Here is a 72,089-nt window from a genome sequence, read left to right on the forward strand (position 1 = left end):
TTATGCCAATTGATTCCTCCCCATACTGTGTCACTGCTATTGTAGCCTACAGACTCACCTGCCAGTGAGGAGCCCCCACCGAGAGGACAAAGAGCCTTCGTCCAACTCCTCCCGCCGGACACTCCCTGCTGACAGGTGTCACCCCCTAGCCAATACGTGCAGTGATAAATATCACTCTCCTCCACACCCGGCTTCCCTCCCCCGGCCTGTACAAAGGGGGGGGGGGGGGGTCTATACGAACACCAATTGCGTTCGTATAGACGCTCGACCTAGCTGGATGCACCATGGGGGTTTTGAGCCCACAACCTTCGCTGAGGTGGGTGGGCGCTTTATCCCTGCGCCACCCGAGCACCCAAACCCTTCATTTGATTTGCAAAACCACAAATAATGTTTCATTTTTTTCTCTGAAAAATGAAGGAACTGAACTGTTATTGTTTGATGTGCATAACACTTTTAATTTATTTTGCCTTGATCATTCATATTAAACTACTGATTTGTTCTGTGTTTACATTATTAGCAGACTATATAAACAAATGGTGATTTTCACTGTCTGGTCTTGACAAAATGCATAAGTAGATCTCATGCCCCAAGGGCCTCATGCCCACCCCTGGTCTAGACTAGAAGGTCCAGGGGCTGTGTACAACCAGGAAGGACAGCAACACTAAACATTTAGCATTTCATGCGCAGAGAGGATTCTTGAGACTGTTGGCACACTATTCATATGATATTTCCCATCAGTAGCTTTGTTTTGATAAGCATAATAACACGCTGGAATGGACCATTTCATAATACCCATGAATATTTCCCATCAGTGCAGTTTTGTTTTGAGTAACGCCTGAGGAAGGCTTTCGTGCCCAAACACGTCTGTTTCTTTAGACTGCTGCTGATCTTCAACAAATTAAAGACTTCTTCAGAGTGCAGATGTTTTTACAGTTTTGTTTTGAGACACTTTCATTTTCTAACTCTCCTTAATGTGGCAGCAGGGACTGAGAAGGTCACTAGTGTATGTATTGATGTATGCTGTAATAGTAATGCTGTAATGTAACTGTTATCCAGGTTAGGCGCTGAACCCCTAAAAGTCTGATCCTAGAACCACCCCTGGGAATTGCTCATACAAGTAACCTAACCACACATTACAGTGGATGGCAGCCTAGGACTAACCACTTGAACCCCCACATCCCTATTCTGAGGGGAACATTAGCCGAAAATAGCAGATCTACAAGCTAAAGCGTCTGCGACGTTGTATAGATCGGCTTTTTTCAGCAAAGAGGTTTGGTGTACAGGGGAAAAAGAGCAGACCAAGTAGCGATCCAAAGGTCAAGTTTACAGTATTGAGGGTTTAAGTCGTGAAATGTCAGAAAACACACATTTAACATGAATCCAGTATGTTGTGGGGGTCCCTGCTTCATCTCTGTCTCAGCTAAGGGGTCCTTGGCCTGAAAAACGTTGAAAACCCCTGGTCTAGGCTATTGTGATAGATAGATTCATTCATCCATGTTCACATTACATGGGCATCACAAGCACTTTGGACAGACCAGATTCATTGCTCAAGTGTTCTAGCACAATTTTTAACACCTGTCCACAGAAGGTTTTTAAAACATATATAAATCTATAATCTAAAAACAAATCAAAATACAGGGATTAAAAACCCTATAGTCAGAATAAACACATATTAATAAACCAGACCACGTCTATTCATGTGAGCACTGTTTGTTGTGCTTGTTCTAAGTACTGTACATGTGTCACAACATCACACTACAGCCGATGTGGCCTGGTATCAAGTAAAGTGTATAGATGAGAGCGTGGCAGAGTGAATAGATAGATACATGTAGACAGTAGGGGAACACACTCACTCACTTACCATGGCATTGGTCCGACAGCACCTTATTCTGTCAGTGTGATGGTACGCTTTATTAATAAGCCTAATCTTAAATATCACCCTAGCCCTAACCTCACACTGACAGTATAGCTGCACGTTTGGGGTTGATACTCCCTAGGAAAGGTTATTTTCATTTTCATTCTGACAGCTATATGTTTTGAACAGTTTGGTATGTCAAAACATGTGGTTTTATTTCTGGGTTTTCACTTCTGTATTACAGCTGTGGTTAGCTGTAAATATATTTCCCAATCCGCAGTTTTGTTTTGATACTCATAATAAAAAAGTCTCTTTCATTTTCTCTCCTTGAGTCTGGAATGGACCATTTCATAATATCCATGAAAACTTCCCATCAGTGCAGTTTTGTTTTGAGTAACGCCTGAAAAGGCCTATACGTGCCCAAACACGTCTGTTTCTTTCCTGGTAGATTGCTGCATCAACATTATTAACCACTTAAACCCCATGTAGGTAACTGGTGTCCCTCAGGGCTCAATACTAGTGTCTTTTCTGTTTTGTGTTATTGTGGGCAAAGCTTTCACTGAAAAAGCAGATCGACAATCTCACATCGCGACGCAGCTTCTTGATCTGCTATTTTCAGCGAAAGCTTTCCCCACAATACTGATGCTGGGGTTTAAGTGGTTAAAGACTCCTAAACTTCTTCAGAGAGTGCAGATGTTTTCTTCCTTATAGTTTTGTTTTGAGACACTTTCATTTTCTAACTCTCCAGACATGTTTACTTTGTAATGAGCACTCGGTGGCTCCCGGAGGTGTGCCAAATCCTGGTGGCTGTGGTAATTCCACCTCCAGGCTTTCCAGTGCTGATGGTTTGATGTCAGTGACATCCAACATCATGTCACAGCACATCAGGAGGGGTTTCATATGGTCGTTGAAGAATTTCAGCTGCAGGCTGCCAAAACAAAACAAAACAAAAACATTTTTTAAAGGTTGTTTCAACCAATCAATATTTTTTTCCAGACGGTCAGAACTACAGATATCTATAATAACGGGACTACCTTTAAATCCTTTATACGATATATAAAAGGGTAAGAATTGAATAGCAGATCATCCCCACAGCCGGATCTTAACGACGGCGGTGACGGGAGTCCCACAGCTGCAGCGAGTGGAGAGGGAGGTCAAAGACGGGTCTAGTGAGAGAGTAGAAGTTCTGATCATATAATAAACCTTTAGTCCTCTGAAGTTGTATGCTAATGTCACATAAAGTACAGTGTATAACGCACTCATTTAACCCATTAAGACCTGGGGACGATTCTACAAATGTCTTCTAAAAAAACGTGTGTTGCTATATCAGTGGTTTTAAAACGTTTTAATGTTTTCAAGAATCCCTCAAATTGTATGTATTATTTGGCCGCTGACCCACATCTCAAACTATTTTGTTCCAGTAAAGCAAAGATTTGAGTAAAAAACGTTTGCTTAAAAAACATTATATATTCAAAGATTTGCACACATTTTCAAGATTTATCAAAAGTAGCAGATCTACAAGCTAATACAGTAGCTATGAGCTTGTATATCTGCTATTTTTGAATAGCCAAAGTATAAAATCTAAAGTAACACGGATGCATTCCCGGTCTTAAAGGGTGAAATTGTACCGGCGTTATTGAATTGGAAAAAGTAACTAGTTATGTGCGTTATGAGTTACAGTAACAGTAATGCGTTACTTTGTTTTGCTTTAGTCCCAACACTGGTCCCTGAGCAAGGCAATGCACCACCCAACAGCTCCATGTGTGCTCACTCTGAGCAAATCACTGTAGAGAAGGAATTTATCCTCTGGATCACTACTATTTATTCATTTGTTTATTATTGTTTGTTTGTTTGTTTGTTTATATAATGTGAGTGAGAGTAAGTGTTCCTTCTATACGCTCTTTTTGTCTCTGTCATCTTCATAACAGAACATACTGCTACTGGGTGACTTCAACACAGACGGCCCGTATTCCCCAAATAAGGACAAAAAAAGAACACCCTCACACTCCCTCACTACCATTGGCTGATCGGTGGCGATGTTGACACTAGTTTGTGCAAAAAACAATGATCATATGACAGATAGACGCACGCACGCACGCACGCACGCACGCACGCACGCACGCACGCACGCACGCACGCACGCACGCACGCGCACACACACACACACACACACACACACACACACACACACACACACACACACACACAGTATACAATTGAAAAGGAGAGGGGGAAAGGCCACATATCCTGTCATGTCTCTGTATTGACTGGAAAAAGATCCGCCTCTTGCTGTCGTCATTTATCACAATGATGCAATTTCTGAGGAGATAAAACAAAAGGGAAATAGCGGAGATCTCAGTCTTGGTTTTGCTTTCCTCTGTGTAGAGACCTTTGGAGCGCTGCCTCTGAGAACTGATTGGGATTCACATTCTCTTCAGAAGCAGGTAACTATGGTGATGTTCAGGAGAAATGGATCACAGGGTTAAGGTCGTTAAACTATACGAAAATGTGACACGATTATTTCACAGCAAACTTTTAATGTGGTGATGCCTCATTCATACAGCTTTATGATATTATTTGCGTTGAAAAATATACCCTTTTTTTTTTACAATCGACAATCTTGTTTCAGAAAGATCTACCTCGTTTCGAAAATAAAATATGTCGCTTTATTGCTGCTACATTCACATTCTGTGTTGATGTAATTAATGCAAATTAAACACAAAATGGTGTGTATGGATCTTATCAAATGCAGACATTTTACTGTGTGTGTGTGTGTGTGTGTGTGTGTGTGTGTGTGTGTGTGTGTGTGTGTGTGTGTGTGTGTGTGTGTGTGTGTGTGTGTGTGTGTGTGTGTGTGTGTGTGTGTGTTTGTGGTTAAATAGGGCGTTATAATGTGGATTCTTGAATATTAAACTCCAATGTAAAGGAAGAATAAGCCTATATTGTAACACAATCTCAAATTCATAATAAGTTCTTGGCATTGCAACTTTGGTTTGTTTTGTGATATTTCCTTTCTAAACATTTTATCCAAGTAGCCTACAGATTTTTTAAATTCATCCATTTCCCCTGGCTTACGCTACTGAAGTTTTATGTTACATTACCGTGTACATTCATTACTAGGAGACTAAGAAATCGGCCGGCAAGGGTCCATTTGGTTACATTTGCACACTCTCAGAGTTAAATGAACTGTGACTGATTTTACTGTGTACCTGCTCTTACTGTAACTGACCTTATAGCCTACCTCCTCAACCCCAGGATGCGTTTAGTGTGTTGTCTGGTCCTGTTGCTGGGTGGGCTGCAGCTGGCCAGTGCTCTGCTGGTGGCAGCCTGGAACGTCCAGACATTTAGTCTGACTAAGGCCAACAAAGCCGACATCATGAATTGCATCGCCAAGGTATAAAACACTGCAGGCTCTCACACTGTTTCTCTGGGTAATCACATGTACTAAAATAATTTACCTGATACAAATAACTTGAGTACTGTGTGTGTGTTAATTAAATAAAATGTTGCATGTTCAAGGTATAAAACATGGCTAAAAAGCTTGGGAACAAAAAGCTCTTAAAATAGGAACTTTAAGTGTATACTTGCAATGGAGAATCTTTCATAACTATCATTGTGACAAAGCAGAGGCCATATTGTAGATTTCCCTTTTATTAACTCTAACTCCTAAGCCTACAGTGACAATGTACATTTTAGTAGAATTAACTCATGGATTATTAGAGGAAAATTTTTGTTTGCATTTTTATATTTTATATTTAGGCCTACAGGTAACATTCTATAAGAAAACACACAAAAATGAGCTGTTAAAACTAAACTCAGTCATGAAAAGTCAACAAATGGGCAAAACATTATCTCAATGTTTCCTTCTAATTTTGTTTTGTAGGTTGTCCGTCGCTATGACGTCATTCTGATCCAGGAGGTCAGAGACGATAATATTAAGGCTAACCCTGTAGCCAATGCACTGAAGACAGCGGTCAACAACCTGTAAGACCATCTTTGTATTCCACTGATTTTACATGGTTTTCAAGTCATTTTTAGGTTGAATCAGCAGCACTGAGAGGACATGATGATCTCTCTGTTGCTCTCAGTGCTACTAATTCAAACATGATGCACAGAACAATGAGCTGGATTTGAATGTAAAACTTTGAGTTTGGGCAGTGGTGCAAAGTACATTTATTCAAGAACTGTATTTAAACCGTAACCTTTTTCATGAATAACATATCATTTTGTCCAATCTGTATGGTAGAGTATGTTAATACAATATAACTTATACAATCTGTATGGTAGAGTATGTTAATACAATATAACTTATACAATCTGTATGGTAGAGTATGTTAATACAATATAACTTATATAATTGGGGTGGTTGTATTTTGTCTCTCTGCTCTTCTATTGAGACATTCAGATTGTGTCAAAGTTCATGTCTCACCTAGACAAGCAAGTGGCAGGCTCTATTAACTCAATGGTAAAACAAAAACAAAAAAAGAATCAGCACTTGCGCATGGAACCGGGCTCAAATTTGGGGTAGAAGAGGAAAGTTACAGTACAGTTTTAAGTACATGTTTTACATACTTTTAATTTACTTTAGTATTTCTATTTTTCATGTATTCATACTTCTTCTCCATTACACCACAGGGGCAAATATTTAATTTTTTGCTCCACTACAATTATTTTAAGTATATTTCGACGCCATTTACTTGAAGGACATTACTTGTATTTCTACATTGTGTTATTGCTACTTTTACTTTTACAAATCTGAGTACTTCTTTGTTTGTGTGTCTATGCATAGTAGTCTACTATCAGGGTGAGCTAACTGGATGCCTCAGTTATACAAAAAAAACACACATCATGATATTATACAAAGGTGTGTGTGGATGTGTGGAACTGTGTTTACAGTATGTGTGTGTGTGTGTGTGTGTGTGTGTGTGTGTGTGTGTGTGTGTGTGTAATTGTGTTTGTGTTTATTCATCTCCAGAGGAGGTGATCAGTACGACTTCCAAGTCAGTGATCCACTGGGTTCCGGTAGCCACAAGGAACGATACCTCTTCATCTACAAGTACAGTAAAACACATGCATAACTCTTCAAGTATGGATTTGTACAATGTTCTCACAGCTCAACAACTGTACTTGACCATTATTGTTCCTGTCAGGTGGAAACATTGTCCAAAACTGTTACTTTTCAGAACATTTTAAAAATAACCCACAGTATGTTCTAATGGATCCTATTTAGTTATTATTTTGTCACAAGCTCTTGTTTATACTTTTCATTGGTTCGATATCCTATATCAAAAGTGCCTAGAGGGTGGGTGGACGGTGGACGTCACAATCCGTTGCTCCAATCCGCACCAAACTTGGCACAAACATTGTTTAGGGGCCTGCCATGACAATAGTTCTACTAGGGGGCCAAAAAAACGAAATATATATATGGGGCACTCAGTGGTGGACAGTAACGGAGTAAATGTACTTGAGTACTGTACTTAAGTACAGATTCTGAGGATATGTACTTTACTTGAGTATTAGATTTTTTTAATACTTATTACTCTTACTTGAGTACATTTCCAAGAAAAATATTTTACTTTTACTCGAGTACATTTCTAGAAAGGCTGGAAAGTACTGAGTACTTTTAGGTTGGCAGTTTCTTTTTTCTTCCCTAAAATGCAATTTGCCACACTTCTGCTCTCACACTAGCCGTGTTTCTCGCTTCCCCCTCCGCTCGCCTCTTTATTGAGACATTTAGATCGTGTCAAAGGTCATGTCTCACACAGGATCTGACATGAATTTTGACCAGATGTGTTAGTATAGGAAATCAAAGGTTGTATGGAGACCAAGCAAGTCGACTTGTCTCTGTGCCATCTTGTTTTGACAGGGTGAAGTTCGCCGCTGTGCATGTCGGTGTCATCTTGTTTTGGTGAAGTTAACGGTTGTGCGTGTGGATACATATGAAAATGCAGTCAACAGCTTCCTCTTTGTGACCACAAAGAGGAAGGCTGTAAAGCACAGAGTACTTTTAGGTTGGCTGTTTCTTTTTTCTTCCCTAAAATGCAATTGGCCGTGTTTCTGGCTTCCCCCTCCGCTCGCCTCTTTGTTACATCTTGTGTGGGTGTATAGGAGTAAAAGTTCTGGTTCCTTAGTCATTTCTATTTTCGTTTTTTATGCATGCAGTGCAGGTGGTTTCAGAGAGTTACTTATCTGAAACAAGAGTTACAAGGTCCTATAAATTCATTGTGAAAACATTACAGCAATTCATTGATATAAAAATTAAGAAATGTACTTCTACTTTTACTTTTACTTTAAGTATTTTTAAAAGCACTGTAAAAAATAATGACATGAGATCTACTTAAAGAGGCACTATGTAACTTTTTTTAATGGATAAAATGTAATTTTGTCCAAATCTGTATGGTAAAACGTATACAATTGGGGCGGCTATATTTTGTCTCCCTGCTCTTCTATTGAGACATTTAGATCGTGTCAAAGGTCATGTCTCACACAGGTGAGATGTGTTAGTATAGGAAATCAAAGGTTGTATGCAGTGGTGTGTTCTACCGTGGTACGCTGTATACGCAGTGTGGCCTGTAGACTTTTTCCGGTGCCATCGTATACATCCAAAAAACGTTCGAGACGTCGTATCAGATACGTTGATACGCATCTGATACGGTGCACGCAGGAGGGGCTGGGCTGGGGGGCAGCACAATCAACAAGAATGTGGTCTGACTCTGACTAGTCTAACTCTGAGGTGAAGGCTTATCATGTGTGTGGCTATTGTTCTTGAGGTGATAATTAATGGCTGCTGGCCAAGGAATTCACACATTAACCTAACGACCTAGAAGACTATTCTATGGTAGGTACTAATCCATGCTTTGCATTGAAAATGTATCTAAAGCTAAAAGCAGCTCCGGACTAGTTGACTTACATGGTGATTAACATTAGAAACAGTAGAAAATCAGTACAAAGCATATTGTAATTGAACTCAGTGTTACTGTGAAACTGGGCCTGAGTGGGCCTGGGCGAGTTTGAGCGGGTCAGAAACGCGCGTGAAGCGCGCACAATTTTTTTACATTAATTAATTATATACGCACGCGTGCCGTGCGTGTGGGAGGAACTAGGGAGGGAATAGTTAGTATACCCTCCAAAAAAATCTAGAACACAACACTGGTTGTATGAGACCAAGCAAGTCAACTTGTCTCTGTGCCATCTTGTTTTGACAGGGTGAAGTTTGCCGCTCTGCATGTCGGCGTCATCTTGTTTTGGTGAAGTTAACGGTTGTGCGTGTGGCTACATATGAAAATGCAGACAACAGCTTCCTCTTTGTGACCACATCCTCTTTACTTATGAGCTGGTGAAAAAATATATGTAATCACTGTAATCAAAACGCCCTTCCTGACAGTTACTCTGCATTTATTCTTTATTTTTTATTTTTTAGAACAGACGGTCTCAGTTTAAAGTTAGCTCCATGTCCTAATCGTTGAAGCTGAATATTATTGTATCTTGACAAAAAGGTCACAGTTGGTGGCCCTGGATCTGAGAATTTATACCAAATAGATTTTCTTTATCAGATTATCACCAAAGTACATTAAGAACTTGAATATAATTAATGTGATCTGAGTGCAGCTTTGTCAGCGATGCGTCACTCATGTGTGACTCCTGTTATTTCCTCATTAGAAAATAATAATCTTTTGAGGCACTGGGGTTCACGCTGGTCCAGAGGAAGACTAAGCTGACCGCGCTTTTGCTGAGGCGGCCCCAGAGCTGTGGAACAATACCCCCCCAGATCTGCCAAGTCCATCAAGATTTTTAAGTCCTTACTAAAAACTCACCTTTTCTCTCTGGTTTTTAACAACATCCACTCCTAAAAATTCCTATTTTAACTCCTATCTAACGTTTCCTACCTTCTGTGTACATAGGTGTAAATACAATCTCGTTCTGTGTCTGTGTCTCCTATATGCATACATGTTATGTATTTTATACATGTTATGTGTTTTTGTTCTTTGATTTGATGTATTGCTGTGCTTTTACCTGTGCAGCACTTTGGTCAACTAAGGTTGTGTGAAAATGTGCTCTAAAATGTAAAAATGCCAAGAAACCAAAATATGGGTATTTAACACAGAGGACATCATTGCCACTGCCAACGGGACAGTGCTTTAGGTAGTCGAGGACTTCAAAGGACTTTTACTTTTACTTAAGTATTTTTAAAAGCATGTACTTTTGAATACTTAAGTATATTTAAAAGCAATTACTTTTTTACTCTTACTTGAGTAACATTTTGACTGAGCTACTTTTACTTGTAGTGGAGTAAATTTGACGAGGAGTATCTGTACTCTTACTCAAGTACTGGGGTTCATTTAGACACTTCAGCTCAGAAATAACCAGACCGTAATGAACCATTAACCATTTATTACCATATAGCTGTTACCATATGTGCAATGATATTGCAACCAAAGTTTGGCGGTGTGACTCTGCTCATGTGATATTACAGATTCCTGTGCAAACATGTCACAGATCATTCCATCACAATCCCCTGAGCAGAACGTAAACAATAATAACATCACACAACAGTTATTATACAACAGTTATAACTCGACAGTTATAACACAACAGTTAACACAACATAACCTTTAATGTACAACCATCACCGAAGCAACGCCATCTACAACTTATCCTGACAAACACAGAGCCAGGGAGGAGGCCGGGGAGGAGGAGGAGTTTTGACACTGACAGCTGAACAACCGAGACTGACAGCTAAGCACGTAGAATGAACAGAGAACTGGGGCTGCTTAAATGGAACGCCAGTGTTGCACTGTGGGTATAAGAGGCGTGAGTGAGTTAGCTTATAGCGAATGAGAATGACAAAGTTTTGAGACGTATGATTTAAAGGAGTACAACTGAATAACTTGTTAGCGAATGGGGGGGGTCCGGGGAGTGTGAATATGATATATAAACATTCTGCCTTCCGTGACTACATGAACTAACGTTTACACTGAATTTGAGCACTTCGTCCACCTCTGGGGGCACTACAGCAGTGTTACAGCAGTGTTTAACACTTCAAATGGCCATGACTCTGTGACCATTTTCAACCTGGTTATTTATTTTAGATTATGTAATTATGGGTGAACATTTTTCTTTTTCAATCCCAGTGTGAAACCAGTCACAAGCCAGGCTATTCAACCTCATCTATTTAATTTTATGTTTTCACATAATATCATCCATATGCAAAGTTTAAAAAAAAAACATTTAATTTTTGCTCCATGAAAACAAACAAGTGTGAGGTAATATATAGAGTGAGGTGTGACATCACCTCACCACCATGACATCACCATGAACCCATAATGACATCACAAGTATCTCAGTACCATAATGTAACATTAACATTATGCACTGTAACACAATAACTACCCATCTCTGTTTTAATAAACTATTTACATCTCTATTAACAATAACCCATATCTGTTTTATTACATTATTTTCATCTCTATTAACTTGTTTAGTTTTAATGAAAGGCTTAAATGTTTCCTCTTTTCCATCCTGTTAGAACCAGCAGTGTGACTTTCGTTGACAGCCACCAAAGTCCCACCCCCCCTCCTAAGGTAGTCTCCAGCATCCCAAATCCTCAGGTAGTCTCCAGCACCCCAAATCCTCAGGTAGTCTCCAGCACCCCAAATCCTCAGGTAGTCTTCAGCAGATCACCTTTTTCTGTCAAGTTCAAGGTCAAAGCTGGTAAGCTGCCTGTGTGTGTTAGAGTGTGTGTGTGTGTGTGTGTGTGTGTGTGTGTGTGTGTGTGTGTGTGTGTGTGTGTGTGTGTGTGTGTGTGTGTGTGTGTGTGTGTGCGTGCGTGCGTGCGTGCGTGCGTTTGTGTGTGCGGCATGCGTACTTGTTCTGCTATCAATGTGACAATCCAGCCTGATCTCCAGAGATATACGTAACATTGCACGGATCCAGTGCACTTCATTCCGTGGATAGTCGCCTAGAAACCCCGAAATTGCGTGCATATGTACGGCGAGTCCCACGGTGGGCGTAACCAGTCGCAACCCGGAAAAACCCGGAAGCAGAGCAGTCCCCACAACAAAATTTACGATTCTGTGCCTATCGGTACATAACTCAAACGGCGCTGAGTAGGCACAGGCGAACGTCACACCGTTCAGGACGGCAACTCGGTCGCCTTAGCTCCCTCGGTGGTCCTTCACGGGGTGACAGTTCGCCTGTGACTGCGCGCCTCCGAAATGGTTTTGTCACAAAGGGAGCGCCGTACATATGCACGCAATTTCGGGGTTTCGAGGCGACTATCCACGGAATGAAGTGCACTGGATCCGTGCAATGTTACGTATATCTCTGGAGATCGGGTTGGACAATCAAATGTCCTCACAAGGACAGAAATACGGGGACAGTTGCTTGTAAGTTGCTTGTCCTTAGCCTATATATATATATATGTATGTGTAATAATACCCCCCCCCCCCCCCACCCTGTCTCCTACAGTAGCTGGGCAGAAGTCCTTTGACTTTGTGATGATCCCCCTGCACACCAAACCACAATCTGGCAAGACTGTAAATGAAATTAATGCCCTGGCTGCTGTGGTGCAGGATGTCAAGGCTAAATGGAATACCTCGGTAATTTAATTACTCTCTCTACCCCCATACTAACACATCACACACACAAGCACCTGTGCGTCACATCCATCCATCCATCTATCATCTGGGAATCAGAAGGTCCCCGGTTTGAATTCTTGGCTCCTCTAGGCTTCATGTTGACTGGTTAAGTGTCTCTGAGAAAGGCACTGGACCACCCAACTGCATCCTGTGTTCTCACTCTGAGCAAATCAATGTAGATAAGTCATTTACATATTTATTTATACAAATAAATATATATTTATTCATTCATTCATTTAATCATTTATTAATTAATTAATTAAATGATTTGTTTATTTATTTATAATGTGAGTGAGAGCAATAGTGTTCCTGTATTTTATGCTCTCTCTCTCTCTCTCTGTCATCTTTGCAACAGAACATACTGCTACTGGGTGACTTCAACGCAGGCCGCAGGTATCTCCCAAAGAAGGACCAACAAAAGATCACCCTCACAGCCCCTGACTACCATTGGCTGATCGGTGACGATGCTGTCACTAATTTGGCCAATATCAAATACCCATATGACAGGTAGACACACACACACACACACACACACACACACACACACACACACACACACACACACACACACACACACACACACACACACACACACACACACACACACACACACACACACACACACACACACACACACACACACACACACACACACACACACACACACACACACACAGAGAGAGAGTATAAAAGAAAAACAAACACAAAGGCCACATCTCCTGTCATCTCTCTGTATTTCTAGGATTGTGGCCACCAACGCCATGTTGAAACATGTTGCAGAAAGACCAGCTGTCGCCACCGGTGCCATGCTGAACCCTGTTGCAAAAAGTCCAGCTGTCGCCAACGGTGCCATGCTGAACCCTGTTGCAAAACGTCAAACTGTCGCCACCGGTGCCATGCTGAACCCAGGTGCAAAACGTCAAACTGTTGCCACCGGTGCCATGCTGAACCCAGGTGCAAAACGTCAAACTGTCGCCACCGGTGCCATGCTGAACCCAGGTGCAAAACTTCCAGCTGTCGCCGCCACCGCCAGTGCATCAAAGTATAAAGCTCAAGTCTTTAACTTTGTGAAAGAAGGCAACCTTCCCACTTGGGTACAAGTAAGTGGATCTGAATAGATGTGATAGCCTTAATAATGTATATGCACATCATCACACCTGATCAACACAGTGTAGCACTCAGTGGTGGAAGAGGTATACTCACAGTTACAAGTAAAAGTTCTGTATTCATGTTTTACTAGTAAAAGTACAAAAGTATTGGCATGAAATTGTACTTAAAGGACGACTTCACCGATTTTCAACCTATCTTCATATAATTGGTCCTCACTAATACTCATGATAAAATGGTACCATTTTTTTCTACTTGGTCTGTGTCTCATAGGAGGGCTGTGGACAGTCCAGAAACCCGTCTACCAGTGACATCATCGTTAGGCATGATTTTTTTTCCCAACAAGATTTCACATTTTTTATTTAGATTTTTATTAACACGAGAACAATGGCTTCTTTTATTGCATTGCAACTTTCCAGGAAAAGAAAGCCTGCAGTTTCTATTAGCTTGGATTCCCCATTGATGATGTCACTGGTAGACGGGACTCTGAACTGTCCACAGCTCTCCTCTGAGACACAGACAGAGTAGAAAAAAATGGTACCATTTTATCATGAGTATTAGTGAGGACCAATTATATGAAGATAGGTTGAAAATCGGTGAAGTCGTCCTTTAACTCTTTGACTGCGGACGACGCGATAACGCGTCAAGTGCTACTTTGTCCAGTTGGCCGTCGACGCGCTCGACGCGCTGGACGCGCGTTCATTGTTTAATCTCTGATTGCGCTATGCTGCTTAATATTCAATGTTATTCTCAAGTTCCACTTACTTCACGGACATCTGCATCCGGTTTCATGACCTGGATTCCGTTTCCGGTTTTTGATTCTTTTCCCCAGTCATTTTCGTCCAAAATAGGTAAATAAACGGTCTTTCACACGGTATGACGGACAAACGGACAGTTTCTCTTCTATAATCTATGGTCTGGGTGACGATCAGTCATCGCCGTCGTATATCACAACGTAATTTTCGCCGATCAAAACAATGGGGGGGACGTCACATCCGTTTTCATGTTTTTCCTTGTCTAATCTATGAAGAAGGGTGAGAGAGACCCAACGACATGATCAAAGCTGTCATGTGCTGCGCTCTAGTGGCGGAATTGTGCTGGGTCTTTACATTATGTGTCCTTAAATTATTTTCATGAGAAAAATTCAAAATATAAAAATAAAAAAACACGAAAATTGCTGGCACTGGGGGAGTACTTTATGAAAATACTCTGGCAGTCAAAGAGTTAAGGTCCAGTGAAATTACATTTTCGGTCATTTTATTTTTAAGTTTCAGTCTGAAACGGCCTCACAATCAGAAGGTTCCATCCTTTCAGGCTATAGTACGGTGGAACCTCACATGGTGCACAGTGTTATTGTTTATAGCCTGCAGGAGCAGGCTAGCCAATGGAGACAGAGACGACCACTGTGCAAAATGTTTGTTACCTATTTCTAACCTAAAATGTTTTCAGAGACATATTTTAGTGTGCTGATTAAGTTTAAAATGAGTAAATACACCGTCTGGACGTCATCTTGAATGAGATTCAAAACGTAGTAGTTAAAATCAGCTGTTTTGTGCAGCTATGGGAATCACACAGGTGAACGAAATCAAGGTTAATTTATATTCTTATATTATATAAGTTGTGAGCTTGTAGATCTGCTATTTTCAAATAGTCTAGTCGTTATAATCCAAATCTGCAAAATAACTTAGTAACTAAAGCTGTCAAATAATAGTGGAGTAACAAGTACAATATTTACCTCTGAGATGTACAGCAGTGGAGTAGAAGTATAAAGCAAAGTAAAAATATCTCAAAATTGTACTTAAGTACAGTATTTGAGTAAATGTACTTAGTTACTTTCCACCACTGGTAGCAATGTGACTGCCAAAGGGACAGTTAAACCCCTCAAAGTTATTACCAACACAGCAATCTGCACCTGGTTATTAAAGTTTTGCAGTCAACTGATAAGCATTAATGCATTCAAGGCAAAAGAGCAAATCAAACATTTAACAAATTCAATTCAACAGTTTCAAACACACCATGGGGTCAATTTTCTAAAGGTTGTACAGCATATTAATGCAATTAAACCACTTCTGCAGCAACCTGCACTCGACATCTATAGTATGATATAATTCTGTCTGAAGACATTACCGTGTATATCTACAGTATTAGTAAAAACAAAATACAAGAAAAAAAGAGAAAAAAAAAAGTTGGAACATCCTCCAAAAGTGATACATAGATGAAAAACTAAAATCATATTCACTTATAGACTGCAACAACACAAAAGTGTAAAAACAGCAGGAAGACATTTATATTTCTTATAAAGTTGTCAATTCTCTTTCCCACAGCCAACTGATGTCAGCGACCATCTCGTTGTGGAGGTGGAACTGCAATAAGGCTGCATGAGCCCAGCTACAACAATCAATCAACACCTTCACTGAATTTGAATAGATTTTGGTCTCTTCAGTGAGGAAATGCTCAATAATCATGATGCAATGAATTATATGACAATAAAAGTAATCTAACTGCAGCACCTTTTACTGCGACTGTCTGCATTACACTTATTTGTCCCAAAATAATATACAGTGTGTATGTATGTGTATATATCAGGCGCGTATCGTCATTGGGGCCAACGAGGCCATGGCCCGGTCTGTAAACCCAGCTTGTCCCTGTGTAGGGAAAAAAAAAAAAAAAGAAAAAAAAAAATCAACATTAGCAGCCCCTCACCCTATTCTGTTGTACCGACCACAGAAAGTTGCTTTTGTTTTCAAATGGGGCTCATTTGCATTCGGCCGAATTGTTAACGAGTGGCCATTAAAAACCAGTTTAGCCGTCAAACGTTAGAATCCACCAAACGCCACTGGTATATATATATATATATATATATATATATATATATATATATATATATTATGTAATGTATAATGTATAATGTATATATATAATAGCTAAAACTATAAGGGAAGTTAATCAGGTTGGATATCCAGTTCTTCGTTACAAAACCTAGTTAAAATTTAACAACTCCAAAATGCATTAGCACAAAGGGTTAAAATTACACCAAGTCCATTGTTCAATACTTTTACCAGTATCCGGGGGTGCCCACACATGGAGGAAGGCAGTGAGTGAGGGAAGTGTGAGGGGGAAAACTAAGTTCAACGCCACCAGAAAGCGCACTCTGTCACATTCACACTGTCTGTAAAGCACAAACATGGTTAACACTACACACAAGCTATAAAGGAAATGCACACCAAATCCAGCATGCAGTAGCAAATAAGCACAAGACCCCACTACAAGCCTACCCCTGTGTGTGTGTGTGTGTGTGTGTGTGTGTGTGTGTGTGTGTGTGTGTGTGTGTGTGTGTGTGTGTGTGTGTGTGTGTGTGTGTGTGTGTGTGTGTGTGTGTGTGTGTGTGTGTGTCATGGCAACACACACACACATTCCTAAGCCGATAATTTGATGACCAGCGGACCAGTAGGCATGGGGTTCCGGTAGGAGACGCAAAGGAGACTCTTTGTGTCTCCTACCGGAACCGCTGCCGGTCATCAAATTATTGGCTTAGGAATGCGACAAAAAAAATATATCCATGAATTCAAGTCTGCATGGGGTGACTAATCCATAGAAAAAGGTCATTTTGGGTGTGAACCCTTTAACGTGCCAGATCAGCTTTTACACAACTCACAACCTGTCTGCTCTCATGTGGTGTTTGAAGAGAGAGCCTCTTTCTTTCTTTAATGTTAATAGTTAACTATAGGTGTTAAGTAATTAAATACATTTACTCAAGTACTGTACTTAAGTACAGTTTTGAGGTATACTTTTACTTTACTGGAGTATTTCCAATTGTCTACTTCTACTCCACTACACAGTTAAATGTAACTGTTCTGTTTTACATTTTTGCCTAATAAAATAATCAATCAATCAATACATACTTCTACATGTACAAATATTGTACTTTTACTCCACTACAATTATTTGAAAACTTTAGTTGCTATACTTTGCAGTAAATGATTACATTATAAAACATACATATATAAACACTTTAGCCCTATTTCATACCTAGGCTATTTGAAAACAGCAGATCTACAAGCTCGCGATGCAACGCAACGCGTTGTGAGCTTGTAGATCGGCTATTTTCAAACATTTTATTACTTTTACTTTTGGTACTTTAAGTAAATGTTGATACCAATACTTGAGATGAGAGGCAGAGGCAACGTAGCTCAAATTAAAGTGTTTATTAACACCAAACAAAAGGAGTAGGCCGTAATCAAAGTCCAGGTACAGGCAAAGTCGACACAAGTAGGCAGTCAGAATAAGGAGGACGTAAAGGGCAAACTAAACTGGGAAAGCTAGGTGGACAAAATACAAAGCATCAACTAGGCAAGGACTAACAATAAGCTCACACGACTGTAAGCAACGAACCAACAGGGAACTGAAGCAAACACAGGACTTAAATAGACAGGGGATTAACAGGATGCAGGTGAACACAACAGACAATCAACACAGGATAGGCCAACAGACAACGAGCACAGGTGACTAGGTTTACAATAATTACAGGGAGGTGAGACAAGACAAGACAGTAAACAAGGCAGACAGGAATCACTACTGCAAAACAAGAGTATGGAAAACCAGGGCAAAGGCAACAGAGTTACAATACAAGACAAATGCAGAACATAATGAACAACGGCCTAAACAGGCCTAAAGAACAGCCCTTAGGAGTCCAACACCATATAAGGGCGTTCAAGGTTCAAATAATAAAGTCACCGTCCACGGCCCGAGGAGCGGACCGTGACAGTAAATGTCATTGGCCGCGTTTCCCAAAGAGATTCGTAGAGATGCTGCGTAGAGATGCTGCGCAGGTATACGACACACATATAATTTATATATATATATATATATATATATATATATATATACATATGCCGTGTCGACAGCTTGCAGATCAGTTTTTTTGGGTAGGGCGAGCGGCTGCGCTGCTTCGTCCTCTATGCATGAACCCGAAGTTTACAAATTGTACTGTACTCTCATGAATGATCTCTGATCTGATCATCTGATAAAAATATTAAGCAAGCCAAGTTAACTAAAGGACGTAAGTCCCCAGTTCCCCTCACAAAGTGACAGCTGAGGTCTGCAAGATATAAATGTATATGAAAACAGATAAAACTACCAAAAGTAACAGCGTTCATTATGGGTCGTCCACTAGCCTAGCGGTCCAGGCGCATATCACATAGTTTGAGATTCCAGCATGATAGCTGTTGCGGGTCCGACTCCCGGTACCGACGACCTTTACTGTATCTCTCTCCCCATTTCCTGTCAGTCTACTGTCCTGTCCAAATAAAGGCAAAAAAGCCCCTAAATATATATTTTTAAAAAAGGACGCAGAATGTCCCATTTCCCAAGTTTAATATGTATAAATATCTTTTGAAAATAGCCGATTGCAAGCTTTTAGATCTGCTATTTTCAAAATATTTGTATACATAGTAGACTAGGGAAATGGGACATTCTGCACAATGAGTACTTTTACTTTTGGTAGTTTAAGTATATTTATGTACTTGCATAAGGGATACACTTTCATATTTACCTTGCAGACATCACATCACCACCTCAATCTAATTCATGAATCTAAACGTTGTATTTGGAGTGGACTGCTTCAGGACATCAGCAGGTCACACAATGGACCTTATGAATCCACACTTCTCATTCTCCCCTGCTGTTCTATGTTATGTCCCTTCAATTTGCTGTGTGTGCAACAGGTCCCTTCATTTTACTTTCAAACAACAGGGAATTTAGTGTTTTCAGGGGCGAGGCCATCTGGGCTCCAGTGTCCTTTAATTTCTCAAGGCAAAAATGCACTAATTCCCTGTACCATGTGCATGCATGACAAACAGGTGTATCCAAGTAACAATCAGCATTGGCCTATAAATACCTGTGGGTAGTAGCAGAAATGGAGGAGACAAAATGGCGAAAAGTAAAGCGAAGAGAGGTTCTACACCTGCAGGCAAGCGCTCGGCAGCATTCAACAAGGACGAGATGAGCATGCTCGTGGAGGAGGTCACCCAGTTCCAGGGTATCCTTTTTGGTGGCACTAGAGGGCCAAAAGATCTGGCCGCCAAAAGGGGCCTTTGGCAGGCCATAGCGGTCTCTATGGCCCCCTCCAGTCCCTGTGGCGTGCGGGAATGGACCACCGTCCGCAAGAAGTGGCAGGACACGGCCAGCCACGTAAAAAAAAAGGCTGCCAAAATAAGACGCGATGCCCTGGCCTCTGGTGGTGGGCCACCAGACAACACCCAGCTCACCCCTGACAAGGAGAAGGTCCTCAGTGTCCTTAGTAAGACTGCAGTGGAGGGGGTTGAAGGTGGGGTGGACATGTTGGGGGGGGAAGAAGGGTTGTCAGATGACCAGGAACCATGTGGGAGTGGGGCCACAGCAGCACCACCAACCTCCCTGGACCCCAGCAACAGCAGCACCATGATCTCACCCAGCGGGCACCACCAGGCCAGACCACCAGGCCGGACCACCACACCCTCGTCCCTCCGCAGGGGGCAATCCCTGCGAGGAGGCCATGGAAGGAGACTCAGAGGTCAACTACAGGCACCCACCCTGTTGCCCTGCACCTGCAGTGAGGCCCTGATGGCGACAGAGCAGGAAAAGGTGGTGGTGCAGCGGGGAATTGAGGCCCAACTCAAAACTTCAAATGAAACCCAAGAGCTAATCTTGGCAGAAATGAAGAGGGCCAATGCCAAATTGGAAAGTTTCCAAGAGGAGATGGTGGCCTTGAAGAGGCAGAAACTCCAGCTGGCGGAGAAAAGGCCTCTCCTGGCAGAGGCCCACTTTGTCCAGTCTGGATCCATCTCCGTCCCCATGTTTCCCCAGATGCAAGGTAGGTGACATGTCCATACGTTTCTCCACAATTTAATCCATCCTGTTCCATTTCACTAATCGACCTCCCTCCATTGCAGGTGATGCGGATGCAGGACCCCTGTGAGGAGTGGCATTCAGCTGTTTTTTTAAAATAAAATGAGCCTTGGTTTCCTTTTCAACTGTGTGTTGTGTGAATAGCTTTACTGCTGGCCTCTTCAAGCCCTAAGCATAACAGCTGATATGATGGGTGCCACACTGTACGGTGGCAGTGGGATTATTAATCTATTTTTCTGTAATACCTTTCCTTTTTATAGGGGGAAATTAGATAACATCCATATTCCATTCTCTTGAAACCATCATGATTCTGAACAGGTAGAATCCATTGCACACATCACAATTGGAAGTGCATATAAAACTTGTACATTGCTCGCCATGACCGTATTGTTGACATATATGGGTCTGATGCAGTACAAAATGTATGCCATCCAGTGCAGCAATGTATAAACATTCAAGAGTGTTACCAGAATGGTTTAATTATACTTGTGATGTTTTTGCTAGCATCCCGAATACACCTGATGTTGTTTTGGTTGACACCAGTCACAAAGAGGTCCTGATTCTAGAAGTAGGCTGTGCTTTTGATTTGTACGTGGACCAAGCTTTCCAAGATGAACATTCAAAGTACCAACCATTACTTAGAACCACAATAAACTTGGTGTAGATTGTGCTTACTTGGAAGCCTGGGCCATGTATATAAACTGACCACGAGTGGCCTGAAAATCGCTGGCATGACAAAGAGCAAGCCAAACAACTTGCTAAATATTGTTCTGTTTCAGCTGGTATTTTATAGGCAGTGTAGTGACCATCCTTTTGTTAAAAAACAACTTTTCCCATTTCTGTGAGTCACTCTTTGGACAGACTGAAATAATAGACACTTGTTGCAGGTTGAAGAATAGAATGTCCACTCCAGGTTTGTTTAGGTTTCAAATTAAAGACACGCAAACCAGGTCTAAAGACTGTGTGCTTCTCAGTCTGTCACGTCCCTAGCATGACGCACATGTCCTTATAAGGGAGACCTGCTGGGGATTGAGCACATTGTGCATATAAAGAACTGGCTCCTGCTGGGGATTGAGCACACTGTGCATAAAGAACTGGCTCCTACAGGCAGTTTGTGGAGGAGAAGGTGTTATATGTACCCTTAGGTGCCCATGAACTGTCTAGCCCTGTTACATTTGATTCCCTGTACATTAATAATGATTTGTGGATTCAAATAAAGCATTAAAAGGGGTGTGTGTGTGTGTGTGTGTGTGTGTGTGTGTGTGTGTGTGTGTGTGTGTGTGTGTGTGTGTGTGTGTGCGTGCGTGTGTGTGTCACACACACACAATTTTTTTTCAATTCAAAGGGCTTTATTGGCATGAGAAAACATACGTTTACATTGCCAAAGCAGAAAGCACAATACAACAATACAGCAATACAATCAAAACAAAAAATATGTACATTTGAAAGTCAGAATCTTCAATAGATCAATTTCTATGTACCAAGATCACTGGGTGCAGGTATAGTGCCGGAATATACACAATGATTAGTCTTTAGGGTGGTTGTGTTCCGTTTGATATCCTTTTCCTATCACAGCAACTCACGAATCTTGCTGCTGTGTTTGCACATTGTTGTACTTCGCCCAGCAGATATGTGGTACAGACTGGTGGGTATACAGTGTTCAGGTGCTCTGTGAACTGCTTTGTGACTGCAAGGTGAAAGGGGGGGAAGTGTGAAGTCAGAACAGGTCGATGAGCTCCTGTCTGGCCTGGATACCAGCTTGGTGGAGTGCTGCTCGCCGTGCTTAGGCTCCCGGGGGGAGGGGAGGTGGTGGTGGTGGTGGTGGTGGGTCATCATCATCCTCATCGTCGTCCTCCTCCTCCTCATCGTCCACATCATGCAATCCAGCACGCCAAGCAATGTTGTGAAGCATTGCCGTCACCACGATCACCTGGCAGGACTTGAGGGGGGATAGGCGAAGACCACCCGCGGAGCGGTGGATGCAGCGGAACCTGGCTTTCCACCTGCCAAACACCCGTTCGATGTGAGTCCTGGTGGTGGAGTGACTCAAATTGAACGCTGCCTCCGCTGGTGAGGCCGGCTCGTCCACGGGTGTGATGATGTAGGTGCGGAGGGGGTAGCCACTGTCACCAAGGAAGAAGCTCCCGCCGAACTCTCCCCTGGCCGCCCTCTCTCCCACAGCGGAGTTCTCCCACATGAAGGCATCATGGCTGGATCCTGGCCACCTGGCAACGATGTCCGTTATTAGACCATCGGGGTCCACCACCACCTGAATATTCAAGGCCGTATAGTGCTTCCTACAGACCCAGGCCGGGTCCACCAGGGCTGGGTTGAGGAGCGGGATCAGCGTGCCATCCACCACACCAATCACCCGGGGGATCCCAGCCATGTCGTAGAAGCCTTGATGGACCTGACGTACCTCCTCCCTCGTGGTGGGCATCTTGATGTGGTGCCGGGCATGGCGCAGGAGAATCGGTGTCACGGCTGCCACACACCGTGACACAGACGCCTTGCTGAGGGCGGTTCCCTCTCCAACCATCTCCTGGAAACTCCCCACTGCGTAAAAACGCAGCACGGTGAGGAGCTGCACCTCCAGGCTGAGGGCGAAGTTGCGCCGAGTTGGCCTCCTTATATGTGGGGAGACCACTTGGAGGAGGCGCTGGATCTCCGCACGGGGCAGCCTGTACTTCGCTTGTATAGCTCGGTCCGTCAGGACGTTTAGGGGGCTAAAATGTTGTCGGCGAAATGCGTGCACATAGGTCAACCGGCTTCGCGCATGGCGACGCTGGTTAGCAGCTAGAATATGCTGTATGGCAGCCATGGTATCTCACACATGTATGACTGGGAAATGCCTTGATATAGACTGGCAATCAATCACTTGATTGGTTTCCAGCTGTCCCAGCTGGGTTGGGGAGTGGCAGAATGTATATAAATTCTATCTATCTATCTATCTATCTATCTATCTATCATAGTTAAACGTTATGATGAAAGTCCCCAGTTCCTCTCACAAAGTGACAGCTGTGAATGGTTGAAAAATCTTTTGAAAATAGCAGATCTACAAGCTCACAAAAATATTAAGCATAATCCAAGTTAACTAAAGGTATATGAATGATGCTGAGCATGTTTCCTTAATTTCTAAGTTTTATAGTTAAACGTTATGATGAAAGTCCCCAGTTCCTCTCACAAAGTGACAGCTGTTGCGCTCGCCATGTTTATGAATGGTTAAAAAATCTTTTGAAAGCAGATCTACAAGCTCACAACGCCTCACAAGCTTGTAGATCTGCTATTTTCAAAAGATTTTAATACATATTAAATTTGGGAAATGGGACATTCTGCATACCTTTACTTTTGGTATTTTAAGTATATTTAATTGACTTGCATAATGGGGACACATAGTGTTTTATTTACCTTGCAGATGTCACCTCACCACTGTAATTTAATTCATAAATATATTATTCTAAAGTTGTATTTGGAGTGGACTGCTTCAGGACATCTGACAGTTGGCTCTGGTATTTTTATGATCCATTTCACTGTATATATTCGCAAAGGGAGTTTAAACTGCTGTGTAGCGTAGGACAGCACTACGTAGTTTACATAGGCTTTACGTAGGCTTCGTCCAGGAGGTCTTTACGTGCATGCTGTCTCCGGAATGTAGTTTTAGCACACACGTAACACTGTGCGCTTGAGAACCTACGACGATGGTGTCTCCAGAAGCCAGTTTAGATGGCACGTAGGGCACACACAGCTGCTACTAACGAAGATAGTGCGTAGCGGGGTTGCTACTGCACAGCTGCGTGGAGGCTCTTAGGCAGCTTCTAGGCGACGCACAAGCTCAAATTCGTTTGGGAAACCTGGCCATTAACTGGACATGACCCTATGAGGAGGTGGAGTGCTGTTACTGCAGCACCTGGAACACGGTGCCACCAGGAGGTGGACTGCTGTTACTGCAGCACCTGGAACAAGGTGCCACCAGGAGGTGGAGTGCTGTTACTGCAGCACCTGGAACACGGTGAAACCAGAGATAGCAGCTCTCCAGGCAGACAAGCTGCTGGGATCCATGGGGACAGTGTCATCCTCTGTCAGCCCCTGAAACGTTCAACCCCCAGAGGCTGCACAGAGAGAGCAGGACATTCATGTGCAATATCCAAGCACTGGATCTATACATTATGTGAAATAACAGCTTATCACACTCACCTTGAAAATGTAATAGACCTTTTCTGTGAAGGTCATTCACAACAACAGTTGCACTGTATATTGGTTGCCGTTTGAGGGACACTATGGGCTTGTGAGAGGCCCCTGGGTGCTGTTTAAGGCCCCCTGGGTGCTGTTTAAGGGCCTCTGGGTGCTGTCTAAGGCTCTGGGTGCTGTCTAAGGGCCTCTGGGTGCTGTCTAAGGGCCTCTGGGTGCTCCTGAGGAGCCACTGTGGACTGTTTAAGGGAGACTTGGTGCTGGTGACGTGTCACTGGTGTCAGCTCAGGATGAGGACAGTAAAGTTTATTACTCACAGCGCTCCAGTCTATCTGCTGTACCACAGCTGGCAGGCAGCCAAACAGGGAGGTGAGTTACATGTACAACTGTCTCTCCTCCTACAGATGATCCATGGCTCGGTGGGGTCGCCGATATGCAAGCTCACAATGTGTCATGATGTGACGCATGGTGAGCTTGTAGATTTTTTGAAAGATTTAGAAAAAGCTACTCTCAGAGGGGTCCCTGGCACTAAATCTGTTCAAATGGGGGGACCGTGGCCTAATGTCTGTGCTGTGCATCAATTTGGGTGTCCTTGACATGAACATGTTTGAAAACCACTGCTCTATTGTCCCTAAACTGAAATGGGTCAAACATCACACTTGCTGGAATAACGTTATCACAAGCACAACTACAACCAGTGAACAGGACACATGCATAGATAGGTATATCTTTCCTCTAGTCAAGATTTGCACTAATTTTCACGTTTTTTCAAAAATAGCAGATCTACAAGCTCATATAGCGTGGCACTCAGTGCAATTTAAAGGTTGAAATTAAGCCTTTTTAAAGATAAGCACACTGTACATTGGTAGAATTGAATAGATACATTTGTATTATAAAATGCATTTACAATGCTGTGATAAACGATGTATAAGTGTTTACGCATTTGTAAATGGAAGCATCTAGTTTAAAACCTGTTGCCAGAACCTTAATAATAATGCAAATTAAATGAAACATACAGAAAATGTATTCACAGGCTATGCATACAAATATAACAATACATTTATATTAACTTTTCAGTTGTCACTGTGAGGTCACCTTCCCACGACCACACTTTGGGTACCGTCCCATACTTTGAGAACCTCTGAGTTAGAATGATCCATAAGCTTTGAAATACCAAGTTATTTCAATAAGTTACCAAAACTCCTCCTCAAATACCTTGTTATAGGTCACCCTATTTGACATCTTCTCCTGTATTCTGAGAAAAAGATCCACTTTGGAGCCTTTGCTGTCCACACTACACTGTTTGCACAGTGTCCGTACTATCTGCTATGCAAATGCATTTGTCAGGCCATGTTGCTGTTATCCTTACTGTAGATGTATTTTACGATGTCATTTAGCTATCATAATTCACCTTCAATTTAGAAGCTCATCAGTAGCTGAGTGAGTACAGAGGACGCCTGCCACAATTTATTGAAGTCTAAATGAACAAACATGAATGCTTCTATAAAAAAGCTCCAATTTGTATAATAAAAGTGTTATTCTACTAGGAGCTGCTATACTATATCCAAGCACTGAATCAATGGATTGTGTGAATTGAATACACCCTTTTTCTGGATGTCAATCATGACAATAGTTGGACAGTGTATTGGGTGCTGTTTGAAACTGTTGCTATTCTACAACTCAAGCCACACTATGCTGAGCTCTGAAAGAGAGGAATAACAAGTTATACAATTGTATTACAATTTAGGCATTTAGAAGAGACTCTAGTTCAGAGCAAGTTACAAAGTGCAGGATCAGAGTAAATGTCTTGAACTAGACATGACCCTGTGAGGAGGTTGACTGCTGTTACTGCAGCACCTGGAACACGGTGCCACCAGGAGGTGGAGTGCTGTTACTGCAGCACCTGGAACACGGTGAAACCAGTGATAGCAGCTCTCCAGGCAGACAAGCTGCTGGGAACCATGGGGACAGTGTCATCCTCTGTCAGCCCCTGAAAACTTCAACCCCCAGAGGCTGCACAGAGAGAGCAGGACATTCATGTGCAATATCCGAGCACTGGATCTATACACTATGTGAAATAACAGCTTATCACACTCACCTGGAAAATGTAATAGACCTTTTCTGTGAATGTTATTCAGAACAACAGTTGCACTGTATATTGGGTGCCGTTTGAGGGACACTATGGGCTTGTGAGAGGCCTCTGGGTGCTGTTTAAGGGCCTCTGGGTGCTCCTGAGGAGCCACTGTGGACTGTTTAAGGGAGACTGGGTGCTGGTGACGTGTCACTGGTGTCAGCTCAGGATGAGGACAGTAAGGTTTATTACTCACAGCGCTCCAGTCTATCTGCTGTACCACAGCTGGCAGGCAGCCAAGCAGGGAGGTGAGTTACATGTACAACTGTCCCTCCTCCTACAGATGATCCATGGCTTGGTGGGGTCGCCGATATGCAAGCTCACAATGTGCCATGATGTGACGCATTGTGAGCTTGTGGATTTTTTTCGAAAGATTTAGAAGAATCTACTCTCATGGGGGTCCCTGGCAATAAATCTGTTCAAATGGGGGGACCATGGCCTAATGTCTGTGCATCAATTTGGGGGTCCTTGACATGAACATGTTTGAAAACCACTGCTCTATTGACCCTACACTGAAATGGGTCAAACATCACACTTGCTGGAATAACGTTATTACAAGCACAACTACAACCAGTGAACAGGACACATGCATAGATACTGTAGGTATATGTGTCCTCTAGTCAAGATTTGCACTAATTTTCAAGATTTTTCAAAAATAGCAGATCTACAAGGCAAGCTCATATAACGTGGAACTCAGTGCAATTTAAAAGTTGAAATTAAGCCTTTAAAAAAAATAAGCACACTGTACATTGGTCGGCTTTAATAGATACACTTGTATTATAAAATGCATTTACAATGCTGTGATAAACGATGTATAAGTGTTTACACATTTGTAAATGGAAGCATCTAGTGTATAACCTATATCTGTTGCCAGAACCTTAATAATAATGCAAATTAAATGAAACATGAAAATGTATTCACAGGCTATGCATACAAATATAACAATACATTTATATTAACTTTTCAGTCGTCACTGTGAGGTCACCTCCCCACGACCCTACTTGGGGTACCGTCCCATACTTTGAGAACCTCTGAGTTAGAATGATCCATAAGCTTTGAAATAAGTAGTTTCAATAAGTTACCAAAGCACCTTCTCAAATACCTTGTTATAAGTCACCCTACTTCTCCTGTATTCTGAGAAAAAGATCCACTTTGGAGCCTTTGCTGTCCACACTACACTGTTTGCATGGTGTTCATACTATCTGCTATGCAAATGCATTTTGTCAGGCCATGTTGCTGTTATCCTTACTGTGAGACGTATTTTACGATGTCATTTAGCTATCATAATTCACCTTCAATTTAGAAGCTCATCAGTAGCTGAGTGAGTACAGAGGACGCCTGCCACTATTTATTTAAGTCTAAATGACCATCACAATCTCCGGGTGGGTTTTTGATTTGTTAAAACAATACACTAGTTTGTGGTTAAAATATCTACATGAACAGACATGAATGCATGTGTAACAGGGCCGTATTGAGGACTAATAGCCAACTACGCCACCTAGGGAGTTGCGCCCTAGGCTATATTTGTAATAGACCTAATTCAATGCAACCCTGGGGAGAACCAGTGCTAACGGCGATGGTGGAAAAAGTACTCAAATTCTTTACCTAAGTTAAAGTAACAATACTGCAATATAGAAATACTGTGTTAAAAGTAAAAGTTCAGAATTCGAAATTTACTTGATTAAAAAGTACCAAAGTATTGGCATCAAAATGTACTTAAAGTACCAAAAGTAAAAGTATTAAAATGTTTGAAAGTAGCAGATCTACAAGCTCACACCGCATTGCGATGCAACGCGTTGTGAGCTTGTAGATCGGCTATTTTCAAATAGCCTAGGTATAAAATAGGGCTGAAGTGGTTAATGTATGTCTTATAATGTAATCATTTATATCTGCAAAGTAACTAGTAACAAAAATGTTCAAGTAATTGTAGTGGAGTAAAAGTGCAATATTTGCCTCTGAGATGTAGTGGAGTAGAAGTAGAACTATAGACAATTGGAAATACTCCAGTTAAGTAAAAGTACCTCAAAATTGTACTTAAGTACAGTACTTGAGTAAATGTACTTAGTTACTTTACACCACTGATCTGTTGGTCAGAAAGTCAAAGTTCCAGTTCTACATGCACCTGCAACCAGGAGGTTGTCAATCAGCCTGGATGGAATAATGCTATCAAAAGCACAAACATTCAGTGAACAGGACACATGCATATAGGTAGATGTGTCCTCTAGTCCGGGTGGTTCTCAAAGTGGGGTCCGGGGACCCCCAGGGGGGTCCTTGGGAGGGTACCAGGGGGTCCCCATAGCAACAGTAGTAAATACAGCGTCACAATCATTTTTAACCACTTTATCCATATATATGTTATGCTATTTTTGCATTTTTGTGGAAAATATTGAATATGTTTGGGACATTTTGAATATATATATATATATTTTTTTAACATAAGTCTTCTCTTCTGGGGGTCCCTGGCACAAAACCTTTTCAGATGGGGGGTCCGCGGTCAAATACATATCAATTTGGGGGTCCTTGACATGAAAAGGTTCTAGAACCACTGCTCTAGTCTAGCTGCTGCAGGATGCTGTGCATTCAACAGGATGCAGCATCCTCCACAGCAGTGGTTCTCAATGAGGGGTCTGGGTACCTGCAGGGGTCCTTCAGGGGGTTCCAGGGGGTCCCCAGGAAAATGTGGAAATGTATAAACACTGTTTTAATAAAGAGCCCATTTACAAGCTCACAGCCTGTTGCATCGTAGCATGTTGTGAGCTTGTAGATCAACTATTTTGGAAACATTGGGGGAAAACATTTAAATATGTTTATCCTCTTATGGGGGTCCCTATAGTGTATATATGTTGCCAGAAGTTAATAATAATGCAAATGTAAACATAGAACATTTATTCACAGGCTATGCATACACATAAAACAATACATTTATATTACTTTTTCAGTTGGCACTGTGGGGTCACCTTCCCACGACCACACTTGGGGTACCGTCCCATACTTTGAGAACCTCTGATAATGATTCATAAGCTTTGAAATACCAAGTTATTTCAATAACCAGAGTTACCAAAACACCTCCTCAAATACCTTGATATACTGTAGGTCACCCTATTTGACATCTTCTCCTGTATTATGAGAATAAGATCCACTTTGGAGCCTTAGCTGTCCACACTACACTGTTTGCATAGTGTTCACACTATCTGCTATGCAAATGCATTTGTCAGGCCATGCTGCTGTTATCCTTACTGTAGATGTATTTTACAATGTCATTTAGCTATCATAATTCACCTTCAATTCAGAAGCTCATCAGTAGCTGAGTACAGAGGACGACTGCCACAATTTATTTAAGTCTACATGACCATCATAATCTCCTTTTTGATTTGTTAAAACAATACACTAGTTTGTGGTTAAAATATCTACATGAACAAACATGAATGCATGTTACTATAAAGAGCAATTTGTATAATAAAAGTGTTATTCTACTAGGAGCTACTATACTATCCAAGCACTGAATCAATGGATTGTGTGAAATAAAAGCTTATCAAACTCACCTGGCATATTGAAAACACCTTTTATGAATGTCAATCATGCCAATAGTTCGACAGTGTATTGGGTGCTGTTTGAAACTGTTGCTATTCTACAACTCTGGGTGCTGTTTAAGGGTCTCTGGGTGCTGTTTAAGGGTCTCTGGGTGCTGTTTAAGGTTCTCTGGGTGCTGTTTAAGGGTCTCTGGGTGCTGTTTAAGGGCCTCTGGGTGCTCCTGAGGAGCCACTGTGGACTGTTTAAGGGAGACTGGGTGCTGGTGACGTGTCACTGGTGTCAGGCTCAGGATGAGGACAGTAAGGTTTATTACTCACAGCGCTCCAGTCTATCTGCTGTACCTCCTACAGCTGCAACATGGCTCAGTGGGGGGGGGGTCTGTTCAGGGTCTCAGTGAAGAATTTTGGCCCAGTAAAACACACACACACACACACACACACACACACACACACACACACACACACACACACACACACACACACACACACACACACACACACACACACACACACACACACACACACACACACACACACACACACACACACACACACACACACACACACAGATGTTGGGCACACAGAGACACACACTGAGATGTTTTAGATTGGTTGGCTGTTGCCAAGATCAAGGTGGTTTACACAGAACTTGAATGGTCGTGCTGTAAATGTAACACCTGGGAATCGAACCCAGGTCTCCTGTGTGGGAATTAAGGCACTGTAAGCCAACATCTTAACCACTAGCCGACTAGCCTAAAGGGGATTGCCCCCTCCCCCCACTCACACACACACACACACACCGCAAAACCGGGTTTTCACGAATACTGCTGTGATCCAACTTTATGACTATTTCTTCTCTTTTTGGCCTGTCGCTGAGTATAGACTGATAAGAGCAATGTCTAACATGCTCATTGCTTTAAAATAATCATTTACAGTATGTGCTAGACTTTTCATTTCCCAGTATGCAGTCACTGACTTGAATGGTTGTTCATGGTTGCCTCCATGCCTCGTGTGAATGCATGGAGATAATTCAAATTCAACCTAATCACTAAACCGTCCAAAAGAAAGTTACTGTGAGAGAACCGTATGTAAATATTTTATCGTGAATACAATTTAAATTCAGTTGAACAGAGGTGAATGAGACTATTTGAATTTGGGGAGGATTTGAATGCTCAGAAGGTGGAAGGTAAGGAGGAGAGGAGCATAAAAGCCAGGCTCTGCTCAGGGTCTGGTGTGGAACAAGGTGTGACTGCAGGTGAGTACATGCACACGCACACACACCATTCTGAGGATAGTACTGTATTGATACTGTATTGAATACTGTTTTTCAGTGGTGTACATTTACTTTACTTACTTTACTTTAGTACTGTACTTAAGTACAATTTTGAGGTACTTTTACTTTACAGGAGTATTTCCAATTGTCTATATTTTTACTTCTACTCCACTACATCTCAGAGGCAAATATTGTACTTTTACTCCACTACAATTATTTGAAAACTTAAGTTACTATTTACTTTGCAGATATAAATTATTACATTATAAAACATACATTAACCACTTCAGCCCTATTTCATAGGCTATTTGAAAATAGCTGATCTACAAGCTCACAACGCGTCGCATCGCGTGTTTGAAATGTTTTCAAACATTTGAGTACTTTTACTTTTGGTACTTTAAGTACATTTTGAAACCAATAGTTTTGTACTTTTACTCAAGTACATTTTTAATTCCGGATTTTTACTTGTAACAGAGTACTTCTACATTGCAGTATTGATACTTTTACTTAAGTAAAACATTTGAGTACTTTTTCCACCACTGCTGTTTTTGCTCTTGCTGTTTCGTTGTCTGCTCTGCTTTTCGGGTGTCTGTATACTGATGCATTTTTTTGTCCTCTTGGTCATTGGTGTTGTCTGCACTCATTGCTGTCCTAACATCCTTCTAAAAGATGATAGGACTGTACTGACACTCTATTCTACTGTTATTATTAGTATTTTGTTGGCATATACTTTTACCTTGTTTGATATTGCTACATACAGTATTGCTGTATACTGTTGATACTGTGTTGATATCGTTTTCCTCACCTTTGCACCTTTTTGCACACACTTTTTTGTTGTTGCAGTTATCCTTAACTGTATCTACGTTTTGTTCTGTATCTGTCCTGTGTTCCATGTTGCTGTGCTGCCTCTGGAGACTGCATTTCCCCCTCAGGATCAACAAAGGTCAATCTATCTACAAACCAGCCACTATTTAAGACCTTCTGGTGCTGCCTCTGAGACCTGACTGGATTCACATTCTGTGCTTTCTCTTCAGCAGCAGGTAACTATGGTAATGTTGAGGAGAAAGTGCAACACAGAGTAACACGTGCAGAAAACCAAGATGTTTAACTTTTTTCATGCATCTAGTTTTGTAGCAATGAATGGTGATTTGTTTATTTGACAAATGGTTAAATTGGGTCAAATGTTTGTTTCAAAACATCTGTAAAGCACAGTTGAATATTAAACTGCAATATATGCAAAGGAAGAATAGGCCTACACTTGTAAGAAACTCTTTGTAGGAAGTTCATTGTTTTTGATTGAGTACAATCAAGCACTTTGTCTAAAAGGATAACACCAAGTCCTTGCTGTCTTGTTTCGATTGGGATCCTAGGTATTCAATTCATAATAGTTGCAATACAAGTTATAGTTCTTACATTGCAACTTTGCTTTGTGAAATTTATTTTCTAAACTATTTTTCTTATCCAGTTTTTTTTGTAATGACCCTATTTCCCCTTAAATTGCCTTAAACTGTAAAATCTTCAGTGTTAATTTTTACCCAACTGTAACAAATCAACGTGTAAGGGTCCATTTGGTTACATTTTCACACACTGAGTACACCCCATGAAGCCTTGAATTCAACATTTATTTTGTTTTTGTCGCATTCCTGAGCCATTAATTTGATGACCGGAGGCTCCACCGGTCATCAAATGATTGGCCTCGGAATGCGACAAAAACAAATAATTCTCCATGAATTTAAGGCTTCATGGGGTGCAGGGGTGGACTGGCCATTTGGCGTACCGGGCTTTTTTTTTTTTTTTTCTTTTTGAAAAATATTTTCGCTCCCGTTTTAGGATTATTACGGTCATTTCCGGGTCGCGTGGCCCAATTATTAGTTACGTTAATGTTTGGGCTGAATTTTGGTCCCAGTCCGGCCCTGATGGGGTGTGTAATTTGTAAAAAATAAGATTTTTCTTGGGTGAACTACTCCTTTAAATGAATTTATTGTGTACCTGCTCTTCCCTGACCTTATCCCTCCTCAACCCCAGGATGCGTTTAGTGTGTTGTCTGGTCCTCTTGCTGGGTGGGTTGCAGCTGACCTGTGCTCTGCGGGTGGCAGCCTGGAACATCCAGATGTTTGGTGAGACTAAGGCCAATCTAAAAAAGCCTGCAGATCCGATCAAAGCCGGCATCCTGAATTACATCGCCACGGTATGAAACACTGCAGACTCTCACACTGTTTCTCTGGGCAACCACATTTGCCCAAATAATTGCCCTGACACTAATAACCTGGATACTGAGTATGTTAATTACATAAAATGTGTATGTCTAAGTTATAAAAGTACACAGTATATTGTATTAAGCTTAACACTATCTTACACTGTCGAGAACAAAAAGCTCTTAAAATAGGAAATTTACTTTCATTGGGAAATCACAATTGAGCTATTATACAGTTCAATGGTGATAAAGCAGAGGCCATATTGTTGCTTTTCTTTGATTAACCCTAACTCCTAAGCCTACAGTGGCAGTGTACATTAAATGTTGTTTGCATTTTTATATTTAAAATTTACATTTCATGAAAATGATAAAATGGGTTTACCTAGAGATAGTTCTTCTGTTGAAATTAAACTCAAAAGTCATGAAAAGTTGAAAAATGGGTAAAAGTCTTTTCATATTTTACTTTTTGTTTTGTTTTGTTATGTTATGTAGGTTGTCCGTCGGTATGACGTCGTCGTGATCCAGGAGGTCCATGATCCAGATAGCAGTAAGCTGCGTGTAATCAATGCACTGATGACAGAGGTCAACAACCAGTAAGACCATCTCTGTATTCCAGTGATTTTACATGGTTTTCAAGTCATTTCTAGGTTCAATAAGCAGCGCTTAGAGGACATGATGATCTCTCTGTTGCTCTCAGTGATACTAATTCAAACATGATGCACAGAACAATGAGCTGGGTTTGAATTTGAGACTGTTCATTTAGGCAGTGGTGGAAAGTAACTATACTGTATTTAAGTGGACTACAATTTTGACATACTTTTACTGTACTTTAATATTAATATTTTTCAATAATCCATACTTCTACTCCATTACATGTCAGGGGCAATACATATATTACTTTTTACTCCACTACAATTATGTAAGTGTATATACCTGTAAGTCCTACAGTGGGTATCCTAAGTGTAATATAGTATTCTTTCTACATTGTGGTATTGCTACTTTTAATTAAATAAGTGTAAGTAGTTGTTCCACCACTGGGCTTGTGTCTATTCATCAGGGTGAGCTAACTGCCTGCTAGACTCTGTCAGTTATACTAACAAGCACACATCATGAAGTTATACAAGGTGTGTGTTGTATAGTGTGTGCGCGTGCACACACAGAGTGTGTGTGTGTGTGTGTGTGTGTGTGTGTGTGTGTGTGTGTGTGTGTGTGTGTGTGTGTGTGTGTGTGTGTGTGTGTGTGCGTGTGTGCTTGTGTGTAACTGTATGTACAGTATGTATATGTGTGTAACTGTGTTTGTGTGTTTATTCATCTCCAGAGGTCAAGCAGCATATGACCACATCCAGAGTGAGCCACTGGGAACGGGCAATTACAAGGAACGATACCTCTACGTCTACAAGTACAGTAAAACACATGCATCACTCTGAAGTAACACTATGATGGATCTGTACCATGTTCTCACAGCTCAACAACTGTACTTGACATTTATTGTCGCTGTCGGGTGTAAACATTGCATGTCCAAAACTCTGTGTGTGTGTGTGTGTGTGTGTGTGTGTGTGTGTGTGTGTGTGTGTGTGTGTGTGTGTGTGTGTGTGTGTTCCCCAATGGATCCAATGTAGGTATTATTTAGTCAGTTCTTGTTAATACTTTTCATTGGTTCAGAATTCATAACCCCCGCACGCGCACACGCACGCACGCACTCAAAAATACTTTAAGTGCATGTCATTATAGGTTAATTAATTAAGTAATTAATGAATTTATGAAATATGAAATATGGAGATACAAGGTTTCTGCCCCACAGCGATGATATTCATAAACACTGTGCTCTTAGTTCTTACTTTTATGAATTCACAGTGAAACATCCACCATGAGATGAATACAGGGTAAAGTTTGTCACAAAGCAGGCTATTCAACCGTATCTATTGTACTTGATGTTTTCACATACATATCGATGTTCAAAGAAAAAACACATGATACTATTTTTTGCTCCATGAAAACAAACCATGAACCCATGACATCACAATTATCTCTGTACTATTATGTAACACCATGACCACCATCATTTCTGTTTTATTAAATCATTTACCGCTCTATTGACCACAACCCATTTCTGTTTTGTTCAATTAATTCCAACTCTATTAACCATGGCCCTAGCATGATTTTGTTTAGTTTTAATGAAATGGTTAATTTGTGCATTTTTTCCATGTTGTTAGCACCGGCACAGTGACTCACACGACCGGTGAGAGCCACCAGTACCCAAATCCTGACGATGCCTTCAACAGACCACCTTTTGCTGCCAAGTTCACAGCTCCCCCAGGTGTGTGTGTGTGAGTGTGAGTGTGAGTGTGAGTGTGTGTGTGTGTGTGTGTGTGTGCGCGTGTGTGCATGCGTGCGCGTGTACTTGCTCTGCTATCAATGTGAGAGTCCTCACAAGAACATAAAAATGAAGACAGTTACAGAAGTTGCTGGTTCTCACCTTTTTTAAGATGATCTTTTTAGAGTTCAGATTGGAGTAAAAAGTACAATATTTGTCTCTTAGATGTAGTGGAATAGAAGTATAAAGTATCGAACATTGGGAATACCAAAGTAATAATAATAAAAATAATTTTATCTATAACACTTTACATTTTCACAAACAGGAAAAAAGAGCTACAGGGTTTAAAAATATTGGCATAAAAACAGCAAAGGCAACCAAACAACCACCATAGGGATAAAGGAAAAAACATACTGTTAACCCTGACCAACCAGTGTCCAATAAGAAATGCAGCATCCTCCAATATTATAATATAATGTATAAAATAAATATTGTAATATGCAGAGGTGGAAAAAGTACTCCCATTTTTTACTTAAGTGAAAGTATCAATACTGCAATGTAGATGCAGTCTGTTACAAGAAAAAGTCAGGAAAAAAAATGTACTTGAGTAAAAGTAGAAAAATATTGGTATGAAAAGTTTCTTGACTTACCAAAAGTAAAAGTACTAAAATGTTTGAAAATAGCCGATCTACAAGCTCACAACGCGTCGCGATGCGATGCGTTGTGAGCTTGTAGATCGGCTATTTTCAAATAGTCTAGGTATAAAATTGGCTAAAGTGGTTAATGTATGTTTTATAATATAATCATTGATATCTGCAAAGTAACTAAAGCTGTCAAATAATTGTAGTGGAGTAAAAGTACAATATTTGCCTCTGAGATGTAGTGGAGTAGAAGTAAAAGTATAGACAATTGGAAATACTCCAGTAAAGTAAAAGTACGTCAAAATTGTACTTAAGTACAGTACTTGAGTAAATGTACTTAGTTGCTTTACACCACTGATAACATGTATATAATATTTCAACAAATACCCATTCCTGTCTCCTACAGTAGCTGGGCAGCCGTCCTATGACTTTGTGATGATCCCCCTGCACGCCACACCACATTCTGACAAGACTGTAGCTGAAATTAATGCTCTGCATGCTGTGGTGCAGGATCTCCCTCCTGCATGGAAAACCCAGGTAATTGAATTAATCTCTCTACCCCATATATATATATATAAGTATATGTTCCTGTATATCATATATGCTCTCTCTCTGTGTCATCTTTGCAACAGAACATACTGCTCCTGGGTGACTTCAATGCAGACGACACGTATCTCAAAGGGGGAGAAAAACACTCGGAACTCACACTCACAACGGAAAATGGCTACGAATGGCTGATCCATAACGGTGTTCGCACCTATATGTTCAGGGGACAACAATGGACATATGACAGGTAGACGCGCGTGCGCACACACACACACACACACACACACACACACACACACACACACACACAGTATACAATTGAAAAGAAAGAAAAACACACAAAGGCTGCATCTCTTGTCACCTCTCTGTATTTCTAGGATTGTGGCCACCACCGCCATGTTGACCCATGTTGCACAACATGAAGTTGCCGATGTAAAAGTCTACAACGCTGAACCCTATGACTTTGTGAAAGCAGGCAACCTTCCCATAGGGGCAAAACAAAAAGTAAGTGGATCTGGATAAATGTGACAGCCTTAATAATGTACATGCACATTGTCACACCTCACCTGATCAACACAGTGTACCAGTCAGTGGTGGTAGAAGTACTCACATTTTTAAGTAAAAGTACCAATACCACAATATAGAGATACTCTGTTACAAGTAAAAGTTCTGTATTCAAATTTTACTTGAGCAAAAGTACAAAAGTATTGGCATCAAATTGTACTTAAAGTACCAAAAGTAAATTAAGTACTCTGCAAGCTCAGATCTACATCCTCACAACGCAGAGCGACACGTTGTGAGCTTGTAGATCTGCTATAATAATAGCTGTATAAAAAGTATAAAATAGGTCTTAGTTGATTAATGTATGTTTTGTCTTAACTCATTCAGTGCCTGACTTATTTTTGGCAGTTTGGCTCTGAGTGCCAGAGCCAAAAATACATTGTAAAAAGTGCTTAGGAAGCGAGATACAGCCTTTTTTCAGTAAGATGTTAAACAAGAAGTGAATGGAGCAGCAAATCTTCAAATCATGATATCTTGGGTTCTGAACATCAGCAAAGTAACTTATTAACTAAAGCTGTCAAATAATTGTAGTGCAGTAAAACGTACAATATTTACCTCTGAGATGTAGTGGAGTAGAAGTATAAAGTATTAGAAAAATGGAAATGCGAATACTCAAGTAAAATAAAAAATATCTCAAAATTGTACTGAAATACAGTACTTGAGTAAATGTACTTTGTTACTTTCCACCACTGTTAGCAGTGTGACAGCCAAATAGTCCTGCACCTGGTGAAGGTTTTAGATACAAATGATAAGCATTACTGCAATTCAAGGCAAATTAATTCAAGGCAATTGAATATGCAACAACACCGTAAAAACAGCACAGAGACATATTTTATACATTATATAAGTTGTCATTTCTCTTTCCCACAGGCGCAGAGGATCAGTGACCATTACCCTGTGTGGGTGGAGCTACAGTAAGGCCTGCTGCATGAGCCAAAATACAACAACCAATCAACTCCCTGAGCCCAGCTACAACAACCAATCAACACTCTTCACTGAATTTGAATAGATGTTGGTCTCTTCAGTGAGGAAATGCTCAATAATCATGATGCAATGAATTATGAAAATAAAAATGTAAATAATCTAACTGCTGCACCTTTTACTGTCATGTCTGGATGAGAAATAACTGTATGTATTATTTTGGGACAATTTGGGACAGATTTCTCCTGATAACTCCTGTCCAAACAAAATACCAGGCTATTGTGCTCATCCATGTTTAAGAGGGACATGCCACAATGTTGAAAGGTGATGAAAAGGTGTGCAAATTACTGTATAATACAGGAATCCTCATCTGGCCAAATCGACTAAAAGTAATTGTTTAGTTAGTTTTGTACACAATATCGTTTCATTTAGTTTCTTATTTGTTTTACTCTTTACTACATTAGTTGATGAAAAAAACATTACTTTTTAGAGTTCAGATTTAGGGCCTAGAATTAGTGGAGTAAAAGTACAATATTCGTCTCTCAGATGTAGTGAAATAGAAGTATGAAGTATCGAACATTGGGAATACCAAAGTAATAATAATAATAATATATTTTATTTATAACACACTTTACATTTTCACAAACAAAAAAAAGAGCTATAGGGTTTAGAAATATTGGCATAAAAACAGCAAAGGCAACCAAACAACTAGCCCCTTTCGGGACCCTGTTTACCTTTTTTGTATTTGGGAAGGCGGTATCCAGGGTCCCTTGTTGGTTAGAACACGCTCTCTCGTACCGGCGGCTACCACTGTCTGGTCTCGGGTTTACAGCTCGTCGCTTAGAAGTTGCAGAGATTTCTCAAAGGTACCAAAAAGAGCAATACTAACACGCGAACAAGCGGCATCAAAAAGCGGGGATCGGCGATGCCGTTTAACATTTTTAATAATTTAGTAAACCTTAAGCTCATTTCTCACACTCTGCTCCACTGCCCATGTCCCGCCTCCCCGCGGTGACTGACAAGCTGCGCGTCCTACGCATAACTCTATGGTCCTCGTTACTGCCTCTGATTGGCGAGCTCCTACATGCTTGCATGACAATCACAACGCGGGGAGGCGGGACATGGGCAGTGGAGCAGAGTGTGAGAAATGAGCTTAAGGTTTACTAAATTATTAAAAATGTTAAACGGCATCGCCGATCCCCGCTTTTTGATGCCGCTTGTTCGCGTGTTAGTATTGCTCTTTTTGGTACCTTTGAGAAATCTCTGCAACTTCTAAGCGACGAGCTGTAAACCCGAGACCAGACAGTGGTAGCCGCCGGTACGAGAGAGCGTGTTCTAACCAACAAGGGACCAGGCACGGACTGGCACAGAAAATCGGCCCTGGCATTTGTGATCTCCACCGGCCCATAGCGGGGGTCGGCCGCGCGCGGAGCGCCCGGGCGCCGAAAAATTGCGGTTAATTGGCAAAAAATTGCTTGAAAATTTGTTTTTTGGTGACTTTATTTCGGTTTTAATGTTGGCCGCGGCCCCAGACTGCCCAGCCCTTCTGGCATCTGCCAGAAGTGCCAGACCGTCCAATCCGGGCCTGCAAGGGACCCTGGATACCGCCTTCCCAAATACAAAAAAGGTAAACAGGGTCCCGAAAGGGGCTACCAAACAACCACCATAGGGATAAAGGAAAAAACATACTGTTAACCCTGACCAACCAGTGTCCAATAAGAAATGGAGCATCCTCCAATATTATAATATAATTGTATAAAATAAATATTTTAAAATGCACACAACAAGAGAGAGCTTGTAGATGAGCAATTGTTGCATTACCTTAATTGGTAATGTATGTTTTATAATAATCTCAACATACTAAGTAACTTGTGACTAACGTGTTCAAACATTTGTAGTGGAGTAAAAAGTACTAAATACTCAAGTATGAAAGCATGAAAAAGACCATGAAGACTAATCACCCTGTCAGGGTTTATTTCTCAATAATTACCTGTTCCCCATTGATTATCCCTTCCATGAAGCCAACTTGTCCAATACAAAAATAACATTGACCTGATGTTGTTATTCAGCTTAACAATAGGACAATTATCAAGAGTGACTTACAGGTACAACATAAAAATAAGCAGAGTAAGCATGAACTCTGGACAATAAACAAGGCAAAACACGTAAAAAGAGTGCAGATAGAACAATGCAGTGCCTCAAAGAAACTGTGATAGGCCTACCAGATAAACAATTAACCTATGGCATCTTCTTGTAACTGTCAGATATTAAATATTGGCTATTACTATTTTTTAAATCACGGGTTGTGAATGATCTCTACAGATACAATTGATTAGGCTGAAAGCAATGCACTTCAATAAATAAAAAGCAACCAAACACAGCCAGGAATAAAGCACAAAAGATGTGGTCAAGTTTTAACCCCTTTATCTACTTAAACCAATGAAACAAAAATAATACATGCATTGTTCAAATATATGCAGATCATGAAGCGGCCGACGGTAAAGTCCGCGTCTCGAGTCGCGCACGTCGCACGCACGCTCCTATTGTTCCAATATAGTTCTGTGTAGCGTCTCCCAAACGCTCCCAAAACAGCACGAAAAAAGTTGATCCAAAAGAAATCCAAAAGAAAACTTAATCCACTCCAGAAACAAACTTGTAATCCAAACATCAGTCACTCCCACGGAGAAAACAAAATTATATCCACGCTGGATATAAATAAAATATAAAACGGTCTCACCAGTCAGAAGAATGTCCCGCGGCTCATCTTCCCTTTAAACTGTGATTATAACAGATGTGGCCTTTGCTATTTTCCACCTATAGCTTTAGAGGACTCGACAAATAAATAATCAAACTGGACCAGGTCTCCCGTGGACTCCTTGTCGGTTTGTCTCTGGCGTTCTTTCCCCCCCTGAGGGCCGGCAACTTCCGCACACTTTATGGTATGTCAGTCATTCCCGAACCCGTCAATCAATCACTCATTACATCAAACTCAAAGCATAAACATTTAAACCCTCCAAACAATAACACAATCAAAACATAAACATCACAGAAGATGTTTATCAGCCCTATATATTCCGGCCATATGAAAATAGCCGATCTACAAGCTCACAATGCAAAATAAATGAGAAAGTTTTGAATAACTGAAGAAATCAAAAAATGACACAGATTCCTTCCCGGTCTTAATGTATCATGTAACCTTTTTTTGTGAATAAAATGTTATATTGTCCAATCTGTATGGTATTGTGTTGTGTGTTAACACAATCTAACTTACTAGAGGTTGGGGCCGCCCTCACATCTACGTTGCGAAGCCGATCCGACCGATATAGGCCCATATATGCAAACACACTCCATATTTGGCCATATTTGTATTGGGAACTCCTTATATGGTTATGGCTGAGTCATAGTGACACGAGCGTGATGATGGCCCCCCGGCCAGCCAGTCCTCCCATTGGCTAATGGGTGGCCATTAGCCAATTTTAAGATAGGATGCAATTGGGGTGGTTATATTTGGTCTCACTGCTCTTCTATTGAGACATTTAGATCTGGTTTGACACAACCTTTTGACATGATGCCGTTTCTGGTTTGACACACATTTTCAGTTGCTCCCCTGAGCAAGCGGGTACGCGCTATTAATCCATTAAGACCGGGAACGCATCTGTGTCATTTTAGACGTCTTTGGCTATTCAAAAATAGCAGATATACAAGCTCATAGCGCGGCACCGAGTGCCGCACTATGAGCTTGTAGATCTGCTATTTTTGAAAAATCCGGAAAATTTGTGCAAATCTTTGAATATATATTTTTTGGCAATCCCATATTTTTGAACGTTTGTAAAACATATGTTATTCCAGGGACCTGCAGAAGCAAAGATTTGAGTTACAAATGTTCGCTTTAAAAACATATTTTTCAAGATTTTTCAAGAAATCTACAAGCTCATTGCAGATCTACAAGCTCAGCAAGCTTTTTTTTATTTTATTTTATTTTATTTCATTGTATTTTTTAATAGCCAAAAGAGATCTAAAATGACAGATGCGTTCCCGGATTAAATGGATTAAATCGGTGGTAAAAATGTCAGCGCTTGCCCAGTGACATCACCGTGATGTCATTTTAAATTGTCTATTTCTAGAGAAACACAAGCAGTCCTTCTGCCAGAAAGTATAGTAGGCTATACTGACCTATCTTGAATCAACCGAGTGTGATTTGAAAAAAGAAGCAGGATTTAAGGTGAAAGTATAAACTTCAGGGAACCTTCTAGAGGAGGGAGCGTTACCGCAGCTTGACTGGGCTGATTTCCTACCGTCTTGAGCAGAGCGTTTTGTAGCTTCATTCAGAGACTAAATAAATGGCTTCCCAGGCCTGTTTTTCAGAGGAGGATTTCTCCTGTTCTGTGTGTTGTGACATATTCAAACATCCTGTTCTCCTGTCATGTAGCCACAGCTTCTGTAAAGCCTGTCTGCAGGAATGGTGGAGGCGGAAGGGAGCGAAGGAATGTCCGGTTTGTAAGACGATCGATAACAGGGAACATCCACCCTGTAACCTGGCTCTGAAGAACCTGAGTGAGAGCTTCATGAAGGACAAACGTCGGACAACGTGTCTGAAGGACGCAGCCGAGGATTCACTGAAGCTCTTACAGGAGAGACTGCAGGTCTTTACTGAAGTTAAAACAAACTGCGACCAAACAGCGGAACACATTAAGGTCCAGGCCCAGAACACCAAGAGGCAGATTAAAGACCAGTTTAAGAAGCTTCATCAGTTTCTACAAGAGGAAGAGGAGGCCAGAATCACTGCACTGAGGGATGAAGAGCAGCAGAAGAGTCAGATGATGAAGGAGAAGATTGAGGGTCTGAACACAGACATATCAACCCTTTCAAACGACATCAGAGCCATAGAGGAGGAGCTGAGAGCTGAACACGTCACGCAGATCTACAAGACCACAATGGAAAGAGTCCAGTTCACGTTGCAGGACCCACAGGTGGTCTCGGGAGCACTGATAGACGAGGTCAAACACCTGGGCAACCTGACCTTCAGAGTCTGGGACAAGATGAAGGACATTGTCTCCTACAATCCTGTCATTCTGGACCCTAACACTGCCGATCCAGGCCTCATCCTGTCTGATGATCTGACCAGCGTGAGTTGTGGAGAAAGACAGCAGCTTCCTGACAACCCAGAGAGGTTTGACATCTGGAACTTTGTCGGCGGTTCTGAGGGCTTTAACTCAGGCATTCACAGCTGGGATGTTGAGGTTGGAAACAATGCACACTGGGAAATAGGAGCAGAGTCTTTCCAGAGGAACGGAGGAACTGGTCAATTCTGGAGAATATGTTTAGATGATGGTGAATACACATCCAACACACCTTGGTCATACATCGTTCTCTCAGTGAGACAGGCACTCTGGAGGATCAGAGTCCATCTGGACTGGAACGGAGGAGAGCTGTCCTTCTCTGATCCTGATACTAACACACACCTACACACCTTTAGCCACAATTTCACTGACACACTCTTTCCATACATTATTAACGGTGATGATACACTCCCGCTGAAGATGTTACCAAGGGAGATCAACGTAATTTATGAGGACAATGAGGGTGTAGGTCATGATGATGATGAGGAGGGTGTAGGTTATGATGATGATGAGGAGGGTGTAGGTTATGATGATGATGATGATTATGATCGTGATCTTTATCATTAGTGGTGATGGAGCACATTTGACCACGGTTTCAGTTCCATCGGAGCCCCATTTACTTTCCTTATTTTAATTTAAATAGTACAAATGTATATTATATGGAGAAAGAAAATCCCTCTGTGACCTACTGGCAGTGTGTGACCAAGACATGTGGTGCTGATCAGTGCAGCAGTTTGCGATAATAGCTCTGGACAGACAGACACACAGACAGACAGACAGGCAGGCAGCTCACCATTGAGGAGCCATTAAATAGGAGTAAAAAAAAATCAAATATCAAACATACATGAAGTGTGTAATAAAGACAGAGTTCCTCTTGTGCAAATAAAATAGATAGATATATCATGTCAGATGTATATGAAATGTTTGTGAATGAGATTGTACAGTCATATATATACACATATAAAGTGACCAATGTGATGGGAGCATATAAAACAGGGCTCAGTCTAATCAGCCTGGTGGCCTGGCTGTGGAAACTGTCCACCCTAGTCCAGAGTTTCTCAACCTATGGGCCCGGGGCCCACTGGTGGGTCCTGAGGATATTGCGAGCGGGCCCCCAAAATATTTTAGAGAAACAATGCTCTAATGATAATTTAACATTAATGTAAAAGAACAAAGAAAAAACAATTGTGTTACGACCCGGCCTAGGGGTCACCAGGTGTAACATAGAAATGGACTCCCTCCTTCCCAGACCCCAAACACAACCAATCAGCACCAATTTAAAATCCAAAATACAGTGGTTTCATTGTTACAAAACATGGTGGGCCCCCGAACATTAAATCCTAATCAAAAGAAAACCAAAGCGAGGGAACTTACCTAAACATAAACTAAAGAAAAACAAGGAACACACAATAAGCAGGGCCACCCACCCCTACACCAAGGTTTCCCTAACTTTTCAGGCTGCAACACCCACAAATAATCATATTTTAACTGGGGACCCCCCGCCCCCACCATCCTGACAAGCACTTGGAATTGTAGGCATTCCAGTTAGTTTGACTCGATTCCACAGATAAATATTGTGAAAATAGCCAAACTACAGGCTCACAACGTGAGGCATTGTGAGCTTGTAGATCGGCTACTTTCACAATGTTTGCCTCTTCCATAATATTTGACAATTTGGCCAATTTGGTATTAAAAAGGTCTTAAAGGTCCTTGAATTGTAACTTTAGAAATGTGCAGATACCCTGTATACACTTATACTGTATGTTGGTTTGTTTAGTTACTTAAGACCGGGAACGCATCTGTGTGTCATTTAAAATTTCTTTGGCTATTAAAAAATAGCAGATCTACACAGAGTGCCACACTATGAGCTTGTTGAAAAATCTTGAACATTTGTGCAAATATTTGAATATAGATATTTTTTTAAGCGAACATTTGTAACTCAAATCTTTGCTTCTGGGGGGTCCCTGGAACAACAGCTTTTGAGATGGGGGTCCGTGGCCAAATACATGTAATTTTGGGGGTCCTTGCCATGAAAATTTTTTATTATTACTTATAGAAACATAGGTTTTTTCAAGAAACTGTTAGGATTTAGAAGAGCTTTGTAGAATCCCCAGAAGCAAAGATTTGAGTTAAAATGTTTGCTTTAAAAAAATTATATTCAAAGATTTGCAAAGATTTTCATGATTTTTCAAAGATAATAACAGATCTACAAGCTCATAAGCCTATGAGCTTGTATATCTGCTATTTTTGAATAGCCCAAAGAAATCTTAAAATGACACAGATGCGTTCCCGTCTTAATGGGTTAAAACACAGGAAAACAGAGAGGACTGGTGTAGTTACAGGCTGACAAGGAAGAAGACCTCTACCACATGGTGACATCCAGCTTTAATAGTCGAGCCTGGTCACAGGAGCCAATCACCAGCAGGCTCCACCTGGTAGCCAACCACTCACATTCAGACACCACTCACACGCCAGCTGGTACTCAATCACTCAATCAGCACCACTCAATCGCAGTGGTGTAAAGTAACTAAGTACATTTACTCAAGTACTGTACTCAAGTACAATTTTGAGGTACTTTTACTTTACTGGAGTATTTCCAAATTGCAGTACTTTTACTTCTACAGTCCATTACATCTCAGAGGCAAATATTGTACTTATATAATATAAACTTTAGTTACTAGTTGCTTTGCAGATATAAATTATTTCATTATAGAACATACATTAACCACTTGAGCCCCATTTTATACAGAGGCTATTTGAAAATACAAGCTCACAACGTGTCGCATTGTGAGCTTGTAGATCTGCTATTTTCAAACATTTTAGTACTTTTACTTTTGGTACTTTAAGTATATTTTGACACCAATACTTTTGTACTTTTACTCAAGTAAATGTTGAATTCCGGACTTTTACTTGTAACAGAGTATTTCTACATTGCAGTATTGATACTTTTACTTAAGTAAAACATTTGAGTACTTTTTCCACCACTGCGTAGGCGTGAAGGGCCACTTAGTGCCCCCAAACTCTAGATGTGAGAAATGTCATCTACTCTTGAGACCTCATGTAATGGACATGTCTCCATTCAAGACAATGTACTGCACCTGTGTGGTTACAATATGTTATTGTACAAATAAACGAATGACAAGCAACACAAATAATTACAGATAAAACAATGTTCGACCACAACTTTATTGAAAAAAACTAAACAAAAAAAACAGCCTGCGTACGATAGTATGCACCTCACAAGGCTAGCCATCTGATTGGTTGATGTTGGGGACCATCAGGGGTCCAAATGGACCCCTTACAGGTCTGTAACTCTGAGAGTGAAGCGTCCATTTGGCTCCATTTGTACACTCTCAGAGTTAAATTAGAGTTAAATTAACATGTAAAATCACAGATAAAGATGGTATGACATGGGGGTGGGTGGCCAAATAATGATCGAAATGAGGGTCTTTGAAATGAAAAGGGTTGAGAAACATTATTGTGCCGTACTTAAATCTTTATTTCATGCCGATTAAAAGATTCTCCCATCAAACAACAGCCTCGCTTGCCGAAAACAACTGGTCTCCAAAATCAACCATCATTCTGCAAAGTATGAATCAGGCTTAAAGGGATAGTTCAACCAAATAATAACTTTTTTTCTATCGATTAGTCACCCCATGGAGACATGAATTCATGGATATTTTTCTGTTTTTGTCGCATTCCTAAGTCAATAATTTAATGGCCAGCGGACCGGTAGTCAGCAGTTCCAGTAGGAGACACAAAGGAGAAAAAACTCTTTGTGTCTCCTACCGGAACCGCTGCCGGTCATCAAATTATTGGCTTAGGAATGCGACAAAAACTAAAAAATATCCATGAATTCAAGTCTCCACGGGGTGGCTAATCGATAGAAAACATTTAATTTTGGGGGTGAACTATCCCTTTAAGAGAGAAACTTCATGCATAATGAGCACAATAGACCCTTCTATAACATCCTTTCTATACAACTTGAACTTTATTTAATTTGAAATGAATCAGCTGACTTGAGATGGGACGAATTAAAGGGCTTTAGACTAAAGAGAGACTTTAGTCTATTTAGACTAAAAGGGATATTTTTGGCACCCATAACTGTCTTCTGTATGAAAGGCCCTGTCTGTCTGTTTCAACACTGATATGTTCTCATTCAATCCCCTGCTTTATAAGCTACCGCCTCATTAATGTTCCCTGTTTGATTGGAACATAGCTTTATAAGCTACCGCCTAATTAACGTTCCCTGTTTGATTGGAACATAGCTTTATAAGCTACCGCCTAATTAACGTTCCCTGTTTGATTGGAGCATTGGCATTCATTGAAAACACACTGTCAGTTAATCAGGGACTCTTCAGAAGGTTCCCAAGGTTAAAAATAAATAAATAAATAAATAACCCGCATAAATTACACCACATTTCTATGCCGTTCGATTGGTCAGGGGCAATCACATGGTTATACCATGCAACTGTTTGCATGGTTACGTTTAGACATAGGTTTGATGAGCTTATACGTCGACGGCTTAATAGTGTGTCCTTTAACAAACGGTGTCTGAAGGCTGAATAACCACCGTCTTTAAATTAAAGGAGGAGTTCACCCAAAAAATGACTTATTTTCTATCAATTGCACACCCCATGAAGCCTTCAATTCAGGGATTTATTTTTGTTTTTGTGGCATTCAATAATTTGATGACCGAGTGTATTTCCGGTAGGAGACACAAATAATCTACTTTGTGTCTCCTACCGGATACATTAGCCGGTAGGAGACGGGAATCAAATTATTAGCTTAGGAATGTGGCAAAAATAAAAACAAATCCATGGATTCAAGGCTTCATGGGGTGTGCAATTGATAGAAAATAAGTCATTTTTTGGGTGAACTCCTCCTTTAAGGTTCAATTCAATTCAATCAATCACAAATGTTGGTCATCTGGCCAAAAATAATAAAGTCACTTCACGTTTTGCTCAAAAATAAGGGCCTGGGACCAGGCTGTTGACATTCCTGGCATAGGAAGTGGGAGTCACCCTTTCATTTCCCCAACCAACCAGAGTGCAGTGGGCGTCGCTCCAAATGTTGTGACGTCAGGGCTCTCAATCATAGATATAGAAACCTAGATACCTCATGGCCTCTGCAGTTCATTGGAGCGACTGGTATCTCAATACAAGGCTCTTCCGCAGGGCTGTTTGACTACTGACCAATCACATCACGTTGACTACTGGCCAATCACAGCGCGTCTAACTGACTAGTTGCTGCGCGGCTGCCTCTTAAGAAAAGACCCGCCCCACCTGCCTCTGATTGGCCTACCGAACGCCCCCTGCTGAAGCGGAAGGAAGTGGAAGGCTAGCCCTGCGGAACAAGGAAGCGCGCCCGAGATACGAACGCTTCAGAGCCGAAGGAGGCGTCTACCTTTATATGTCTATGCTCTCAATACTGCACATTGGGGGAGGAGGAGGGGCGCGGGGCGGGCGCACAGATCGGTGAACCAATGGGAGCCCACGGATGTTTTCTACGGAGATTTTGAATCCGCCCCTCTAGACCAGATATCAGACCGCTGGGGCAGGCTACTCCCAGTGTGACTCATCAGTGCCTCACACCCAGGCAGGTGTTGCAAATACTGCTAATTAAAGATCAGGCCCGCTGCTGCTGTCTAGCTCCCTCTCTCTACACACACACACACACACACACACACACACACACACACACACACACACACACACACACACACACACACACACACACACACACACACACACACACACACACACACACACACACACACACACACACACTATAATAATATAATAAGTCACACAAACTTTTCGGGGCGAGACACCTTCCATCAGCACGTCAGAATTACAAAAGGCAACCACAGTCAGTTCTGTACAATCAGAGACACTGGTTCTCAACATGGGGTCCAGGGACCCCCAGGGGTCCTTCAAGGGAGTGCCCAGCTAAATGATGTTGTAGGGCAGTGGCACTCAAAGATGATTCCAGGGACTCTCTGGGTTCCTTCAGGGAGGTCTAAATGGACCCTTACAAGTCCCTAACTCTGACAGTGTAGACCCGTCAGGGTCCATTTGGTTCCATTTGTACACTGTCAGAGTTAGGGAGACCTTGAAATGTTAAGGGAGACCTTGAAATGTAAAAGTTTGAGAACCGTTGTTGTAGGGTACAACAACAGAACCGTTGTTGTAGGGTACAATACCAGAACCGTTGTTGTAGGGTACAATACCAGAACCGTTGTTGTAGGGTACAACACCAGAACCGTTCCGTTGTTGTAGGGTACAACAACAGAACCATTGTTGTAGGGTACAACAACAGAACCCTTGTTGTAGGGTACAACAACAGAACCGTTGTTGTAGGGTACAACAACAGAACCCTTGTTGTAGGGTACAACAATAGAAGCGTTGTTGTAGGGTACAACACCAGAACCATTGTTGTAGGGTACAACAACAGAACCATTGTTGTAGGGTACAACAACAGAACCCTTGTTGTAGGGTACAACACCAGAACCGTTGTTGTAGGGTACAACACCAGAACCGTTGTTGTAGGGTACAACACCAGAACCTTTTTGTAGGGTACAACAACAGAACCTTTCCATTGTTGTAGGGTACAACAACAGAAACGTTGGAGGATAAATTGGCACTACAGCTAAATTTGGAGGAAGAAAAAAAAGGTTCCAAATAATTGTCTACTCAACAACAACTAACAGACAGACACACACACGGTCACGGATATCGCCATTCAGTTTTGTATGACGTTTTCACATTGCTAGGTATTGTGCCGCGATACTTCGTAACGCCCCTAGTAGGGGATGGAGACAAAATATGCTGTACAGCCCCCTAATGAGAAATCATCTGCTGCTAGAACATACATAAACACGGTTTAAGTGAATGAAAACACATGTGCAGTGAAGGAAATATAGATTATTTTAAAAAAGGGGACCGATGAAGGAATTCCAAAAATACATTTTCAGGAATTTTCAATAGTGAAAATACCAGATCTACAAGCCCCAAGAGCTTATAGAACGGCTATTGTCACTATATTTGATTTGAAATAGGGCGTAAGTCGTTAATTCATAATATATTTTGGTACGTTCGGGTCCTAAGAGTCCCTTCCTATACAACATTTCTACTTGAAACGTAGCAGAGTGAAAGTCACGTGTTTGGGGGAAAACAAAGAGAAAAAAGAGAAAACACTTCCAAAAACAGTACTCTAGTAAAATGTGCTGTACAGCATCAAAGTATTGTCTCTCGAACAATCCCGATCAGACTGTGGGGTCGGTCGCGATGCTCGCGGCGCGAGCCCGACCGGAGCGGTGCCCTCGGCGCGGCCCGCCACTCGAGCGAGGGCCGGGTGGAGGACCAGGCTCCGGTGGCCCTCGGCGCGGCCCTCCTGTGCTCCGGAGGCTGGACCGCTGGGCAGGTGAAGGAGCTGAGGTCTCCACAGCTCCGCAGGTGCAGCAGGCCGGGTCGTTTCCTCGGGGGGAGGGGCAGCGTCTGAGACGAGCAGCTCGGCTGCGGAAGCGGAGGCGGAGGCGGGACCGCTCTGCTGTGGTGGAGGCGGGTGATTGGCTGACGGGCACGACTTGGACCGCCCGCCGTCTCTGATTCGGTGAACGCCTAGAAAAGGGAGGAGCCGAGTTTTTTTTTTAATATCTTTTATTTTTCAATGTTTCAAAACATTGTTTTTCATCCCCATGCCAGCGTTTTTACCTTATATTGACGATCTTTGGAGAGCCACGGGTGTCGCGATGTGTACACGGATGTAAATAAAGGGAGTCTGGGGGGTGGGGGAGCGTCTCCTCTATCCACCAGGGGGGGGAAAAAAATAACCGTGATAGGCCATTTTGTTGCTATCGGGAATTGGATCGTTTTCACCAAAAAAAGAAGAATCCGAGCTGGATGTGTTTTTCTACAACTCCTAACATAGGAGTGGACAAAAGTGATTTTTTTTTTTGGGATGACATCACATCCGTCCATTCCTTCTCTCAGAGTCGAGGGATCGTTCCTAAGCTGTGTTAGAGCGCCCTCTTGTGGAATGGCAGGCAGGCAAGTGTTAGATTTGAAAGGACGTTTTAAAACGTTCTGAAAGCCTGTCCAAACCCCGACATGGGAAGGAGTATGTAATGCACTTTGTCCTGCCTGACCACATGCGCTACCATAAATAAGTAGCATACATGCTAGTGTGAAGGAAGGTGTGCACATAGATATATATAAAGGCTAGATGGCTCAAGGGGGCGTCGCAAGCGTAGCTCAACCGCGGCCATCTTGCAACAGTCATTCATAACATTATGTCTATGGTGCATATACTTTGAAATAACCATAGCGTGCTCAATTTTCATCCGATTTTCAAACGGTTTAGTGTGTTGTAAACACCAAAGATGTAGTTATGATACTGCATACTTATAATTATAATCATGTTTTTTTATATATATAATTTTAAGTATGCAGTATCATAACTACATCTTTGGTGTTTACAACACACCAAACCGTTTGAAAATCGGATGAAAATTGAGCACGCTATGATTATTTTAAAGTACATGCACCATAGACATAATGTTATGAATGACCGTCCCAAGATGGCCGCCATGTGGCAACGTCGTACTCCATTGGCCAGCAGCGCGGGTGAGTCATCTAGCCTTTATATATATCTATGGGTGTGCATGTGTATATATGCGGGTATACAGCTATCAGGAGCAAGAACACCAGACTTCAGTTCTTATCTAGCAACGAACAGATACTGAATAAGAGCTGAGCTTGTTACCGTTCTTCAAACTGAACTGTTTTTTTAAAACCGATGCTCGTTTTACACTTACATCCGCGTGATTTTAAACTAGCAATGTTTTCATAGATAGATACTTTATTTGTTGATAATTCATTTTGTGCCAAGCAGTCATCAGGATACAAAAAATCACAAACACATAACATAATTACAAAATACATACAAGCTAGACAAGGCCACCAGTCATGGTTCAAGAGGCATCACATTACATTTTATGCACAGAACTGAGATGGGGCCTGTTTGTTCAGGAGTCCTATGCTTGTAGGGACAAATGATCTTGAAGCCCTAGCCTGCAACATTGGCACTGTGTACCGTCGTCCTGATGGTAAAAGGTGGTATTGACTGTATAACGGGTGCGTTCTATCCCTAGCAATAGCTCTCCCCTTCCTAAGCACCCGGGTCTCATACATTGCTGCCATACTCTCATGTCGTACCCCAGCTATCTTGCTGGATACATTGATGATTTTATGGAGTTTGTTCTTATTAACCAATGATAATGAGCCATACCAGGAAACAAAACAGAAAGTCAGTGCACTCTCCACGAAGGATCGATGGAAGAGTACCATTACACTTTTTTCCACGTCATACTGTCTCAGTCTGCGCATAAAATGCAGCCTCTGCTGACCTTTCTTATAGATGGCATCAGTGTTGGAATTCCATGTCAGCTTGGAATCAATTGTTGTACCCAAATACTTGTATTCCTCAACAGTCGCCACCCCATCCCCATCAATAACTATTTGCTGGTGTGCATCATGAGCACTAGTCCTAAAATCAAATATAACCTCCTTAGTTTTCTTAATATTCAATTGAAGTCATGCACTTTGAGCCGGCACAAATAAGAATATATTTACCGCTTTTACTTGTAAATGTGATGACAATAAAGACTGACTGATTGATTGATTGATTGATTGATTGATTGATTGATTGATTGATTGATTCAATCAGTACCTGTTCTATGTAGCTGGCGGAGCGGACCACCTCCTCCATGTGGTGCTGGTCCAGCTGCAGGACGGTGCGGATGCTGTCCACCAGCTTGTGAACCTCAGGGTCCAGACCCTGGGCCCTGGGCTGCTCCAGGAACCTGCTGACCAGCTGCTGGGTGTGCTGGTAGCTCTGGTGGTCCACCATGGAGGAGGGCCGGGGGGGCCGGAGGCCCGCCGATCTGCTGCTGCTGCCCTCGTTCCCTCGGTGAGTTAGGTGCTGGTAGGTGGAAAATAAAAAACAATTACAATCTTATAGTTTTATTTAAATCGATCACGCCGACATACACACACACACACACACAGTTCATTAAGGCATTAAGACCTGAGGCCGGTTCTACAAAATGCCTTCTAAATCAGTGGTTCTCAAACTTTTTCGTACCAAGGACCCCCAAATTGGTATATATTTGGCCGCGGACCCCCATCTGAAAAAATGTTGCGCCAAGGACTAGGCATGTAACGATTTATCGTAAATCGATTCAAACGGGTGACGATTTAAATCCATTTAATTAAAAAAAACGAATCACTATGTGAAAAATAGCCTGAAGAAACATTTGGACAGGTGTAAAACTTTAGTTAAACTTTCCCTGATTTACATCTTCTGATAGTTGTACTTAAATGTTGACATGAAATAATCCTGTTTTTTGATTGATTGATTGATGTACTTTATTTAGTAAGACATGAGAACAACAGTACAAATTCACAATACAAGGTCTACTAAACTGGAAGACTCATTAAGCACTGAGCTTGTTTAAGATGAGATCCCCATGCACACAAATCATGATGACATATAAGAGACAGACAGATATACACACTACAATATAGAACGTCATACAATCAGCTTACAGGTTACTGGTATGAAGAGTGAAAAATATGTACAAGAGAAGAAAAAATCACACCCTGTGTGAAGTGGGCGGTGTCTTGCTAGCTAATCACAATACTGAATGGAGTCAACCAATCATGTACAAAAGATAAATACATTTATTGAAACACTCTTTATGATGGACGAAACCATAACTTGAAAAAAACCAAAGTTTGGTTTTTTTCAAGTTATGGTTTCTTATATAGGGCTATGCACATGTGTCATGTGACACTGGCCAATCACAGTCCTGAATAGACTGTGATTGGCCAATCACAGCGCAGGATAATTGTACAAATTTCCTGGGCCCAGATCACAGCGCAGGAAAATGTACATTTTTCCAAATCTCACTTATAGGGGCGGTTTCACCGCCCAAAAATGGGGAGGGGGGGGTAGGTTAAGACTAAGACTTAGTGTTTAATTAGCGCAAGCGTGAAAACAATCAAAAACAGCGCGTGACGCCGCTGGTAAACACCAACACGTTGAAAGGCTAGGATAAAGACACCAAGGATTCGACAGTGACGTCACTGTTATGCAACCCGGAAGTAGCACGGATGTTCGAAGCTGGTTATAAAGATACCAAGGATTCGTCAGTGATGTCACTGACATGTGAAAAGACATGAGCAAAAGAAAATACAGGATCTTTGTGAGAGAATTGATAGTTTTCAGTCATTTGCTACTGTATTGAAAAGAGTATTAAAACACAGCATAGTAAAAAAAATCACACCCAGTGCGAAGTGAGCGGTGCTATTTATGAGTTATTAATTTCATCATGCATCTCGGTGGCCAATCACAGCACATCCTGCGAAGTGACGTGCTTACATTTTTTACATTATTATTAATTTCATCATGCGTCTCGCTAGCCAATCACAGCGCGTCTGCGAAGTTTGAAGTTAATTTCATCATGTGTCTCGCTAGCCAATCACAGCACGTCCTGCAGAGCTTAGCCTATGGGCGTGTTTTCCACAGCATGGCGTCACAGCGAAAGACACATTTTCGCGACGGAAAGAAAAACTTTCACCACGGATGGGTCCTAAACCCACTTATAGGAGCGGTTACACCGCTCAAAAATATAAATAAACCTCCTACCTGTTCTATGTAGCTGGCGGAGCGGACCACCTCCTCCATGTGGTGCTGGTCCAGCTGCAGGACGGTGCGGATGCTGTCCACCAGCTTGTGAACCTCAGGGTCCAGACCCTGGGCCCTGGGCTGCTCCAGGAACCTGCTGACCAGCTGCTGGGTGTGCTGGTAGCTCTGGTGGTCCACCATGGAGGAGGGCCGGGGGGGCCGGAGGCGCACCGACCCGCTCGGCGTCTGAGACGAGCTGCTCGGCTGCTGCGGAGGAGGAGGAGGAGGCGGGGCCACGCTGTGGTGCCGGGTGATTGGCTGACGGGCGCGGCCGCCGGGACCACCCGTCATCTCTGATTCGGTAAACGCCTGAAATGGGAGGAGCCAATGAGCCGGCCGCTGGAGGGTATACAGCAGTTTATTCAAAATGGTTAAATCAGTGGTTCTCAACCTTTTTCAGGCCACGACCCCCCAAAATAATCATATTTGAACTGGGGACCCCTCAAAATAATCATATTTCAACTGGGGACCCCCCAAAATAATTATAGTTGAACTGGGGACCCCTCATCATATTTCAACTGGGGACCGCCCAAAATAATCATATTTGAACTGGGGACCCCTCACAATAATCATATTTTAACTGGGGACCCCCCAAAATAATCATATTTGAACTGGGGACCCCTCACAATAATCATATTTTAACTGGGGACCCCTCACAATAATCATATTTCAACTGGGGACCGCCCAAAATAATCATATTTGAACTGGGGACCCCTCACAATAATCATATTTCAACTGGGGACCGCCCAAAATAATCATATTTGAACTGGGGACCCCTCACAATAATCATATTTCAACTGGGCGAGTTACCGTGCCAAATGTTGCGAAGGCCGCCAGAGCCGACTCAGCACCGTTCGCGTTATGTACCGATAGGGACAGAATCGTAAATTAACAAACTATACTATAACCTTAGTTACTGTAGGTAGTTAGGTAGTTAGGTAGAGAGGGAGGGAGGTGGGGTGGGACCTTCTGATTGGTTCAGAAACATACAGGATACCGTTTCAGACTGAAACTAATTATTTGTCATATATCTGCAACCTTTGTTTACGAAGCCAAAAAGGTCAAACAGAAATGCAATTTGTATTCATAATTATGTTCAATTCAACCAATAAACTGTTAAATTAAATCACAATTATTTGTATGACAATTAACACATCCACCGCCAAGGGCTAATCTCATAATGTACTCACCAGTGCCAAGGTTTTATTGTTGTTTTTTGTTTTTTTCAGGTCGCCATAGGCCCCGTTAAAATCCTTTAGATTGCCCGATCCACTGTTTGTAAACAATGTGCACATGTCCTGGTGTGTACTCGTCGAGACCGCGTGTCAAACGGAGCCGCCATGTTTGAGTTCTGACCGTTTATGTTAACATGGCAAATGCGAGGATGAAAAACTACATGTCCTGTACAGGTTTTACAGGGCTTTTTGTGTACGACTTAGAATGGAGCCAGACGGGAAACAAAAAACGGGATCGCACTTCCGGTCGATTTCGGGTGGTGTTACACTGAAAATGGTCCCCCTGGAAAATTGAAAAAAAAAAAAATTCGAAAAAAAGGAAAAAGCACCACAGCCCGTAGGCTACGGGATCGGCGCTTAACCGTTGGATTTAACGGCCCGTAGAACTACGGGCCCGGCGGTCAATGTGTTAATGATCTACCTGTTCTATGTAGCTGGCGGAGCGGACCACCTCCTCCATGTGGTGCTGGTCCAGCTGCAGGACGGTGCGGATGCTGTCCACCAGCTTGTGAACCTCAGGGTCCAGACCCTGGGCCCTGGGCTGCTCCAGGAACCTGCTGACCAGCTGCTGGGTGTGCTGGTAGCTCTGGTGGTCCACCATGGAGGAGGGCCGGGGGGGCCGCAGGCCCGACGATCTACGGCCGCTGCTGCTTCCCTCGTTCCCCGCTAGAGGCCGCCACCGAGGGAGCGAGGGGAGAACCTGATGGGACGATGGCGCCCCGGCCAGCGTGGGCTGAGACGTCTGGGTGGCCGAGTCTGTGGTCACACGGCCATGATGGGGCCCGTCAGGGGAAACCACTATACAGGGGTAAGGGGGGGAAAGAGAGAGATAGAGAGAGAGAGAGAGAGAGAGAGAGAGAGAGAGAGAGAGAGAGAGAGAGAGAGAGAGAGAGAGAGGAAGAGAGGGAGAGAGAAAGAGAGGGAGAGAGAAAGAGAGGGAGAGAGAAAGAGAGGGAGAGAGAAAGAGATGGATAGAGAGGAAGAGAAGAGAGGGAGAGAGAAAGAGAAAGAGAGAGGAAGAGAGAGAGAAAGAGAGAAAGAGAGAAAGAGAGGGATTAGATTGACTGAACAGTCTTGAAACTAAACCTTCTACAACTGGGGGCGGCAGTGGCTCAGGGGTAGAGCGGCTGGATGGGAACCGCAGGGTTCCCAGTTCGATCCCGGGTTCCCCCAGAGTTAGTGTAGAAGTGTCCTTGAGCAAGACACTGAACCCCTAATTGCTCCTGATGAGCAGGTTGGTTTCTTGCATGGTTTCCTCCGCCATCGGTGTGTGAATGGGTGAATGTAATGCACAATCTATGTAAAACGCTTTGGATAAAGGCGCTATATAAATGCACCATTTACAACTCCCGCATAACTACAGGTCTGCTGCCACTCTTATGTATTTTAAATCACAACTAAAGACCTTTCTGTTTGCCGTTGCCTTTGACTGAGTTACTTTTATTTATCTATTTTTCTTTCTCTTCTGCACTGTAACTGTATCTGTTATTATTATTGTATAATTGTGTTCTCTTTGCTTGATGTTCTGTGTAAAGCACATTGAATCGCCTTGTTGTTGAAATGTGCTTTACAAATAAAACTGCATTGCTTTGCCTACAATGAATTAAATGTAGTTCTAGCTTGTAGATTGTAAAATTCTCGCCATTTGAAAACAGATTTGAGGGCGGAAATTATATTCTTTCCCCCAGAATAGATTTTATAATCGTTTTCCCCCCATAATCAATTAAATGGATTAAGTTGATGAACTGTTGCAGCCCTTAAACAAACCTTTGGTTGTGAGGTCTGTTAGAAGAGGGTCGCTGTTGGATCGGCGTCTCCGTGGAGGAGCTGTCTGGGAGGACAGGGACCCCACAGCCTGCTGCTGTCCTCCTGGACCAGCCTGGTGCTGGGGAGGAGAAACAACACAAAATAGAATTGAAAAAATGCATTTTAGTTAACTGAAAAAAACTACAACAAAAACTAGGCTTTACACACAAACAATAACTAACTCAGCATCCATACCAATAGTATTATGTATCATATTTTCACATGCTTTAAAAGCTAATTAAAACAAACTAAATTGAAAACAAAAATGAAATAAAAAAACGAATGGAAATTTTGAAACTGTACTAACCTTGGGAGGAGAGGGGGGCAGCAGTGAGCCCCCTGACACCTCCGACACTGACTGGAGACACACGTCTGACACTGGACCTGTACACACAAGAGACACACACACACGCACGCACGCACACACACGCACACACGGACACATTTGTGGTCAGGCAAACACTATTACGTCTATTAGGGCTGTCAACCAATATTCAATATTAAAATGTGTACGTGTGTGTGCTTGTGTGTGTGTGTGTGTGTGCGTGCGTGCGTGCGTGTTGTGATTATACCCTACCTCTGACAGGGGTGTTGCATGTGATTGTACTCAGCTCTGTCTCCTGAAAACAGAACAGAAGTGAGCTAAAATATAATGAATATACAATCATAAAACATATCACAATGATTACAGAAGGTCACATACAGTAGCCTACAATGAATTTCCATACTAACATACTATTAAAGGTAGGGTAAGTGATATTTTTTGGTTAAAACAAAAAGTATTTTGTTAAAAGGTTCAAATACTATATTTTGATAGTAATCATTGCTATAGAGTGTTTTTTCAGTAACAGATGTCTCCTTGTCTCTCCAGCTCTTTAATAAACAGAAAATACATTTTTCGGTAGGTGTCAACATCTCAGCCAATCAGGAGAAAGTATCAATTTTTAAGCTTAATTTGTATAGTGTTCCAGTTCCAATTTTGTTTGCTCATTTCTTAGTGTCATCACTTCCAATTTCACTTGTTTAATCTGTATCCTGATTGAGTTCTCTGTCCTGGTTGGATAAAATTGGAAATGAAACTGAAACTGAAACAAAAATGCATTTTCTGTTTAATAAAGAGCTGGAGAGACAAGGAGACTCCTAATACTGAACAAACACTCTATAGCAATGAGTACTATCAGAATATAGAGCTATTTAACACTTATTTTAACCAAAGCAAATCACTTACCCTACCTTTAAGTATACTAAATTACCACTGCTGGAAGAAGTCCTCAGATTTTTTTTTACTGAATACGACAATGTGGAAGTACTCCATGTATAATATAATTTAATTAACAAATTAGCTTCTCGGATATTCAATTAATTGAAACAGTAGTCTATAGAATAATCACTTAGAACATAATTGCTATTCTCAGCCGTACTGCAGTGCAATAACATGTTTGTTGTAATGGACTCTTCCAGAGCACAACATCATGACCATGAAAGGTAATCGTGTCAGCGCACCTGTGTGACGGTGGTGTTGGGGGCGGAGCTACCAGCGACCTCCTCGTAGGGAGGGGGAGGGTCCAGGGGAGGGAAAAGCTCCGCCCCTTTCATCCTGGCCCCAGAGGCATGAGGGACCACGCTGTCCCCGAACATTCTGACACACGCACACGCACACACACACACACACACACACACACACACACACACACACAGTTATCATTATATTCTTTAGATTATATATGTTACGGTGTGATTGGAAAACCAGTTAGATTGAGTGCTCGTCTTCTTCGAGTTCACCTCCCAATTACGCGTGCAAAATTACGCCACGCTCTCATGCTGAGCATGGGAGCGTGGCGTAATTTTGCACGCGTAATTTCTTTTCAAAAAAACAAATTACGTCTTGGAGGTACCGAGACTAGGGGGGACGATGATTTACAATTCTGTCGTTATCGGGACATAACTCGGACGGCGCTGAGTCGGCTGAAGGTGACTTCGCAACGCTCGGCATGGCGACTAGCTCTTCTAAGCTCGCTCGGCGGTGCCTCTCGTGGCACGAGAGGCACCGCCGAGCGAGCTTAGAAGAGCCTGTGTCCCCTTAACACATTGACTGCCAATCACGTAGATCTACGCGAACCGCTTTAAAGCCGCCACGTGCCAATCGCGTAGATCTACGTGAAGTAATTTTTTTTCCAATTTCACCCAAAGACCAAGGAGATATGATTAGTTGAAGATCTAGACTCCTATCCACTTCCTTGTTAACTTAAAACTTAAAAATGCTGTATTTCGGCTCCTGAGTACTTTTTTTTTTCCAATGAAAAACTCTGGCACTGGCTAAAAAAATATGAAAATAATTCTGGCAGTTAATGTGTTAAGAAGGCGCGCCTCCGTCGGCGAAAACGAGAGCAACTTTTTCAATCTGATATGTTTTCCAATCATACTGTGACAGTACATTATCAAAATGCATTCCTTACACCAGCGTAAAATCCTCTGGGCTCTCTTTAGACGATCTATGGCGCATGGTCGGTCTAAAACCGGGAAAGCATCTGTGTCATTTAAGTATTAGCTATATAGCAACATACGTTTTTCAGATTTAGAACAGTGGTTTTTGAACTGCGGTTCGGAAAAATAGCAGATCTACAAGCTCACAGATGCGAGTTTGTACTGTACATCTGCTAGGTTTTTTTATCTACAAGCCTACAACGCGTCGCGATCCGATGATGCATATAGATGTTAAGTGCTGATGTGGCCTATAGTCGCTTCTATTCCTCATAGACCTGGTTGCTTATTTCTCTCGCGAAATCTGGCAACGCTGTCTTCTGCCACTGTTACCTGCGGGCCAGGCGGGGGGTGTAGGAGTAGAACATGGAGAAGTAGGAGGGGGGGTGGGGTTACCTGCGGGCCAGACGGGGGGTGTAGGAGTAGAACATGGAGAAGTAGGAGGGGGGGCGGGGTTACCTGCGGGCCAGGCGGGGGGTGTAGGAGTAGAACATGGAGAAGTAGGAGGGGGGCGGGGCTGGAGCAACGAACTCATCTGGGTCCGGAAGCACGTCAGGTCCCATCCCCTCCTCTACTGTGACCCTCGACTCCTCCGTCTGTCACACAACAATAGAGGGAGGGGCACAACAGTTAGTTTAACTAACCAATGGAATCAATTATAATACAAAAGAAAAATACGATTATTTTGAATGAAAAAACAATATACATATCTAGTATATTATCTAGTGTTGAAGATCTGCCTGTATCTAAGGGTCCTGCCTTACATGGTGGTCTGGAATATTATAAGTTGTGAAGGTATTTAACCCATTCAATCCGGGAACGCATTTTTTGTTTTCGTTGGCTATTCAAAAATAGCAGATCTACAAGCTCATAGCGCCGTACCGAGTGTATTAAGAGCTTGTAGATCTGCTATTTTTTTTTTAAATCGTGAAAATGTGTGCAAATCTTTGAATATATATTCTACAAATGTTTTCTAAATCCTAACCGTTGGCTATTCAATTTGCAAAAATGTGCAAACATTTGCAAAAATGTTCAAAACATAACAGATCTACAAGCTCATAGCGCGGCACTCCGTGCCGCGCTATGAGCTTGTAGATCTGTTATGTTTTGAGATGTGTTCCCGGATTGAATGGCTTAACCCTTGCATTGTGTTAGAAAACTGCATCCACTTGTGGTGTTAGCGGGTCAAATTTGACCCGTGATTTAAATCAGCCCAAAATACTCAAAAAATAAGTATTTTCTTTTTTTTTTCTTCTCCCACCTCATAGCTGACTTGTAATGCATTCATATCCATGTAAACACTTTTTTATATATTATGTTGGGTTAGGGCTAGGGTTTAATCTTTCAATATATCTCGTTTTCTATTATAAAAATGTTAAAATTCACTAATTACATTTCCTATAATGAAGGCAATGGATAATGATGTTATCTAGCTATAATAAAAAAATACTTGTTTTCGTTTTTTAACTTTAAAAAATGTTAAAATTATTAAAAATAGTGACACTAGTGGTGTTAGGGTCCGAAATGACCCGTATACCATAGAAGGTAAAAAGTCATTTATTTTTCATAAACTCAAACTTTATTTTACTCCTGATAGCAAATGCTAATTGAGGACAAGTCTCTCTCACTCTCAAACATGTAAACATTGAATATTGACAATTTGGGGGGGAATTGAGCCACACTTCTTTGCCGGGTCATTTCGGACCCTAACACCACTTTTTTTGACCATCAGAATTAATTAAAATGATGATAAATACATTTATTGCGTTAAAATAGCTATTTCTGAGGATATCATGAAGCCTCGTTCCAATAAAGAAATGTAAAGGGTACTTTTTACCTATTCAAACTTGAAAACGGGTCAAAAAAGACCCTAACACAATGGAAGGGTTAAGGGTCCAACCATACATACATGGTGGTCTGGTATATTGAAGTTGTGAAGGTATGTAAGGGTCCTACCATACATGGTGGGTATATTGAAGTTGTGAAGGTATGTAAGGGTCCTCCTACCATACATGGTGGTCTGGCGTGGAAGATCTCCAGGTATCGGAGGGCGGCAGCCACCAGGCACACAGCGGTGGACAGGGCGTTCAGCGCAGACAGTGCAGACAGAACTTTCTGCAAAATCACAGAGACTACATGAGACAATCTGTTGTCCAAAATGTACACCATTTCTGCTAGACCAGTGGTCTGGGGTACCAGGGGTCCTTGAAGGGGTTCCAGGGGGTCCCCAACATTAGTTAATACAGCATCAAAATCAGTTTGACCCTATAAAAAAATTTGCAGATCTACAAGCTCACAAAGCCTCACAATGTGATGCATTGTGAGCCTGTAGATCTGCTAATTTAAATAAAAACATTGAATGATAATAATTATAATTGAATAATTCATAATTAACGACACAAATCTTGTATGGGGGTCACTCCCTGGCACAAACTAGATGGGGGTCTGTGGACAAATACATATTATTTTGGGGGTCCTTGACATGAAAAGGTTTGAGAATCAGTGTGCTAGACAGCCGAGCCAGGCCGTCATATCCGTTTGACCGATATACAGGCCATCATTTGACTTTTTTTAATGACAGTATCTGCAATTATGCAGCTGATGTGTAGCTTTCAACCAAATGTAATAGTTATTGTCTCCGCCAGGCCTAAGGCGTGGCCGAGACTATCTTTTGCACCCTGTCCTTCCGTCTGTCCGTCCATCCGTCCATCCGTCCGGCCGTCCCTCCGTCCGTCCGTCCGTCTGTCTGTGGCCCGATTGAAGCGAAACTGTGCACTCACACTCCCTGGATGCCAGAGCAGAACCTCTGCCCCAGATGTTTCAGATCAGCCTGTTATAGGGCCACCAGGAGGCAGATTTTTGCAAAACATCACGCAAATCGGTACACGCTATCTCTATAGTCAAGTGATCAAGAAGGATGTGTCCGATTTTTCAAACTCCATCCTGATCGAAGAACTCCGAACATTGCTGGCCCACAATAACCTGACCTGACCTGTGCTCCGAGGAGCACTTTTTCTAGTTTTTGCTACTTTTGTGTGACACTGACATACAATGGAGTGTAACATACGGAGGTACAAGGTTTCTGCCCGATAGCGACAATAAAGTGCAGTACTTGAGTGAATGGACTTAACCCTTTAAGGCCGGGAAAGGGAACGCATGTGTGTCATTTTAAGATTTCTTTGGCTATTCAAAAATAGCAGATATACAAGCTCATAGCGCGGCACCGAGTGCCGCGCTACGAGCTTGTAGATCTGCTATTTTTAGAAAAAAAATTAAGAATTGTGCAAATCTTTTATATACATTTTTAACTCAAATCTTTGCTTCTGGGGGTCCCTGGAACAAAATATTTTTAGATGGGAGGGGGTCCGCGGACAAATACATATTATTTTGGGTGTCCTTGACATGAAAACATTTTTGAAAACCATTGATAATATAGAAACATAAGTAAAAAAAATAAATAAAATAAAAACTTTAGGAAAGAAAAACTGTTAGGATTTTGAAGACATTTGTAAAATCTCCAGAAGCAAAGACTTGAGTTAAAAACTTTCGCTTTAAAAAAAGTATATGTACATTATTCAAACTAAAGATTTGCAGACATTTTTACGATTTAAAAAAAAAAAAAAATTGCCGATCTACAAGCTCATAGCGCCGCACTTGTGCCGTGCTATGAGCTTGTAGATCTGCTATTTTTATATAGCCAAGGAAATCTTAAAATGACACACACATGCGTTCCTGGTCTTAAAGGGTTAAGTTACTTTACAGAACTGCATGCATGAGAAGCTCCAATAGGAAGGTCCTCCTGTACCTTGAGCAGCATTCTCATGGTGCTGCAGGAGCTCCCAGGGGACAGGAGGAGCAGCTTGTCTTCTGGACATTCAGATGTTGGGCTGAGGGAACAGCAGTGACACACGTCCCCCGTCTCACTCTGGAAGACATGTCACCAGCAACCACAGAAGTCTTAATCAATAATATGATGATAATTATGATTAATAATATGAGGAATGAAACAATTGATAAAAAACTGTGAGTTGTAATTGTTTCACACACACACGCACACACACACACACACACACACACACACACACGTTATTGTATAGTCACTGCAGGAACATGCATCTTTCCAGAGAGTTATCATTATATTCTTTAGATTATATATGTTACAGTATTGGAAAACCAGTCAGATTGAAAAAGGAGTGCTAGTTTTCTTCGAGTTCACCTCCCCACACACACACACACCCACACACGCACGCACGCACGCACGCACGCACGCACGCACGCACGCACGCACGCACGCACGCACGCACGCGCACACACACACACACACACACACACACACACACACACACACACACACACACACACACACACACACACACACACACACACACACACACACACACACACACACACACACACACACTCACCAGTGTCACCAGTGTGCAGGTGTTCATGCTGGAGACCAGCTGGGCTCCCTGGCAGCACTGGATGAATGCAGCCAGGTTGAGGATGACACACATCACAGAGAGAACTACAAATACATTGACCTGAATGAGAAGAACACACATCACCGAGAGAACTACAAATACATTGACCTGAATGAGAAGAACACACATCACCGAGAGAACTACAAATACATTGACCTGAATGAGAAGAACACACATCACCGAGAGAACTACAAATACATTGACCTGAATGAGAAGAACACACATCACATAGAGAACTACAAATACATTGACCTGAATGAGAAGAACACACATCACCGAGAGAACTACAAATACATTGACCTGAATGAGAAGAACACACATCACAGAGAGAACTGCAAATACATTGACCTGAATGAGAAGAACACACATCACCGAGAGAACTACAAATACATTCACCTGAATGAAGAGAACTACATACATTCACTTTAACCCATGTAGACCTGAGGCCGATTCTAAAAACGCCTTTTCTGAAAAACTTCAAATATTTATTCAAAAATTAATGCATGTTGCTATATACTGTACATAGCAACAAGAACGCCTAAAGGGGTTCCCGTCCTGAAAGGTATAGTTACAAATAGGGGTTCCCGCCCAAAATGGGTTAAGTGGTTGAACCCCGGTATCCATTATTATATATTCCGGGGTTCAGAAGATGTAAAGAGATGTAGATGTGAAAGGTGAGGGAGTGCCAACGCACATTAACCACGTAAGTAATTTTATAAATGGGACTCAGAAATACATGAAGTGTAAGAGTACATTTAGAGTACTACAGGAAAGCTATCCCTATCCCTCCCCCCCCCCCACTCTTATTTCTATTTTCTTTATTTCCCCCTTTTTGTCTCCGCCAGGCCGAAAGGCATGGCGAGAGAGTATGTTTTGCACCCTGTCCGTCCGTCCGTGTGTCTGTGTGTGTGTCTGTGTGTGTGTGTCTGTGTGTGTGTGTGTCTGTGTGTGTGTCTGTGTGTGTGTGTCCGTGTTTGTGTCCGTCCGTCTGTGAACAGCTAATCTCCGGCACCGTTGGCATGATGGCAGCGAAACTGTGCACACACTCCCTGGATGCCAATTCAGAACCTCTGCCCCAAAAGTGTTTTTTTGTATTATTATTTCTGTTTGTATATGTATTAAAATGTATAAAAAATGATGCAGGATGAATTAAACAAGTGAAGAACAACACTTGTAAGATATTATGGATGAAATGGATCACATATATTGTACGAACCTGCAATAAAGTATTACAAAATAAAATAAAATATACATTTTATACTTCTGTTATTCAAAAATGTGCCTGGTAAACCACAGTGGTGGAAAAAAGTACTCTAATGTTTTACTAAGTATCAATACTGCAATGTAGAAATACTCTGTTACAAGTACAAGTCCGGAATTCAAAATGTACTAAATCTTTGAGGTAGAGTATAATACAATGTAACTAAACACTACTGCAGGGATTGTAGGACTCCCTGCTCTTCTACTGAAGACATTTTAGATTATGTGGTCAGGTATGACACCTAGTGGTTGACAAGAGGTATTGCAAGGAAAAGGTGTTAAAGGAGTAGTTCACCCACAAAATGACTTATTTTCTATTAATTACACACCCCATGAAGCATTGAATTCATGGAGATTTTTTTTGTTTTTGTTGCATTCCTAAACTAATAATTAGATTACCAGCGGAAAGATGCTAATGTATCCAGTAGGAGACTCAAAGGAGACGATTTGAGTCTCCTACCGGATATACACCCGGTCATCAAATTATTGGCTCAGGAATGCAACAAAAACAAAAAAATCTCCCTGAAATCAATGCTTCATGGGGTGTGTGATAGAAAATAAGTCATTTTTTGGGTGAACCCTTCCTTTAATATGTGAAGCATCTTACCAATAGCAGTAGGGGTCTCCTCCATGTTGTCAGCCCTACGATCCCTGAGAGGATGACCTACACAAACATACAGGACATAACATGGATTAAAGCAAAAATATAAACTCACCACGATGAAAGGAGATTGCAGATGTAGATTATTATCACAAAACATACAGTAACCACCACTTCAGCCCTATATACATTTCGGCCATTTGAAAATAGACGATCTACAAGCTCACAATGCGTCGCGACGCATTGTGAGCTTGTAGATCTGCTATTTTCAAAAATATTTTTAATACATTTTGAACTTGTGAAAAGGGACATTCTGCACAATGACTGCTTTTACTTTTGGTACTTTAAGTATATTTTGATGCCATGCAACAATACTTTTGCACTAGAGTATTTCTACATTGCAGTATTGATACTTTTACTTAAAGGGCAAGACCACTTTGGTAGAGGTTTGGGTTGTGTAGTTACCTTGCCATGATGTAACTACAAAGGTGGGCAAGAAATAAAAAATAATCGCTCCATTGATTAGAAATTGATAATTCAAAATATGCTCCTCATTGACTTACATTGTACGGTAAAACAGCTCTCAAAGTCACTCTTTTAGCACATAAATGAACCCAAACATAACTGATTCAGACAATATAGAACATCACCAAACCCAGTACTGTTTTTTTTTTAAATAAAAATGTCAACTTCCTGTTGATTTTGCCATTTTTAATAAGTAGAAAACCCGGACTGGATCGGTGGATCCGGATCCAGTTCTTCAAATAGTAAAATCAACAGGAAGTTGACATTTTTATAAATAAAAAAAACAGTACTGGGTTTGGTGATGCTCTATATTGTCTGAATCAGCTATGTTTGGGTTCATTTATGTGCTAAAAGAGTGACTTTGAGAGCTGTTTTACCGTACAATGTAAGTCAATGAGGAGCATATTTTGAATTATCAATTTCTAATCAATGGAGCAATAATTTTTTATTTCTTGCCCACCTTTGGAGTTACATCATGGCAAGGTAACTACACAACCCAAACCTCTACTAAAGTGGTCTTACCCTTTAAGTAAAAAACAGAGTACTTCTTCCATCGCTGTGTGCCACTGTACTATTTTGCAAACTGTTAATAAAGTATTCAATCAATCAATGCAACAACCTTAATTTAGTTTGTAACACTGGGTGTACAGTATATAAAAAGAGGGAAAAAAGGAAAAACAAAACAATTGCAAGAATACGTGTGTACTGCAACATGAAATGAAATGTGAAATCATTTGCAATAAAAGTATTAAAAGGTAAGGTAAGTGATATGTTTGGGTCAAAACAAAACGTTTTTTTGTTAAAAGGTTAAAGCACTATATTGTGATAGTGATCATTGCTATAGAGTTTGTTCAGTAACAGGAGCCTCCATGTCTCTCCAGCTCTTTAATAAACATTTTCAGGTAGGTGACAATATTTCAGCCAATCAGGAGAGAGTACCAATTTATCAGCTTCATTTTTATAGTGTTCTAGTTCCAAATGTGACTCCTGTTACTGAACACGCACTCTATAGCAATGAGTACTATCAGAATATAGTGCTATTTAACACTTATTCTAACCAAAGAAAATCACTTACCCTACCTTTAAAAATGAAATAAAAATGATTAAAAATAAAAAAAAATGCAACAGCTTACGGAGGCGCCGGCCCAGAAGGGACAGGCCCGTCGGACGGGCTGGGAGGTGCTGATGGACAGCGCTCCGCAGCACAGCGCCACCGTGCAGAGGCCGAGCAGCAGCTGCAGCACGCCGACGGAGAGCAGCCTGCGGCCGGCCAGCGGCGGGCGGCATCCACCACCGCCCACCATGACACCAGACACGGACAGGGAGCTCAACAAACAATTATCAAACAAAAATAAAAACAAATGACACAGTCATAATTTATAGCAGCTTGCGGCAAACTAAACAATGAAAACTGCAGTATTAAATAACATATATGCAACTCCTTTGAACACTGTTTCAAGAGACACAGCGAGTGTCATTCTATCAGATCTATGAATTTGTACTTGTAGGCCTGTGTTGCAACTTTAAAATCTGTAGATCATTCCTTTGGCCACCAGATGGCAATTGTTTTGCGTTGTTTAAAGCCACGCCCATTTCCCCTAAAGCCACGCCCCCTTTGCCTTCCAGGATATATTATCCTGGAAGGCAAAAGGGGCGTATTATATATATTATATATGAAGGAAGAAACCTCCCACATTCCTCTGTGTGTTTAAAGAGCAGCAGCTGAAGCAAGATGCTAAAAAAATATTGATTGATTGATTGATTGAATACTTTTTTAACAGTTTGCAAAGACAAGCACAGGGAGGTACAATTCAATACACGGTCTGCTTTCCATTGGGGTCCTTTGTACTCAATTCATCGAAACATGTACAGACAAATATACAATACTATGCAAAAAAAACATAAACGAGTAGAAATCGAAAATGAAAATATGTACAGGGAGGATAGGCTTTGACTTTTTACAGGGGCCAGTTCCGAATTGCAGCCACATACGTTTTTGAAGGAGAGTAATGATTCACATCTTTTTATGACTGTATACACATTTTGGTGGCATAGCAGTAATGTATCTCATGAATCTTATTTATCTATCCATATTAACCAGCAGTGGAAAAAAATACTCAATTTTTTTACGTAAGTAAAAGTATCGATACTGCAATGTGGAAACACTCTGGTATAATAAAAGATTACTTGAGTAAAAGTACAAAAGTATTGGCATCAAAATGTACTTAAAGTACCAAAGGTAAAGTACTCATTATGCAGAATGTCCCATTTCACAAGGTATCATATGTCTGAAATGTATAAAAAAAAAAAAAAAGAAGCAGATCTACAAGCTCACAACATGTCGCATTGCAACGCATTGTTGAGCTTCTAGATCTGCTATTTTCAAAATGCCAATATATATATATAGGTCTGAAGTGGTTTTGTAATAATCTACAAAGTAACTAGTAACTAAAGTGTTCAAATAATTGCAGTGATGTAAAAAGTACAATATTTGCCTCTGAGATGTATATTGGAGTATAAGTTAAAAGCATAGAAAATTGGAAATACTCCAGCAAAGTAATAAGAACAATATTTACCTCTGAGATGTAGTGGAGTAGAAGTGAAAAGTATTGCAAATTGGAAGTACTCCAGTAAAGTAAAAGTACCTACAAATTGTATTTAAGTGCAGTACTTGAGTACATGTACTTAGTTACTTTCCACCACTGTGCATATCACGTTTTTATGTTGTTCTGTGTTGTTTCTCTTACTCCAGATTGACTTTTGCCGACTGTCAAACACGATTACACGTAATTCCTCGTAAGAAGGTGTCCCACGCCGAACACAAGCGCGGATCTGCAAGCCCACAAAGCTTCAAGGAAGCTAGGCGTTGTGGGCTTGCAGATCTGCGCCTGTGTTCGGCGTTGTGTCACGTGAGGGAGGCGGTCATGTTTAGGCTCCGCTAGCCCTGAAACATGACCGTCATATCATGACAGTCATGACGGAACTTCAACCTGTTTTTTGCACTTTTTCCATTTACAGCCCGAACATCTACATAAACGTTTAGATTTCAAATATAAAGTAATTACCTCACGGCCACGGATGTTATAATTATATACGGGTTCTCAAAAGTACCTGTATTTTCCATATTGTTCAATTAAAAGCATTTTAATCCAATTGGTGGCCATTTTATCATAGAGTTAATAATGTATAAGAGTGCAATACAACTCCCAACCGATAGGGTCACGAGGTTGAAAGTATATGGAGAATAGTGAGAGAAAATGGCCACCAATTGGATTAAAATGCTTTTTATTGGAAAATACGGAAGATACGGGTACTTGTGAGAACCCGTACATAATTTTAACATCCATGGCCATAATTTAAGCACTTTATATTTGAAATTTGAACGTTTATGTAGATGTACGGGTTGTAAATGAAGAAAGTGCAAACACCAGGTAGAAGTTCAGTCATGACGCTTGTGACGGACGAGCGTCGTGTGATCCATGGCTAAGGCTCAGCTAGACTTGGGGCCCAATTTGCTTTACGGTTTCCATATCCGCTCTGGACAGGATACGGAAACGGCCTGTGTTGTTGCTTCCATGTATATGTGCGATAAGTACCGGATACAATAGGCGGGCTCTAGACCGGATATGAGCACTGAATGGTAAACAGAAACCTCCATGCTTTCCTTCCACATGGTGACGAGAGGTTGTGTTTTTAGGTCACGTTTTAAAATAGACACTCTTGTCACCGCGTGTTGTGACGAAATGTGACTCCCTGCTGGAAATGGACCCCCCCCCCCTCTGAGTTGAAGGAGGAGGAGACTCATGGCGTGGGAGGAACAAGGTCAGTCAGTCAGTCAGTCAGTCAGGTAGGTAGGTATAGGCATTGTAGTTATCTATTCATTTATTCATTCACTTATTTATTTAGAATATTTCCACTGATGAAATCATGCTCAAAAGGGAGGCCAGGTTGACAGCGATAAAAAATTTTTTTTTAAATGACTGTACCTATACAGTGTCATGTAAAAATACTTACATATATGTGCTCACAATTATTACATAATC

General features: G+C 41.5%; 3 protein-coding genes across 7 annotated transcripts; 1 reads left to right on the plus strand and 2 right to left on the minus strand.

Annotated features, from left to right (window-relative positions):
- Positions 1-4,152: 4,152 nt before the first annotated feature.
- LOC308103676 (deoxyribonuclease-1-like) lies at positions 4,153-38,933 on the plus strand. Of its 5 annotated transcripts, XM_080453792.1 has the most exons (10): positions 31,549-31,588; positions 32,521-32,646; positions 33,632-33,794; positions 34,293-34,393; positions 35,119-35,199; positions 36,014-36,117; positions 37,162-37,292; positions 37,388-37,548; positions 37,679-37,805; positions 38,733-38,933. In XM_080453792.1, the coding sequence occupies exons 3-10, from the start codon at positions 33,633-33,635 to the stop codon at positions 38,778-38,780; spliced, it is 915 nt and encodes a 304-aa protein (XP_080309918.1). In that variant the 5' UTR covers positions 31,549-31,588; positions 32,521-32,646; position 33,632; the 3' UTR covers positions 38,781-38,933. The 5 variants fall into 5 exon arrangements, with proteins under 5 accessions (XP_080309916.1, XP_080309919.1, XP_080309917.1 ...); XM_080453790.1 differs by lacking the exons at positions 31,549-31,588; positions 32,521-32,646; positions 33,632-33,794; ... (5 more) ...; positions 37,679-37,805; positions 38,733-38,933 and adding exons at positions 4,153-4,299; positions 5,111-5,249; positions 5,739-5,839; ... (4 more) ...; positions 13,235-13,592; positions 15,924-16,137; XM_080453793.1 differs by lacking the exons at positions 31,549-31,588; positions 32,521-32,646 and adding an exon at positions 4,163-4,299.
- LOC308103008 (putative nuclease HARBI1) lies at positions 22,145-23,305 on the minus strand (the record flags this gene model as incomplete). The annotated part of the gene is made up of 2 exons (XM_080452860.1): positions 22,145-22,171; positions 22,400-23,305. 2 exons carry the CDS (start codon positions 23,303-23,305, stop codon positions 22,145-22,147), a joined length of 933 nt encoding a protein of 310 aa, XP_080308986.1.
- An 11,735-nt stretch (positions 38,934-50,668) lies between the features above and the next one.
- On the minus strand, positions 50,669-70,763 carry fam189a2 (family with sequence similarity 189 member A2). The gene is made up of 15 exons (XM_080453042.1): positions 70,623-70,763; positions 69,180-69,372; positions 67,528-67,584; positions 65,601-65,720; positions 64,982-65,101; positions 63,184-63,291; positions 61,636-61,772; positions 60,199-60,334; positions 59,273-59,315; positions 59,003-59,079; positions 58,657-58,774; positions 57,311-57,687; positions 55,616-55,963; positions 53,636-53,887; positions 50,669-51,525 (listed from the first exon to the last, which is right to left on the minus strand). The coding sequence occupies exons 2-15, from the start codon at positions 69,348-69,350 to the stop codon at positions 51,142-51,144; spliced, it is 2,448 nt and encodes an 815-aa protein (XP_080309168.1). The 5' UTR covers positions 69,351-69,372; positions 70,623-70,763; the 3' UTR covers positions 50,669-51,141.
- Positions 70,764-72,089: the final 1,326 nt, after the last annotated feature.

The sequence above is a fragment of the Gymnoscopelus braueri genome, assembly GCF_963280865.1.
Source record: "Gymnoscopelus braueri genome assembly, chromosome: 16".
Classification (NCBI taxonomy): domain Eukaryota; kingdom Metazoa; phylum Chordata; class Actinopteri; order Myctophiformes; family Myctophidae; genus Gymnoscopelus; species Gymnoscopelus braueri.

Coding starts and splice junctions, on each gene's coding strand:
- LOC308103676 (XM_080453790.1), top strand. CDS start 5,112: ATGCGTTTAGTGTGTTGTCTGGTCCTGTTGCTGGGTGGGCTGCAGCTG. Junction 5,840..6,830: donor AAGACAGCGGTCAACAACCT/GTAAGACCATCT, acceptor ATTCATCTCCAG/AGGAGGTGATCAGTACGACT. Junction 13,000..13,234: donor ATCAAATACCCATATGACAG/GTAGACACACAC, acceptor CTGTATTTCTAG/GATTGTGGCCACCAACGCCA.
- fam189a2 (XM_080453042.1), bottom strand. CDS start 69,350: ATGGTGGGCGGTGGTGGATGCCGCCCGCCGCTGGCCGGCCGCAGGCTG. Junction 63,292..64,981: donor CCATGAGAATGCTGCTCAAG/GTACAGGAGGAC, acceptor GTGATTTTGCAG/AAAGTTCTGTCTGCACTGTC. Junction 58,775..59,002: donor TGCCCCCCTCTCCTCCCAAG/GTTAGTACAGTT, acceptor TCTCCTCCCCAG/CACCAGGCTGGTCCAGGAGG.